General features: G+C 45.4%; 6 protein-coding genes and 1 non-coding gene across 9 annotated transcripts; 2 read left to right on the forward strand and 5 right to left on the reverse strand.

The window, feature by feature from the left end:
• Positions 1 to 3299: 3299 nt before the first annotated feature.
• On the reverse strand, positions 3300 to 4459 carry LOC113565820 (peptide tarsal-less AA). Its single transcript, XM_026989054.1, has one exon. It carries the CDS (start codon positions 3457 to 3459, stop codon positions 3361 to 3363), a length of 99 nt encoding a protein of 32 aa, XP_026844855.1. The 5' UTR covers positions 3460 to 4459; the 3' UTR covers positions 3300 to 3360.
• Positions 4460 to 18447: 13988 nt separating this feature from the next.
• On the reverse strand, positions 18448 to 18520 carry Trnaf-gaa. Its single transcript has one exon. It is a non-coding gene; the product is annotated as a tRNA-Phe (tRNA).
• A 12329-nt stretch (positions 18521 to 30849) lies between these two features.
• LOC6587876 (putative aminopeptidase W07G4.4) lies at positions 30850 to 33825 on the reverse strand. Of its 3 annotated transcripts, none has more exons than XM_026988552.1 (5): positions 33769 to 33825; positions 33299 to 33481; positions 32364 to 32640; positions 32211 to 32309; positions 30850 to 32142 (listed from the first exon to the last, which is right to left on the reverse strand). In XM_026988552.1, exons 2-5 carry the CDS (start codon positions 33310 to 33312, stop codon positions 31006 to 31008), a joined length of 1527 nt encoding a protein of 508 aa, XP_026844353.1. In that variant the 5' UTR covers positions 33313 to 33481; positions 33769 to 33825; the 3' UTR covers positions 30850 to 31005. The 3 variants fall into 3 exon arrangements, with proteins under 3 accessions (XP_026844353.1, XP_026844731.1, XP_002013323.1); XM_026988930.1 differs by lacking the exon at positions 33769 to 33825 and adding an exon at positions 33625 to 33665; XM_002013287.2 differs by lacking the exon at positions 33769 to 33825 and having other exon boundaries at positions 33299 to 33545.
• Positions 33826 to 33997: 172 nt separating this feature from the next.
• LOC6587926 (protein BCCIP homolog) lies at positions 33998 to 35113 on the reverse strand. The gene is made up of 3 exons (XM_002013288.2): positions 34906 to 35113; positions 34717 to 34843; positions 33998 to 34661 (listed from the first exon to the last, which is right to left on the reverse strand). The coding sequence occupies exons 1-3, from the start codon at positions 35023 to 35025 to the stop codon at positions 34018 to 34020; spliced, it is 891 nt and encodes a 296-aa protein (XP_002013324.1). The 5' UTR covers positions 35026 to 35113; the 3' UTR covers positions 33998 to 34017.
• Positions 35114 to 35189: 76 nt separating this feature from the next.
• Positions 35190 to 35726, reverse strand: LOC6587967 (mediator of RNA polymerase II transcription subunit 22). The gene has a single exon (XM_002013289.2). It carries the CDS (start codon positions 35674 to 35676, stop codon positions 35245 to 35247), a length of 432 nt encoding a protein of 143 aa, XP_002013325.1. The 5' UTR covers positions 35677 to 35726; the 3' UTR covers positions 35190 to 35244.
• A 323-nt stretch (positions 35727 to 36049) lies between these two features.
• Positions 36050 to 36401, forward strand: LOC6587980 (COX assembly mitochondrial protein 2 homolog). The gene is made up of 2 exons (XM_002013290.2): positions 36050 to 36163; positions 36222 to 36401. Exons 1-2 carry the CDS (start codon positions 36083 to 36085, stop codon positions 36381 to 36383), a joined length of 243 nt encoding a protein of 80 aa, XP_002013326.1. The 5' UTR covers positions 36050 to 36082; the 3' UTR covers positions 36384 to 36401.
• Positions 36379 to 37119, forward strand: LOC6587966 (FAM206 family protein CG9288). Its single transcript, XM_002013291.2, has one exon. It carries the CDS (start codon positions 36388 to 36390, stop codon positions 37045 to 37047), a length of 660 nt encoding a protein of 219 aa, XP_002013327.1. The 5' UTR covers positions 36379 to 36387; the 3' UTR covers positions 37048 to 37119.
• The last annotated feature ends 32539 nt before the right edge of the window (positions 37120 to 69658 follow it).

Raw genomic sequence — 69658 nt, forward strand, 5'->3', positions numbered from 1 at the left:
GCCGTTGGTTGTTTATCTTTCGGTTTTACCCGTTGTTACTGTTGTTGTTGAATTTGTTGTTTGTCCAAGAAAAACCACCAGCGGAAAAGAGAAGCTTTTACTGGTCGGTAATGGATTTTACTAGAATGCAATTATTAAGATTAATTGAAAAGGGATCTGGGACTTAGATCAAATCTCTCTTATATCAGATATCTCAGTAGTAGTGAGTACATATGTAAGTAGTATTTCTATAACAGATTTGTGTATACTTTAAGAACACTTTCGCCCTTAACGCTGATGAGGAGAGTCCTTTAAGAACGGTAGTAAAATATGCCAATAAAAAATCCTTTCAAGGACCTTGAAAAAATGTATTCATTTCAAATATGACATTCTTTAGAAAATGTATTGCAATTTTTCCGAGCTCATATTTCAATTTGAAAGACTTATCTTTGATAGACTTTATGGAAAATGGAATTTGAGCTTTATTTTATATTTGATGCTGCCCAGGACTTTAAAAGATTGGTAATCGGCTAGATCAATTTCATTATAGTTTGAATTACATATAAGTATGAACGATCTCCAGAGACATTTGGTATTCGTTGTCGCTTTCTATTTGTCGTTGATCTTCTAGCAGTTTCCCATACGGTATCATCCAGCCACGGGCTGCAGTCCAGTCCGCTGAGTCGATTTCTTTTACAAAATGTGTAAATTAAACCCCGGGCAGCAGCAGCGGCCAATGAGTTTATTCACCTTTCGCCTAATTATCAAAATACATAAACGAAGTGTACCAAAAAGAAGATACTCTCACATATGTGCATATGTACATATGTGTATGTATTTATGTACACAATATATACATTTATGTATATCGCTACAAAAGCTCTGATCAGGCCGATGACGAAGACTCGATCGACTCGACACAACTTCAATGAAATCAATTTTACGATAATAATTTTTTGAAAGCCCACAACAACCACTCGGAGAGAGAGGCCTGTGAATGTGGTGAAGCCCTGTCGCTTCATAAACATTGAATCAGTCCCAGGCACACACCACACCAGCCCATGTACCGTTGGAAATTTCTTGCTTTTTCTTTTCTCAGCCTTAGGATGTGTGTGTGAGTATTAAATTGTTTTGTATGTATTTTGTTGCTTTTTTGTCGTTGGTATTGTCTTGAAGAAATGTAGGTCAAGTTATAACGTGAGAGAGTGTGTGGGGCCAGTGCCGAGCCGTGTCGTGGCTGGTGGGACGAACGAAACGATCAGGGAGTCGAGTCTTCTGTCATCCCGTCCCGCCTCTGGCTGACTGAGATCCAGAGTCGGAGTCGAAGTCGGAGTCACAATCACAGACAGATCGTCAGACGCAGTCCAGGCTGTGGCAGTATTTTCTAGTAGCTTCCTCCCAAGCCAACTTTCACTTAGAAAGTTCTGCTTGCGGTTATGCCGAATCGCTTTTTGGTTGCTTGTGAGCCTCCGCCGATTCGAGTCTGTCTGTCTCTGGCTGTAAGCAATATGAATGAATATCCAGCAACAAGTTAACTGGGTCAACGCTCGTGTGGGCCTGGGAATATACATATGTATCTACGAATATCTATCTGATCTGAGATAATCAAGCGATCGTAAGCGATCTTAAGCGATCGCTGGCGAATGAGATGATCATTTAATTGCATTTTCAATGCTGCCTGGGAAAGCTTGCCGTTAGGCGATGCGACGTCATCGTGAGCAGAGCAACCTTGGCGATCAGCTGACAGCCGCCGAGCGGAGCGGCTCCGTGTGCGAGTGCGAGTGTGAGTGGATTTCCCTGAACTTCATACTGAAAAGCTAAGCTAATGTGTGTGTCTGTCTATTAATAGCGCATGCTGCTCGCATATCCGTGTGTCGTCTGGCTGGCTCTCGCTCTTTCAGTTTTCCTCTCTCCCTCTGTTTGTGTGTGTGTGTGCATTGCGTTTAAGTGTACTTCCTGCTGGAAAAACTTGCTGAGCTGCACAGAGAGCGAAGTGGAGCTTTTGCTCTCTCTGTCTGCCTTGCTCTCAGCTGTTCTGTGCGCTCTCAGAATGCCATTGCAGTTCTCAGTAGTTGTTGTTCTTGTTTTCTGGTGTTGTTGCTGTGCTATTATTGACCTAATCACTTGTGGAGCACAAACGAACATTGAACTTTTACTTCCGCATTAGCACTGCATATAGCATATTGCATTTTCCGTAGTTAGCAGATGATTCTCTCATCAGTCTCGTGGCTTTGCCAAACCCAATCCCAATCTTTATTGATCATTTTAGTCAGCCCGGCCGGCCGGCAGCGACCGCCCAGTGACATTAATTAATGTCCACAGATTCATCAAATATGCGCTGGCCGTTTGGAAAATCATATTTTATGCGCCCCCCGGCAGCAATTTGTCCAAGGCAGCGCCCCCAGAGCGAGACAGAAACAGAGCTAGAGATAGAGATAGAGATAGAGAGAGCAGTTTAGACCTTTAAAGAGAGACAGAGTGTGGGCCTGGAAACTTTTTTAATTTAATGCGACAATTTTGTACGCCTCTGGCAGCCGAGCGTACCTGGACCTGCAGCAGCTATGGGCTTGGGATGGACTTTCAATAAAAAATGCATTCGAAATTTTCAGTTTTAAATATGATTTTCTTTTAATATTATATTTGTATGGGTGTTTGTGAGTGTCTGAATGGGGAGATGGGTATTGGGATGCTTGTTGAATGTGTAGATATATAAATAGCTTAATATTCTTACGATCTAAACAAATTTTGTGCTTCATATTGTTCTCCTCTCCTCTTCTTTACTCTCACACGTAACGTACAAAATATTCAAAACAAAAATTGAGCAAGAAAATGCATGAGAAACGTAGCAAAAATGAACAAAAAATATTGTTGGCAATAAATAATAATATAATTTAAACAAATGAAACTTGCTCTTCAAATATGACACTAAATTTAATACTTTTTGCATAGTTTTTCCATCTAGAAGCAACACATACATGTATAACCGATGAATATATATTTAGGTTCGATTCGTATATATACTATATATAACATATATGGGTGATATGGTAGGATATACGGTTCCCCCGTTTGTGTGTGTGTGTGGGTGTTGTGAACATCAATGAACAATATTTATATTAAATAATATGATAATAAATAGTTAATATAATAGTTATGGTAATTATACAAAAAAACTACATAAATACAAAAGTTCAAAGTTCTGTGGATCCGGACATCCTTCCGCGAAGGCCGTACTTTCTCCGGCGCCGACAGCTGGAAGTCTCCTCGCGGCCACGCACGCGTAACCAGCGCGCGCCCCCAATCATGCCCAGAATATTTGAATAAGGCAAAGGCGGTATGGGGTTGTTGTTGTGGTTGGATTTGATGTTAGGATGTTGATCCTCAGTACTGCCCGGTGGGATCTAGGCAGTCCTGACGCCGTTTCTGGCGTGTGTCTTTTGTGTCGCGTGGGCGACGGTAGGTTCCTGTGGGATCCAGCATTTTGTCTGATTTTCTATAGCTTTTCTTCGCACCGAAACGGTCTTCTGTGTTCACTTTTTAGCCAGGTATTTGTTGGCTGGATAGAGAGGGTTGGGTTCTTAAACCTTGTGGCTTAGTAGGTGCCAGTGGGGTCCAAAGCGAGCGACATTTTGAGATTGATATAACGATTTAGATAATGTGATAGATAATATTTTTGTAGCTCTATCTTTTGATAGCTCTTTGATCGGGCTCTTCTTCCTTCCTCTTCAGTATTGACCAGTGGGATCCAGATAGGCAGCCATGGTTATATCTTGGAATTTATATAGGGTGATTGATATAGGATTGCAGATTTGCAGTTGTTTGATAAGTTTTGGCTTTTGGACTGTGGACTGTTGTTCCTCCTTCTGCGCTCAGTACTGGCCAGTGGGATCCAAGTAGGCTGCCATTTGTATGCCGTGTATGTACCAAAAATACTTGAATGACAAACCGAAGTCTTGTTGTTTCTGCTGGTCTGTGGTCTCTGCTGCTTCTGCCTGTGCTCCTCCTTTGTTTAATTTAAATCAACCTTATGCTGTCTGCTTATATACCATATATACCATTTATATTGAACTTTATACTGGTTCTCTGGCGTTGACTGCGCTGTTGTTGTAAGTTCTTTTATTATCACCAGCAGTGGCTGCTGTTGTTGTAGTTGTCGCTGGGTTTCTTGGCTGATTATACAGCGTCGCGTGTGTGTGTTTTAGCTCTTTTTTTGTTGGTCTATAGTTTTTGTGTGGAAGAGTCACTGACACTTAAAATCCATTAAATACTTTTGTTGGATTGTCTTTATTGTTTATTAATAAACGGCTGACTGCCTTTTTGTATGGTTTGTTTGGTTGCTTTTGCGGGCAAAAAGGTCGAAGCGACGCGTGTTTCACTTTTAAAGTTGGTTCGAAAAATCTTACAATTTTTCAATTTGTGATAAAAGAATTCTTTTATTTTTACTGAACGATACGGGAAAATCTGCGGACTTTTCGGCTGTTTGTGGCCGGAGCTGAATGATCTTGCACTCTCGAACGTTGTCGATATTTTGATTTGATTTTCGTCGAGCCGTAAGCTTAAATGCTCGACGGATGGCGACGACGACGACGACGACGTCAGCAGCAGCGCACGGAGAGAGCGAGCAGCAGCAGAGGCAGGCAAGAGTGGAGAGCGAGTGCAAAAGAGAGCGATAGCTGGCAGGTGCGTTGCTCTTAGTTTGTGCTCTTAGCAGATCGCTTGCCGGAGAGAGCGAGCCAGCCAGAGAGCATTTCGTCTTTTTCATTCATGTGGCCAGGTGAGATAGCTGGAGACAGGGAGCACTAGAGCCGCGTAGCATCGCTCTTCGTACCTTCGCACGAAGGCAGCACAGCTCACACACACAGCACATACACGCTCGCACCCACTTGGATTTCATTCAAGAAACAGCTGTTCGCTCGAACTGCGACACGATCGAGTGCCCTCGTTATTCTCTTGCCGATGTGTGTGTGCGTGTGTTTTCCGATCTTCCTTTTGGCGTTTTGCATCTGTGTGTGCAGCGATCCTACTTCTCGCGTTTGCATCTACCTTTCGCCTGTGCATGAGTATATGTGACCCTCGGCAGGTAGTCCTCCTCGCCTATTGGTGCTCCCGCCTGCCGGCTTACGATCCTGAGGTGCAGAGGCAGCCGGAGGCTCCACCCACATTTGGGTTTTCGATAATTGATGTCCCTCTCCTGGCCGTGACTGTGCCAAATTCGTTTAGCTCGGGCTCTGTGCTCGGGCCAAACAAGTAGCCAGGCAAATAGACATGCTAGCCCCGGATTTATACTGTCGCCGCTGCTCAAACAGAACCAAGTGAATCCTTGCCAAAATGCTAATATCCTTATGTGGCATAAGTCCCAAATTAATGGTCTTTGAGCTGGCGGCGCGACGGTCACTGCCCACTTTACGTGACATTTGTGGTAGCCTAAGCCCGGGCCAACTCAAACGGCTTAAGCCGTTCGCAACTGCCAACTCATAAAAAGGATAAACGCTCGGCATGAGTCAGCAAGCGGCGGCAACGGCGACGGATGCTTCCGCGAAATGTGACACCAGAGGCAGTTCCAGCCCATCCAGAATACACGATATAATCGGCAACAAAAAACTTCTCGAAAATGTGGCAGAATTTGCCAGTTTTTAGCCTAAAATTGGCATGGGACAGAGACCCGTGTGTGACAAGTCAGCTGTTGAGGGCGACAGACGGCGGGACCGGACCGATTACAAGATGTGTCATCTGCAGCACAATAGGAAATATAAATCCTTTCGTTTTATTACAGCGACGTAAAAAACTCAGAGAAGGACTTCCGGCACAAATACAAATGATTCGATTGAAAGGAGGCACGAGCTGCGCTGCCAACCCTTTGGCACGGGTCTGCCCTTTTGCTGGGATCACCTTGAGGCCACTCGATCCTGTAAGATTATCGGCACCAGCCTTTGGCACGGGCCTTTGGTGAGCAGAAGGGGGGATGACACTCCAAAGAATGATCTTCTATTAGAACCCGAGGGATCTGAGACTATTAAGACTCACTAACTATTCCTTCTAGATTCCTGCTGGTTCTTAGGATTGGCTGAACAGCTGTTTTTTCTTGGGGAGCCAAATGCTAGTCCTTCTGTAAGTCAATATGCAGTGCAGTTCCGTTAATCTATTTGGCTTACCTGGCGTGGGATTGGGATCCCTGTCCCCCAGAGAGTGGTACCTTTCAGGGATGTACCCCGGATGTAAGCCATCCGCGCGGTATTTTGGCGCTTCCGCTTTGCATTTTCACTTTTCAAACAGTTTTTGCTTTTTATCGAATTCGTTATGCATCATTTGGGTTTTCATTTTCCTTTCCGCTTTGCACCTTTTGTCCCGGCCACGTGCCACAGCCAACATTTGTTGGCACAACTGTCAGTTCGGGGAGTCGGGAGTCTGCCCCCCTCCATCTATCAGTCACTTTCCCTACCGCCCGCCTTTACTTAGTAATTCGATCAATTCAATTCTTCCAGGAGGGGAGCCTGGACGGCTGCTGCTTATGCAATGTTTGCCGAGGGCCCAAACCTCCGAAAAAAAGACAGACAGAAAAAAGAAACGGTCTTGGAAAATTTTTAAAAATTTGGGTCAATGTTCCGACGGTTGCCTGTTTCTTGTGTACTTCGGTTTTGTGCACATTTAACAGTATTTTCCGCTGACTTTGGTCGCTCTTGGACTTGGCCATGCAATGCTGCAATTTTTCTTGCCAATTTTCTGTTTGTTTTTCATAAAGTGCAATGCCAGAAACTTGTTACTGTTGGTGCCTAGAGTTGTGGATGTAGTTGTTATGGCTGCCTGCCTGCCTCGCGTTGACAGTCTCGGCAGTCGTGCTATTGGGCTGGGACTTGCTCGTGGCGACTGCTGCACTGCCACTTGGCCCCCCAATCCACCTTACTGGCTGCTCTACTCCTGACTGCTTGGCACTTGTAATTAGCTCCATGCGGGACAAAGTTGGCAGAGTTAACTGTTAGTCGTCGATCCAGTTGACCCACATAGTTCAGGTGGACCTGGCGGACTGCAACTTATGTTGGCAAGCAAAGATGTATCTAGAGATGTGTCAACAAAACTGGGAGAAATGTAAGATACTTACTTGATGTTCATTACTTTAATTTCATTTTGTCCAGATAAACATTTTAAGTTTATTCTTCATTTTTCGTTTCTTTGTATATTGAATGAGGATAAAAAAAATGTATAAATATATATATATGTATATGAATATAAATATATCAGTACCATTCAATGATACAATTCCAATTACAATGAACCCATATTTATTATTTAATTTATAAATCCATATTTTTAATTTTGGTAGTTCCGTAGTATTAATCCTGTCCAGGGGAAAATATATGTATGCAGCATTTGTACATTTTAGTCAGATATTGTACGTTCTGTGATGTATCTCAAAATTGTTGTATTTTTGTTTTTTGTGCATAAAATACCTTTGAATTTCATCCACTTGTAAACAGTCAATACTCCCCGAGAACATTCTAGAATATAATGCCAATGACAATCAGGGAGCCATTTCCCAGTTCCCGCAACAGACGTTGCGATCCACGTGCTCGCCTCGCGCACCAGTATAAATTACTTCGTGAACTTTTACTCCAGATTTGGTCAAAGAATTTAATCAAATACGTATAAACGTGACTGTGATGGAACTTTTCTTTGATTTCCAAACACCCGCAGCATCCGAATTGCCATCTGAGGCAGGCCCAGGCCCAGTGCCCGTTCCAGTAGCAACACCAGCACCAGCACCAGTCCACGTTCTCAGTTCGGCCTGTCCACGTATTTCGCTTGTAATGACTGGAGAATATGCTAAATATCTCTATCTGAGAACTGAATATGGTAAACTGTCGCTAGATTGGTTCATAACAGACGCCCTGGCGTTGACGTAGACGACGAATGCAAATCGCATTCGGTCTTTCTGTCTTTCAGCCAACGGCAATTGCCGAAACTCAATGAAAGTGGTGGCCAGGATATTAGGTAAGTGTGCCGCCATCCGCTACGAGGGGCATTACCCGTTAATGGCACCAATATGATACCAAAGTGGCGAGTACTTATCAAAGTGCATAAGAATCTGCATATGGATGTGGATGCGGAATATGGATTTGATTTCTGATCATTACATAGTGCGGTCACACGGTCATTGGCCTGCTTGCGCATCAGAAACGTCTCCAGTTCTCGCTCTCGTCGCGTATCTTGCAGATTCTCCTCATGTATCTATAGCTGCTGCTGCTGCTGCTGCTGCTGCTTCTGGTGCTGCCCGGCACGTAAGCGGTCTTGGCATCTTTCACCATGTGTTGGCGCAGCTTACGCAAAATTATTTATGAAAACAGAGCCGGTAACAAGAAATACAACAACTCCGATTCTCTGCTATCAATCAGAGGCGCTGTCCCAACTTTGGCTATGGAAATCGCCGGCCAGCCACGACGACAACGTCGCCTTCTGTGGAAATTCAGCATCGATTTGCATATATGACAAACGGTCGCGGCGGGCAGATTATAATTATCGCGGCTGCCACTTGCAGCGGCCGTCCTCAGATACAAATGTATCCCAAAGTGCGTATCTCGCCTGCATGAACCTTGTCCGCGCTCTTATAACAGCTCTGTTTCTGTTTCTGATATTGATTTCATAATTTATCAGTGCCCGCCAGTCAATGGCCATTAGATCAATGCACAAAATCTCGGATGCATAACAAAGGTGCCGCATTCTGAATGTATTACGGAAAAGCAACCCCACATAAGAGCACGAGTACGACTACAAGTGCGAGTACGAGGGAGTTTAGGGACTGATTTGGTTGGGAGTGGGAGAGCCAAGCCAGATGACAAATCAATCTGTTTGTAATCAAAAGCGAGTGCCACATGGCGCTGTCGCGATTTTCACCCAATAAGGAAGCAAACCAGAAACAGCAGCCAAGCAAAACATTGGCCGCCGCCGCCGCCGCCGCCAGCGCCACCGCCACCAAGCAGCAACAGGCCCTATAAATCTGCTCTACCACCAGAAACCAGAGACTGAAAACTGAACACTGAACACTGAACACTGAAGACCGGGAGAGTCCAAAGCCAGACCAGACCAGTTGCTCCGGCTGGCTGCGACTGCGACTGCGACCAGTTGGCCTGGCCTATGAGGCAGGCAGACAGCCATCGGGCAAGGGGGAGCGCAGAGCGAGAGGAGAGGCAATGTTGCTTGGAAGTAAAAATAACCTCAGCTAAGTTCACTGGGGCGAGGTTGAATGAACTCCCAGAGAAATGTGATGATTTCTCTGCCCCCAACCATTTGATGTTTGGTGTTTGGTTCGACTGCAACTCGTTTTTGTCCGGACTCCGGATATATCAATAAGCGGCCTTTTTCCTATGGCTTGGGCTGTGCTCTCAATCCGCGATTGCAGTCTCAATTTCTCTCAATTAACGTTTGTATTTTGCGAGCAATTTGCGAGAGAGACATCAGCGACAGACGACAGATACAATTAACTTATCGCGAAAAAGTTTCCGGAAACGGACTGCCGACTGCCCACACAATCGGTACGGGGAATCGGATGGGTACTGGAATGGGAAGGGATGGGGATTACTGATGGGGGGATATAGCGAGTACCAGGAAAGCAAGTGCAATAATACTTGTATCACAGACTCGGTTCTGTCGGTTCGCGTTTAATATGTTTGTTGACATCCAATTAGAGCGATTTCCTTCCTCATTAACAAACGCAGCAAAGTATCCATGTTTCGCCTTGGGTTTCGACTATGAGATGCCTCTTAACTGGGGGTCGGTTGTAATTATTATGCTCCTAAAAGTATGCAATAATTGCTCATCATCTATATAGTATATCCATTAATATATGTAGATAGTGCAAGTACCCATATACCTGAAATACCCTTTTGATAACATATGGAGACGGAGAGCTGTGAGCTGGAACGCAGACGTTGATGTGTTTTGAAATTTAACTCAAGCGTCAACAAATTATAGCACACATGAACGAGATGCACTTACACACACACACATACACTCTGAGTCAGTCTCTCACACACACTGATACATTCGCACACACGAGAGTGCAGTGGAATCACGACAAACAATTAGAGCTGCTGTGGACATTGTTAGCGATGCATTTTCATAGACATAGACATGGACACATCATCATCATCATCATCCACATCACTATCACCTCACTCTCACACACAGCCAGTGTTGCACGCACACAGATCCGCAATTAGACCTGGCAACTCTGCACGCTTAAAGTACAATAAACCCAGATAGCAACACACCACACCACAATGATAGTCGCAACAGTCGTCGGTCGTCTTCGTCTCCGTCTTGTGGGGTTTTTGAACTTGCTCCTCTCTACACTATCTCACTCTCTCTTTCTCTCGCTCTCTTGCGCCATCTCCCTCTATCTCTCTCTTCCTATCTCTAGGCACTGTCTCACCTCTTGCCATTGCCTCGATTGCTCTGCAAGTCTATGGTCTTGGTTCCGCTGCCTGGCGGGCTGGTGCTGCTTCTGTTGCGGACTGACTGAGTTTTATGACGTTGGCGCCGGTTTATGGCAAACATTTAGCGGAACGTTTAGCAGCCAAATGGCTTTATTATTGATGCCAGTTGCCGGCTGCCAGCCGGCCCAACGAAAGTGAAAGCTGCGCATTAGACTCAAGCGATTTGGGGCAACTATGTGAGTCCGGTTGGGGGGTTCTAGAACGATGCCGCAAGTGTGTGTTTGTGCCACTGATTTCAGAGGTATTCAGATTAACACGGGGCATTTTTGTTGTATTTTTGTATGCCTTTATATATTTATATGTATATATCGGGTATTTGATTCACACCACCGCTCTTTAGTTGTTGCACATAAATGAATGAATTGAAACTTACATGCAATAAGGAAAAAATTATTCCAATCAACCTGCTGCAATGTATGTTGCTCCCTTATATCCTTGAACTTTGTACTTATGTATATAGGAGATAACTATCATCCTGATTTGGCCCTTGACCCCAGCAGACTAGCAGCATAGCAGCATAGCAGCAGCAGAGCCACTGAGTATCTCTAAGCGCGGGCTGTTCCACCTACAACAGACTGCCGCCAAACAAGTAGCATACATAAGAGGACATTTGGGCTAAGAGCTCTCTCTGGCTCAACCCCACGCTCCACTCTGTTGGGTAGTAATCCAAAGCCCAGGCAGGCTCATATACAAGGCACATAATGCCATTTACAAATCCAGACGGAAGCAAAGCGGTGCGACAGAGATGGGGAGCTGGGCTCCATTACATGGCATGAATAACAAATCTAAACATATGTACTACACATAAATATGTGTACCCCTGCGCTGCTGAATGGAGAGCCAACAAAAAGGAAAAAAAATAACGAAAATGGAAAAAATACGAAATTGGGGTAGGTGGAATGGAGCACTAGGGGGGGTGGTAGTGGGTATGGAGGGGTGCACTTTGGCCCAGACACATGCCGGGCCAGACGAGCATACACACAGAAACAGATACAGATACTGGGGGCAAGAACAATGTGGCATGGCAGGGGCGAACGTGTCGACATGGGGTTGCTACCCCTCACATTGTCGCTGCTGGCGATGATGATGATGATAGCTCTCCCCCATCCCGCTCCGGCCGCCACTTAATAGCTCTGCCACTTGCGGCACATCCTGCGAACCTATTCGCATTTCATATACTTACATCATTGCGCTTGTATTGGTGGCCCACTCCGCGACCGGTCGGCGGCATGTCAATGGGGAGTGTATACTGGTGCAGGGATGGTTGGAGGGCCGCCGGGAGGTCGGGGGGACTGGAGCGGCGGCAGCAGAAAGAATTGCATTTAAATACATTAAATTGTGTAAATAATATGCTACACATGTTGCCAGTTCATTAAATACATGCCACAGATATACATGCCTAGACACATGTAGATACAGATACAGATACAGAGGTACTTGCACACTCTGGCACTCTGTGGCACACTCTGTGACCTGTATCTGTGTGCGATTGGCTTACATGCCACATGCCACATGCCACTGGACTGGAGTGGCTTTATGTGTGTTTATTTGACCAGCAATTTATTTATGGCATTTTATCAATTTTATTTTCACCCCGCTCTCCCCCCGCGTCTCTCTTTTGTCAGAGGATTGGATTGGGTTTCGTTTCGTTTCGGTTGCCCCTGTTCTGTTGGCCCGTGAGAGGCACGCGTTGTATCTTGCTGTACGCCTGTTGCCATATCCTTTAAATGCAACTTGTGCGGCATTTTCCCGCTGGGCGTGTTGGCCCCGGCAACCACTTGAAGCCACTCTTTGATCCTCTTGAGCTAATTAAATGTCGAGAGCGGTGACTTGAGCATGCACGCCGTGGCGACATCAAAGCGTCTCTTAAGTGAGTCTATAATCTTCAAAGCTCCAGAAATTCATTTTGAACAGGCTGCCAGCAGACCGCAGTAGGACGTTCGAAAACTCCCCCTGCCCCACCCTCCCCTCGGGTGGGGGCCGTCTGAATTCCGACGTTCCCCATACCATATTGTACTATGTCTCGTGTGTTTATTTTTTCAGTTTGGTTTTTTGTTTAACTTTATTTACCGTGCGCCCGTGCCAGGTCATGGAACCTGCCATTGCTGTGAGTGTTACGTGTATGTACTGCCACCTCATCCGAATGCCATGCCCCATCCGAGTGCCATGCCCCATGCCGTATGGTTTTGGGGGTGGTTTGCTGGTGGAGTGTGTCATGCGCACAGCTGGGTGACTTTCTTCTAACTGTGCTAATGCATACCAACGCCTACTGCTGCCTCCTCGGCGCCTGTTCACTTCTAATATTGAAATTCTCGCTTAGAATTTTCTAACGTTCACGCAACGCTAGACCACGGCCGACACACCCACCCAAAGGTACGATATTAGAATTTTTACCTTTCTCTGGCTGGTTTTTGTTTTTTTTTTTTTGTCCTACTCTACGCGCTTAGGCCGTGTATTTGTCACACCTGAGTCCGAGTGGAAACGGAGCGCCACAAAGCAGGCTACTTGCTTTGCTGGGTGCCTGCTGTGGCCAGGTAAATTATGCAATCTTTAACAACGACAACGGCGGCAGCGGCGACAGGTGCGAGAGCCAATCGACCGACGGTGGTTCTTGCCGCAGGAATTGGCGCTCATAATAATGGATTTTTTCGTATAATCCAACAAGGCGAACAGCAATCGGTTGGGTGGGGCCGGAGTGCCGTGTAATTCCATTAGGCCGTTAGATAAAATACACTCGTACGCTCATCCCGCTCTTACGGGCTTCCGAGTGGGTGGGATTACTGTTATAACTAAAACGATGAAACTATAGTGTTTCAAAACTAACAGTATTACCATACCAGACTATCAGGGGAGCAGCAGCCACGAGCAGCACCACCAACTATCTCTGTGAACTTTCACTACCGCAAAATAGTTGAGCTCTCACTCTCTCACTCTATCGCTATTTCTCTTTCTCTCTTATTTTACCCACTCTTTACTCTCCAAGAGCGTGTGTGTGTGGAAGGCGAAAGTGTCCTGCGCTCTTGGCACTCTAAAACTACACATGTGAGGCGGCTAAGAAGCGGCAAGAAGATGCCACCCAAACCCCCGACAACACATGCCAATCCAAACACTTCGGACAGTGGCTGCTGCTTAGCTAAGCAACCCTCCTTCACATATGTGGAACCTCACACATCCATATAGATCATGCAACCCCCAATCAAACCCCAAACCCCACACAATTCTCGGGTATTTTTTGTGCTTAGTATAGCATACAACTATGCGTGGAAACTACCCCGGAAAAAGAGAGTTAAGGGTCGCAGTTGCAGTGACTGTCACAGTCACAGTCGCATAGTCAGTGAAAGTAACCCTCAGCCGTATAAAGCGTTGGGAGCAGAGAACCAGCCAATAGGCAAACCAACTTGTTTCACCAAAAAATTCCAGCCACAGCAAAATTCCGCGCCAGTTGCAAGAATTTTTGGAGCCAGTAGAAAAATACCGTCATTAGGCCAGCAGACGCTTTGAAAGGCAGCGCCGTCGCATTCCAATCTGATGACGCTGCCCCAAAAATTGCGAAATACTTCAGAAACAGCCGAAAAATGTGAACATTTTTTTAACGGGGAGCCCTTGGCGCCCATGACGCCAATGGCCCATGGCAACATTGGCCGCGGCGACAGTTAAGGACGCCTTATTGACAGGGGAACAGCAGCAGGAACAGCAGGAGCAGCAGAAGGCCCGCAAGCATTTGGCAGAACTTTAAACGGAAGTGTGCTTAGGAATTCCACTTCCGGTGTGCGGCCCTGGTCGCCTGGTAAATGAAAATGCATCAGTTCCGCATGTGTGGCAGCCAGCCTCAGCAACACAGCCAGATATCTATCTATTTATCTATCTATCTTTCTGTGTATCCCGAAATGCCTGGGTCGCATCCCAATCGCCCTGCCGGTTCGACGATTGACGGGCGTGGCCGGGGCAGCTATTGATCCATTGCATGTGCCGCACGCGGCTGCCAGCAAGCGGCAAGCAGGCGATTCCCGGAGCACCCGCAGGAAACAGTTCCAGTGTCTGTGGATGATTGCGCATACGCCACGTGCGGCAGGATTTAAATGTGAAGCGATGCCTGCAATTTTCAAAATGGCGCCGATTCTTAAAGTGCCAAAATGCGGCTTTTGTGGCACAGGTACGCAGAAGCTGCCAGGCAGTGGCTACTAAACGTTCGCCCATTAAATATTCCCCCACCGCGTGTAGACTGCACACTACATATACTCGTAGTGGTGTAATAAAGCAAATGAATCGACCTCACAATACCCTTGGGGGGCGACAAAGCGAAGGGTGTGGCCACCCCCTAAAGGCCACACACTCCCTCTTTCAACCCCATCGGGGTGGATGTGGGTTGGGCTTCACCATACATGAAAAGTCCTCATTGAGTACTGGGACCCCCTCACGTGCTCCTCTCAATATTGAGTGGCTTTAAAAAAATACTTTCGAGCCGAATCGAGCAGGGAAGCATATCCAAAGACATGTGTTTCTAGATAAAAAAACGTACGAGTACGAGCATATGAGAAAAAAAAGAAACACTTATTGTTGGAATACAAAAAGAAAATCAAAAAACCAAAAAATTCTGCTGCTGGTGTCGGTGACTTTTATGGCCATTTAGCACGTCATTAAAACGTCAAGTCATCAATCTTCTGGCTCATTCGAACAGGCTCGCAGGCAGCCAACCAAGAAGCCAAGAACTTCCTACCGAGCCCGGAGCGAATTTTCGGCAGAGAACCGATGCTATCCTCCAGCGGCAGCCACGCCCTCAAGAGGCAAAATGCCAAGCGACCATTAGAAAATTTCCATTTTCGTCACACGATGTCAGGGCAACAGGAGGCGCCGGCACGGCAATAGAAAATACTCACTGAAAGAGCCCCAACTAAACAGCTGATCCGGCTAGAATGCACGAAGGACTGCCGCATTCCAATCCCCATCTGGGAGTTCTCGGCGCCTGTTAGCCAGATATTTCTCATAGAAATGTTAGAAAAAGAAATTCCTGCTCGTGGTGCTCTGAGCAAAGGCTTAGAAATGGCATTAGAAGCGACGTCTCTCTTCCTTTGTGTGGCTTCGGGCCACTGTCACTCGAGGGTCATAAATTTGACATTTTAATGCGAAAACAGTCAACTTGTCGGCGTCGATTTGGACCAGGCTAACAGCAACAGCCAACAGGCTAATGGAATCCCAATCGCCCCCTCCCATTAGGGGATGGACATGCGCAGTAGGTGCTCCGGGAGCGGGATGCCTACACGTGGGAGGTAGGTTCGTCTGAGCGGAACATTAGGAATGCCAGTAACGGGAGCAAATCTGTCCGTGTCTCTCTCTGGCGGTACGCCCCCGACTTACTGTCCAACTTTGGTTGCCTATTACCCTTACGATAATGATAAGAAATTTGCATGTCCTGGCCACGTGTCTAGCGGCTGTCTGGCCTCAGACCCGGAGAGAAAGTGAGAGAGCGCCGCGTGAGAAAGAGTCTGCAAAATTAATCAATGCGCACGTTGCGTGCCAAACTTGGCGCCTAAACCGACTTCCGCGTGGGCGTCGCATTCCGTTGGAGAAAAAGAAATGCTGTAGATTCTGTTAGCAGGCGAACAGCAACGGTCAGTGGGTGATAAATACCAGAGGAATCCCCACTCAGGACTCTCGTTCTGCGCAACTGCAGAGAGAGAGAGAGACACAGAGCGAGGGAAAGTGCCAGCAAGGAGAGAGTCAAGTGGAGACGGCAATGGCTACGCGTTGGCATGTACAGTGTGCTGAGGAATACAATACTAAATTTAAAATGTTCTGTTTCAAAATGTGAAAATTAGTATTCCCTTATAAGAGAAGGATTCCCAAGTAAAGAAAGAAAATAGCGAACAAAATATTATCCTAGTTTTGGACGGATTTCCCTTATGTATGATTGATTCAACATATCGTAAAGAATCTTCTATTGTAAGATAGTATATCTTACATACTACATACTTCCGCTCCGAAAATGTGTCTTCCTTGCCCACTGTGCTTGGTGCACCATCCACCCCCCTGGGGGTCCTTTTCTTTCCTGGTATTGGTGAGTACTTTTGTAAGGCTCGTACAATGTGTTGTGTGCCCTCAAAGTTCCCGCTGCAACATTTTGTAATCGGGTTTTGGGGGGGTGTGGGGTAGGTTCTGGGCCGGTGGGGACCCTGTAAACGGGCGTACATTGTTGCCGTGCTGGCTTTTGCTGCCTGCCTGGTACCTTTTACAGGATTTCGTACTACAAATCTACCAAAAATTTACATGTCACCCCCACGGCGACGTTTAGTCCGTGTCGTGTGCTTAGCGGGCAACCCTTACAGCCAGCATGTGTGTACGGATACGGAGCATGTGTGAGTATGCATTGTGGGACTCCCCTAACGATTCTACTGACGGGTCTAAGACGGTTTCATTGCTCCTGGCTCGCTGGGGCCCTGATACAAGTTTGCATATTTCTAAATTCTAAGCGCATCTGCTTGAGCGACTCGCCAGCGGCCTCAGGTCTCTGGCCCCAGCCCCGGAATCGGAATGGGCTCACAACGAAAGCGAGAGTAGAAGGCTCACCCTTATTGAGAGCTCCTTACCCTTACCCTCCGAACAGGAACCACTGTGACTGCTGTTTTTTGTATGGGTAACAATGGAGGAAAAATAAGAAAATCATTTCCTTGATAGCATCAGCATCCACACACAAACCTGAGCTGAGCCGTGCCTTCGTCATAGACAATTGGCACCCCGACCGCAGATCCAAAAGGATCTTTTCACTTTTTTTTTGTGTACCTTCTCTCTTATATTTTTTTTCGCGGCTGCCACACTTCCTGGCCAGGCCACAAGATGCTGCAATGTGAGGGTGCCTCTTTCACTTTCAATAGCCCATAACAAATAATAAAAAAAAAATACAATGAAATTATAGAAAAAACCCGAGCCTCTCGGTTTTTTCTTTCGATTTTTTATGCAAAAGACACTGAGAGATGTGGCAGGAGGGCGCCATGTGGTGCGTGCCAGTTGCCACGGCATTGAGGGCCATGGGCATGGAATTTGGTTTTTTATGCCAAACGGATATGCGATATTCCTGGGCGTAGTCGGGCCAGAGCCAGAGGCATAGGCAGAGGCAGAGGCAGAGCAATCTCCACATTTCCATTCGAGTCAATGGCTTTTGTGGTCGCTTAGCACGCGTCCGCCGCAGCTGTTGGACACGCGGAGAGATTCCTTAGTCCTTTGCATATTTTGCAGCTGTCAGGATGGATCTATCACGCCCCCAGCTACGGCTACTGATGCTGATGCTGCTCCCTACTCATATTCCCCCACTCCTGGTCTAAATCGTCTCAATCAGTTGTCCACTTGAACGTGCTGATGTCCTGGCGTGTGTATCTGGTACCTGGTGGCTCACCTTTCTTGATTGTTAATTGTTGTCAGCGCATTCGTCACACTTTTGCTTTATCCGGGCTGGACCGTATCCGTCAACTGGACAATGGGCCAATGGCCAAGGTCCAATGTGTCAACGGCTGCGTTAATAATGCGATTTGCATTTTCCCTTTCCATGGCTTTTCCATTTCCCTTTTCCCTGTTTCTGTGTCCTTGTCCTTGTCCTGTTTAGCCTGCTGTTTGATTGAGTTGTGCCTATTATGCAGCTTAATCTGCACCTTTCATCCTGACCATCTTTCCATCCATTGGCCATTGTCCACTGTCTGCTGATGGCCAGGCCCGGTCAGCATTGGCTGCGCCGGCTTAGTTTAATTTTGTGAACATCTTTTGATTGACAGCCACATGCCAATGTACATATCCTAAACTGAATAGCCAGATAAATACAATTAAATGGATTCCTAAGTGCAGCTTATCGAAATAAGTATCTAGTTTAGCAAATAATCACCAAAATTAGATTAAAAGTTAAACTCAAGTGTATTTAAAATAATTGAGGTAAGTCCTTTTAAAAGATTTCTTACTGTAAAACTAAAAAAAAAGAGAAGTAAAAAGGATTTTTGCTTGCCGAAACCCGGGATTGAACCGGGGACCTTTAGATCTTCAGTCTAACGCTCTCCCAACTGAGCTATTTCGGCGCTGTGATGGCAATGGCGCTAAGTGGCGTGTAGTCACGCGTGCTCCGTTGAGGTGTCCACCGCCCCATAGCCTGTCTGTCTCTAGTTGTTGCTGCTTTGGGGCTTATCTAATCGGCAGAGTATTAAAAATAGAACCTTTGCCCAGGCCGCCGCAGAGAACTCTCGGCCGAAGTCAAAGCCAGCGTCGGCGCCGAAGCCATCAAAGTCAAATGCATTTCAAATGCGAAAAGCTAAACACACAAATGCAGATACACTGTCAAAAATGTGAATAAATCGAATTTGAAAATTCGAATAATCGTATTTATCTATTTGCGATGAATACTGCATATCATTGCTAGATCTCTTTATGAGATCCTCTAAATCCGTATCCATATTCGATTTGGTATAAAACATTTTCCTGCAGTGTGGCGACTCTCCGATTTAGTTGGAAGTCTCCCGTGGCTGTGTGTTGCTGGGGCCCATCTCGTCGTCTCCTCAGTTAGCGGCCAAATCATGTTTGTTCCGCCACGATGGCACATGGCATCTAATGAACTATTGTGGGCGGGGGAGGCGCACCAGCACCAGCACCAACAGCAGAAGCAGCAGCAGCACGAAGGAGGAGCCAGGGTCGCGGAGATCAGTGTTGGCCGGGGTGTCGCACACAGTTTTGCTCGCTGGGCAACAAATCAGCCAGCGACCAAAACCAGAAATGAAGCTCCAGCTTCAGCCACAGCAACAGCCCCAGACCCAGCCTCAGCTTCGTGTTCGTTGTAAAAATGTTTGCTTGCACGCTTTCCAATGGTTGCCGCGGATGTCTTGTTGTTGTTGTTGTTGTTGTTGTTGTAATTGTGGTGCTGCCGCTGCTGTAGCTGGTCGTGCTTTGCGGTCGTTGCCCCGCTGTGACGTCACCGGTTCAATGGCAAAATGTGACCCAGATTGTCTGAGCTGCACAACTAAGCTATGGGCCCCCAGTCTTAGTCCCAGTGTGAGTGTGTGCTGTCTGTGTTGGCCATGTCTCTCTTTGGCTCTTTAGAACGAAGAGCGGTTAAAGAGAGTGCGAGAACGTTGGTCGCTCTCTCTTAGCTGCTACTACTACAACTTCTAAGCTAAGCTTGCGATGGATTCGGCTGTGCATTGTACTAGTATGTGAATGTCTTACCCTTGTGCCCTTTGAAATTTTTTGGAACCGGCCCCAACTTTCTCCAATTCATCGCCCCGCCTTTCCTGGCTTTTTTTTATCGAAATGGGGACACACGATTGCCCGGCGGCTGCTCCTGGGCCAACTTCTCACTCTTTTGTTGCCGTGTCCGTGGCTCTGTAATTACTGCTGGCCGGGCCATGTCCACTGAGTCGAGCCCAAGCCTCAAGACGAACTCAAATTCAAAACGAATGCCGGCCCGGGAGAGGGCCAGAGTCTCAGGCCCAGAGTCTCATGCCCAGTGCCAGTGCCAGGCAGTGTTGCGTGTAATTTGTTATTTTATTTTATTGTTATTATTACCGCATGCGACGTGCACTTTATTTTCATTACCAGTTGGGATTCTTTTCATGCATATGTAACTTTGTAGTGGTTGCAGTTGTACAGGGTACAGGGTATGGGAGAGCGGGACTAATGCCAGGCATCGGAATTGGAAAATGCTCTCATACGAGTAGTTGCTGTGTTGCACGTGTGAATGTTGCTTCAACTGGGAGTTGGGAGGGGCATATGCCTAGGAATCTACTACTACTACAAGTCTAATTGGAAATGCACAAATGGAAATTAATGCCTATAAATAAAATGATGATATGCCCAATTTGTTCTGAGTGGACGCTCCCTCTCCCTTTAACAAGTTGTACTATAATGAATTATCTCCTATATCATCGGTTAACTAATGTTATGTAAGAACAGGGATTATGGTAATTAATAACTTTCTTCCTCCGTGGGAAGAAAGATGATAGAATCCTATATTAATATATTCAGCTTCAAGACATTATTGTGGTGCGGTTTTTTTCGGTGTAGTAATTTCCATTATTGTTAATCTTTGTGCTTCAAACCCACCTGATATTCCAAGATTCCCAGAACTTTAGTCTGTACTATTTCCGCGCTCTCAAATGGACCTCGACCCATTGGTGGGGCACTTTCCCAGCCACTCCCTCCCCACCCCTCCGCGTGCCTTCTTTAAGTGTCAATTGCTGCTTATAATGCCTCCAGCTTGGGCGCGCGACAAATCAGACGCAATCTGAGCAATTTTGTGCAATTCATTAAAACGATTTTGATTTGATATTGGCTCTGAGCAACTAATTGCGCTTTTAACGACTCCCGCTCCTTGTCTCGCCCACTCTGGGCTGTCTGTCTGTCTCGCACACAGAGAGAAGCACAGAGAGGGACAGTAAGTAAGCCGCTTGAATCGCTCTTTAAATACATTTTTAATATTCATGAAAGATATGTACATCAGCGAGATGGAGAGAGGAAAAGCTAGCTGCAAAAAGAGAGAGAGAGAGAGAGCAAAGATCCAAGAGCGACGCCGGCTAGGGCCATTAAGATAGTGAGCCATCGGGAATAGGAATGGAAATGGGGGATGGGGGACAGCTTCAGGCCTCACACAAAATTAACAATATTTATATAAACAAGTTATAAACAATGTTGGCCTAAACAGTGACAAACAGAAAGCGAGAGAGACAGAGAGAGAGAGAGAAATCCCCAAACCAGTTGGCGCTCAGCGCTCTGTTAAGCACTCTCTCCACACAGACACCGTTCTCCCCCCGGCCCGCTCCAGCTACATTACATGTACGAGGGACGGATGCATGAGAAGCCCGGCACTTCCGCATTACTGAGGCCGACGTCGGCAGCGGCCTGCATTGTGTGCATTGCTCGCTCTCCCTCGCCTTCTGCCTTGCCGATCTCTCTCGCTCTCTCGTCCGTGCTCACTTGCGGTTTCGGCTTAGAGCTCTTTCTCTCAATTAGTCTTTTGAATTGGCGCTCTTTTGAGGCTCTGCTGACAATCAGCTGTTTTTGTTTTGCTTGAACTTTTGCCGGTTTTTAAGTCGCTCTCTTGATTCCCCTCCCTCCACTCTATCTCTCTCTCTTTCTCTCTCTCTGTACCCCTCTTATTGCTTGAACCGGGCTCGTTTGCTTTGAGTTTAAGGCTGGCAGCTCTTACACACATTAGCATGTCAGTCCGACCCTGCCCAATGTCAATCATTCCTTGGCCCTGCCGAGAGAAGCAGGCCAAAGCCGGAACGGCAACGGGTATTACAACGAGCTTGGCCAACACAGCTCTGTGGCTGTATATTTGTATGTGTGTGGATATATGTGTAAGTGTAATCTTTTGTGGCATGGTCACACTGACAATGGAGACGGACAACAACAAAAATACCATCCAAAAGCCGCCAATAATAAGTACACCGAAAAAAAGCTCACCTTTATACCCTAGACTCTAGATATTCCTATGGATGTTCCATGCACAGTTAAACCCAATCATCATAATATTATTCGCATGATTTTTATAGAAAAAAAAATCATCTATTCATCATAAATTATTAAAATATAAACAACATGACATTAAAAACAGTTGAGTAAACATATCGTATCGTATTTAATCGTATATTGAGTAATGATTTTTGTAGCAACTAATTTCAAAATGTCTTAAGCTTCTAAAATATTGATAATATAAAATGAAGTATTTTTTGTTCCATCGCATACTAATATCTAACATTTTGTTCCAGTGTATAAATTGTGTACGCACACACATACTCGTAGAAACGAAACGCACTCTCACATGCTAGGCTGGAGCTTGGTCTTAACTTGGTTACAGCATTTTGGGATAGCCTGCCTTCCCCGGGAGTTCTGGCTCTTACTTACACACTTTGTATGCTGCATATGTGTGGAGCATGGAGCATGGAGCACACACTGACAGAGATATTTGGTTTTTTGGGAGGTGAATGGCCGCAACTGTCGTTGCCACTTTGGTAACACCGTGGCGCATTAAACGTAGCAGTGGCGGCGGCGGCGGCGGACCAAAAGCCACAACGTCGTCATCATCATTTGGAGTCATGATCATCATGCTGGACTGTGGGACTTTTGGCACACAAAAGGCTGGGGGCGGGGGCTGGGGCAGGAGAATGGGGTGGGCTTGGAAGAGGCGATATAACAGGAGGAGCTGGAGTCAGAGTCGGAGTTGGAGGAGAAGGAGCAGGAGGCGCTGGGTCCGAGTTGGAGGGCAGGTCAGGCCGAGCACAGTTTAATTTGCTTTGCATTTTGTTTGGCCAAACTCCAACAGCGCCGCTGATGACGCGGACTGTCTGCCTGACTGACGGACGTCTCTTCTGCTGCTTCTGCTTCTGCTGCCGCTTCTGCTTTTGGCCTGGAACGTAACTCACGCATTTTTATGGCCACACAAAAGTCTTTCTTGACGGTTTAGGGTTCTCTTTCTGCCTTCCTCTTGGACGTCTTTTGTTGGGAATTTGTTTGATTTTGTTTGTGGGCTTTCTTCCCACACTCTGATTCCCATTCCCACTGATCCTCGCAGAAAGAAAGACACGACACGACACGAACGAAGCGTTTGCCTGTAGAATACCCATATGGGGGCAATGATGTATCTTTCCATCTGTATCTAAGCAGCTTTTTGCGGGGTAGAGCAACCGCAAACAAAATTAGAACAAACTTTTTGGGCAGGGAGGCGTGATAAATGTGATTTGTGGGGCAATTAAGTGGAGGCTTAACTAGATTGAAAACTGCTCCTAGAACAAGCAGATGATACACACGGTCAGGGTACTCTAGGTGCAACATGAATGAGCAGCAACGCATACATATAGAACACATATGTATGTCTATGTATACCTCACTCTAGCTGCTGGTCAGCGTGTAAAACTAATTTGGTTTTAATTTCTCCTTTCAACACATGTTCGCGTGTAATTTTGAGCCAGCCCGCCTCGAGGTATTTGACCCTTTGGCTCACAGCTGATTTATGGGAATTTATACGTATTCGTATACCTAGCCGTGTCTATGGCAGCGCCGTGGTCTGCTGCTGCTGTTGGCTGCTGTTGCTGCTGCTGCTGCTGCTGCTGCTTCTGATTTTGCCTCACCTTCTGCCACTGATTCAGCTTCTGATTCTGATTCTGCCTCGAGTTGAATGTACGTTTTGCGTGAAAGTTTGTATGTTGTGTGTGATATGGTATTGTGATTGTGTTTGTGTTTGTTTGTTGCTTTGTCGGACTGGGGACTGGAATAGGTTGGTGGTTAGATGGCTAGATGGTCAGAAGAAGCGCAGCCATAGGAAGAAGAAAGCAAATTCATGACATGCTGACCATATTAATTTATCTTCTTTCCGCAAAAGCTCGTGCATGATTTGGCCATTACCACCAATGGAGATCCCCCTTTCTTCTACGAGCTCCAACTCTCCATCAACTATCTCCGGCTGTGTGTCTCGTCTATAAGGTAGGTCTCTCTCAATTCTCATTTCAGTCCCTCTGGCTTGCTGTCCGTCCATTTCTGTGGTTTGCCGTACAATGAACTCCGGTGCGTGAAATGTTTGAAGTTCTCTTTTTTTTCGGTAACGAGATCATTGACACTTTAACGCGGAATGCATTAAGTTTGTTACCATGGCGAACGATCGCCGGCCATGATTTCTTTCTTTTATTGGCATGATCGTGCACTCCTAATGATAAAGAAGTTCCGTAGAAAGAGAGATAGGGTCGGTGCCGGTGCCGGTCAATGGAAGAAAGCTGCCAGATGGATAGGGATATGTAGATGATGATGGATAGCTTGAAATTGGTACAGAAATATGGGCTTAGAAGAGCTCAATAAGGTTTAGAAAGTCACCAATTAGAAAGGAAAATAAGTTGAATAATAAACGGAATATTGGAAAATAAAAATCTCAAATAACATTTTAATTTGTAGAAGTAGAAGAAAGAACATACAAGTAATTCATAAAAAATATCTGCAGTTATGGAAAACATGTTATAAACGGCATACATTTTTTATATATTTCAAAATTTTCTCCAGTCAATGTTTTTGAAAGTGGAAATATAGTGCTGCAACAAAATAAAAGAAACAGTTAAAATTTTACATTTTATATTTTGTTGTTGCACCGCGATATTTAGTAACTTTGGCGCATCAACGACCCATTGAATCCACCAGCTTAACCCAAATTGTGGAAGCAATTGATTACCCTAATATTTCCATTCCCTAAAAGTATTCTATGCTCCATCAGGGGAACTTTTTTGTCCAGGAACCATTTCTTGTATGTGATGTATGATTGATTGTAGGAGTGTATATATTGTATGTATCTCATATCATCTTCAATTGGAATATGGTAAACAATTATACAAAACCTACTATTCAAACAACCTCCCCAACAGAAATCCAAACGAGAATAGGAACAAAAGCATATGGGGAACATTTAAATGCTACACAAATTGGGATTTAAATAATTTTCACATTTCGAAGACGTTCAGGAAATTAGCATGAATATTCTGAGATAATGCAAATGATTATGGGGGTAAACAAAAGTTCAACGACATGTTATCAACAGAGAGCGAGAGAAAGGCAATGGCGAGACTGAGACTGAGGCTGAGATAAGCCATATCAGAGGACAGAGGAGCGGAGAGGAGAGAATTGCCTGGCATTGAAATCGGTGCAGAAAAATTCTTGACAAGAACACGCCATAATTACTCCATTATAATGGAGCGGCAACAACTGAACAACTGATTGAGAGGCCTCCACCGAGTGCTGCTGCTGCAAGTCAAGATAATGATTATAGTTTCAATTACCCAGCAACCCATCAACAGGGAGAGGGGGACACTGAGAGATATATGCCCGTACAGAGAGAAAGAGAGAGATTGAGACTGAGAGAGGGATCTAACGAACGCCCCACAACAAAAGAGTAAACAAACATATGTATATTTTTGTTCAGTTGATTTTTCCTTTCCTTCTCTGTTTTTTCTTTTTTTGACTTTTTAGTGGTGTAAAATATGCGGAAATGCATTTCTATGGACTTACTTACACACAAGTCAAACACCACAAGTCATGCCAGCCAGCCGGCAAAACTTGCATGTGAACAGAGATCTCTTCTCTCTCCCTCTTTCTCTCTCTCTCTCTCTCTCTCTCTCTCTCTCCCTCTCTCTGTGTGTGTTTCTGTGTGTTTGTATTGGCCCGAAGATGACGATATTAATGTGGCTGCGAATGGTAATGATGATCATGATAATCATGTGAAAACCAAACCAAAGCGACTCAAAGCAAGCCCAAGCCAAAGGCAAAGCCAAACCAAAGCCTCCGCCTGAGCCACAGCAATGGACCTGTTTGGGGCATAATAAGAACACAGAGCAATGCAGCTGCCTGCAACAGCGGGTTGCAGCAGCATCAGCCTCATCTTGGCAATGCAACCAAAATGGCAACAACAACAACCACAGCCAGCAGGATGCATCCAAAGAGGGAGGGCAGGCACAGGCCGCTCTGATGTGGACGATCAACCTATAGCCCAAGTAAATTACGACAACGACGACGACGACGACGACTGCAAGTCAACCAGTCAAGTCAGTCAAGACAAGAGTCATCTCCCAGAGAGTCTGTAGAGTTTGTAGCCGGCCCGTGAGTATATGTGAGTTAAGAAAAGTTAAGAAAGAAAGCAAGTTGCTGGCCAAGAAGCAGCCTCCATTTCGCCTCGTTGTTGGGCTTTTTCTTTTTCCTTTGTTGTTGTATTTACAAACGGCCCAAGGTTCGTTGACCGTACAAATAGTGACCCACTAACATCCGCGAGTACGTTCACCCTTGTGACGTATTGCTCGTACCACCAAGATCGAAGAAGACGAAGCAGCAGCAGCCGAAGCTCCGATTCCGACTCCGACTACGACTACGACAACGACAACGACGGCAACGAGGCCGAAACGAACCCGGCTCAAACCTTCTGGGCCACGACTTTGACTAAGACTCTTCGTGTGCTTGGTGCGGTCGGTGTGGTTCGAAGCGAACCGAAAGTTGGTTGCGGCTTAAGAGCAAGTGAAGCGAAGCTTAAGAGTAGCCCCACTCGCACCTCACTCTTACTCTCTGGGCTAAATGCGGATATCCAATGTTGCAAGTTACACAGCCTTTGGCCGTTTGTGTTTGTGTGTGTTAATCCCATCGGAGCGGACATCTTCATCAGGCTAGATTAACAGCAAATTGGATGGTCCGAACTGCTAATCTTAACTGATTTTTCCTTGACCATAAAACAACGAGTAACGTATCTGTTGCAGCAATCAATTATGATTTCTTGTATCTTGTATCTTGTCCTTGCAGCCTGCTCGTATCTGCTCGACCACACCTCTAGCTGGCCCCGGGTTCTGACCTTTGCCAGCCTTGACAATTGCCGCCGCCGCCTTGGACTCAAGTTCAGGCCTCCTCCTGCTGCTGCTGCCAAAGAGCAAACCTGAAATTGCCACATGCGGTGAAAGTAAAAATTCATAATTTTTTCTCTCTCTCCTCCTTAGAGGTGCTGTGTTGTTGCAAACATTTTGCCCAAAGAGGCCATAAAAATTGCTAACCAACTGCGCTCCGCAGCGGCAACAGCATCGGCCTCAGCCTCAGTCTCAGCGTTGGTGGCAACAACGCGCGAGGTGGCATGCAGTTTTCCAAGCCCCTTTTTACCACTTCATTAGCCGGCGAGCGGCTTTGAATTGGGTTTCGGTTTTTGGGTTTTGTTTCGGGTTTTCGGATATTTTGGGCTCGATTCGGGTTCGGGGGTTCGCCGCCGCTATCTTGGCATTTCTTTTACTTTCGTTCGTAGTTTTCCAAATAATTTTGCCACCAAGGTGTGGGCCAACAAAAAGCAACAACACCTTTTCAACAGCCAAGAGCCAAGGCTGGGGTTGCAACTGCGGCTGAGCCTCAGACTGAGGCCGCGTTGATCATGAACATGACACAATATTATGGATTATGAGGCACCTCTGTTATTGTTGTTATTGTTGCTGCTGCGGGTTGCCGTTTGCCGTTTGCTTGTGCGGCAAAAGGAAAATTTTCGGTGTGGCAAAAACATTTCAATTTCTATTTCACATTCGACTATCTCCGGGCCGTGGCTGGAGTTCATAATTTAGCGTTTATTTATGAGTTGTCAAGCTGTTGGCTACGTGACGTGTCGGCCTTGTTGGGTTGTTCAAGTTCAAGGCGTTTTGGCCGGCCGGCGCCTGGAGACGTTTAGATCAATTTGATATTTATGAGTTTATGCAGAAATCTGTCTGTTCCCAGGCAGGATTGGCCCACACACGGACCTGGTCTTGGATCCTGGGTCCTCCCTGCGGGTCCTGGCGATGTCATGAATGAAATGCATAAGGAGTAGGCGGAGGTGGAGGAGGCGAAGGAAGATATTCAATATGATCCTGGCAGCCTTGAACTTCAGTCTCGTCCATGGAGTCAGCAGACAGCTGCTGTGCTGCTACTGCTGGCTGTATGGCATCTTCCATCTGATTGGGCACATGGGAAGCGAAACATGGCTAAGCTTTGGGCCAGGCCAGGATCAAATAACTATTGGCAGCAGCTGCTTGCTTCCGATTCACACGCTCCCTCCCAGGCCCAGGCCCAGGCCCAGGCCGTGCCCAGCCGAGTGAGGCTGCCAAATTGGCTAACAATTTTCAAGTGGCTGCTGCTGCTGCTGTTGCTGCTGCTATTGCTGCTGCAATCATTGGATTAATTTTAATATGTCCATGGCTATAATGGCTCGGACTCGGCTTCTTTCGACCTAGCCTGCATCTATGATTATGGGCTCACGGCATCGATTCCGAGTCGGACCTGGAGTCGGAGTTGGAGTCGCCACAAACACATGTACATAAATGTAGCAACATTGGTTGCTCGGCTGCCTCGATGGCTGGTACTGCCTGGTTGCCACTGGAATTGCGACCTCTTTGGCGCTACCAGTGCTGCCACCGGTGCTGCTACTGCCACTACTACTGCCACTGCTGTTGTAGCTGGTTACGAAACCCCAAGAAAAACTTCCGCATTCATTTAAGATCATTTCTGTCGTTTGCTGCTCCAAGTGGTTGTTGCTGCTGCTGCCGCTGCTGCTGCTGCTGCCGGTGCAAGAGTTGCAACAAGCATCAACAGCAGCCCCCCCTCATTTGGTGTTGCTTGTCTGTTGTTTGCTATTATTAATGCCGCCGCCACCACCACCACCGCCGCCGTTGCCGTTGCCTTTACCTGCCCCAACTCTTCTGCCACTGCTGTTTTCTTCATTTGTAGCTGCTGCGCTGTTTTCGCGAATTTATGGATCAGGCAACAACTGTGCACACGGCGCGACATGGAGCCGGTAGGCTGGCAGCTAGTTGCTGCGGCAGTTGCGGCAGCCACTGCGTCGTCTGCCCCCCAAAGACAAGCGCCCAATTGACAAGGTGTTTTGGTGATTGTCTATACCGGATTGCGGGCCAGTCGTTGATGATGTTGCTGTTGATGTCATACTTGGGGGCAGCTGACAAGTCAGCTGATGCGATGGTCTCTGAAGCAGATGATGATTGCTAGAGTATATGGTAGGCGGGGCGGGTTTTGGGAAATGAGTTGCAATCGAAGATCCGATACGTGATCCTGAAAAACCCAAAACCAAATGGAAAAGCATTCAAGCCCAAATAACTATACTTCACGTCCAAAAATTCTATATTTAAATATTTAAATCCATCCTCTTTTGACCCAATTGACATATGTATGTATAAGTTGATTAAGTTTGATCTGCAAGTCTATTAAAATAATGCAAAAGATTACTTTTTAGTATTTTTAAATTCATGTTTTACTTTGACATTATCTCCTATAGGAAAAATTATTCTTGGTAACATTTTTTCTTCAAAGTCTCTCTATGATATTAAACTATCCGAAAAAAAATCCAAATAAATGTACTCAATCTCGGGTAATACTAGATTTTTGAACTTTAATTATCACGGAGTTTGATGTCTCCGTCAGATGCATACGCGGATTTAAAACCAAAAAAAAAGGAAAGATTTACTGCATTAGATAGCTTGGAATATTAATTCTCAGTACTTCAGATATTATCACGAAAAAAAATATTATACGGATAGTCCAACCCAGTTCGCAGAGTTTTGCATTTTTGTACCATAACCCCAAAAATGACTTCTGTTTTTTGTAACGTAACGTCAGGACATAATTTGGCTTATATCTTTAAAGCCGTTCATTCGACTGTTGTAATTTTATTGGTGAATCCTATATTCTACCCAATTGTTATCGAATAACAAAAATGGTATCTGCATTGTAAACCAGATCCAACAGTAAGCCTTATAAATGGAAGCTGCTGGAGAGAACTCAACAAGTCCTGCCATAATCAGGTCATGCCTTGGCTTGCGTCCCCGTTAGTTGGCCTTTTTTCGTTCGTTTATTTTGGTCTGTGTCGCCTTACCAATAAATTCACACTAACGGGGCGAAACGGGTAAGAATACCCGTGCAAAAAAAGAAGAAAAGCCTTACGTTCATCAATAATAAATACAGTTAGCCAGATCCAGAGCCGAGTCCCGGCTTGGCCATATTACCAAATGCAACCAGTTCGCTCGCCGCTGGCCACTGTCCGCTGTCCGCTGTCCGCTGGCCGTGGCACTGTCAAATGTGGAGGCCTGCGTCAATAAATTACCTAGAAGTGCACCTAACCAAGAGCCGAGAACAGAATGCGAGAGGAAGAAGGTGGCCAAGAAAGAGGCAACGGTACATTATGCAATCACAGCATGAATGAGACACTCTTGACCGAGTTTCCAAAGCCAGGCAATAACGGTACCACGACAAATGCGACAGCTGACAAGTGGCCCCAACAAGGGGAAGGCAGAGCCACCAGAGACAGAGCTACAGCCCAGAGTCCCAGCCCCACTCCCCAGTCCCAGTCCCAGTCCCAAGCTCAAGCTCAAGCAAAGAACGGCACACAGAGCAGAGTAGAGACTAACGGGTTCTAGGCTTTGGCCAAGAGAAGAAAGAAGGAAAAGATATAGGAGAAGAATACAGAGGAGTGCTCTGTACAAGAACAGGGAAGAGCCACCAAGAGCTCGAAAAGCAGGGCGCTAGCCAATTATGCAAACAATTCTGCAACAAAGAAGTAAAGGAATAATCGCAAAATAGAGTTTAAAATGTGGTATCTTTAAATACGAGATCGAGACTACAGATTAGTGGGTGGAAATTATGAGAATTATAGCCATTGAACATGCATTTCTTCCATCATCTTCTTGCTTTAAAGAAAAACGAACAACATAACCATTCAGGAGGCATTGTTCTAATGTTGCATTGTGGAGCAAGACTAGAATAACTATGCCGTGTTCCGCATATAAACACAACTGATTATCTCTTGAACCCAAATCCAATGAAATTTCATCAAAATGTACCCAAGTTCCTAGTAATTTCGCCAATCAACCTACACGAGTATGTCTTCAGTTCTTTATACTCGAAATTTGCATTTATTTAAAAGTTATTAGTGATGCTGTAAGTGGACAGAGGGTTAATATTGTTGGTTAGATCGATACATGTACATGTCTAAGTACGGGACTTGGGCTTGTGTAATATAAAATGCAGCCGGGATCGGGATCTAGCCTAACAAGTGAGTCTTCACCAAGGAGACAAGAGGAGCGGCAGTGGGCATGGCTGGATATTCCCCGGCACTGCCGGCAATATCAATGTGGGTATACTTGAGCGGCACCTTCGCATTGATGCCGTGCTTATCGAGCCCGGACGCCATGATCATAAATGCGGCGGGCACCTGGTGTCCGCGTGGGGTACGCACCGACGGGGCATTGTTCGCCTGTACCAGATCCTCTCCAATGACCTTGCCAGCATTAAAGGCAAAGTCGCTGGGACGCAGCACAGAGACCTCGAAGGGTTCGCCATAGGTCTGGCCAGCTGCCTGAAGTTTACGAGCATGATCGGCCTGGTGGGCCACACTGTTGTCTATGGCGATCGACTGACCCTCGCCGGCCGAGATAAAAGCATGGCCCGTCAGTGTGGCGATCGTGAAGAGATGCGGATCGGGCAGACTCTGCTCGACGGCCATCTCCTTCATGCGGCAGAGAGCATCTGTCATGCACATTCGTCCCTCGGCATCTGTGTTGCCAATGCGAACGAGGAGACCTGCTCGGGAAGTGATGATCTCATCGGCCACGTAGCACTCCTCTCCCACGGAGTTGCGGACCATGCACAAGGCGGCAACGACATGTATATCCTCCGGCTTTATCTCGTTGACCACCTTCATGAATCCAGCGACAGCAGCAGCTCCGCACTTGTCGCGCGACATTCCAGCCATTACACCACCGGCTTTGATATCGGCACCGCCAGTGTCATAGGTTACTCCCTTGCCAACCAGCATGAGCGTCTTGCGGGCAGGCTTGGGAGGCTTGTATTCCAGGAAGATGATGCGACCTCTGTGACGCTCCACCACATCGGCAGCCCGATTGACGGCTGCGAACAGAGGATAGTCCTTCTGCAGGGTATTCGAATCGCTGATCACATTCATGCTGAGCTTGTCAAACAGATTCTTGACGTATTTCTCCACCTGGCTGGGGGCCATCCTCTCTGGGTCGCCACCGCCGATGTCGCGGGCCACGTAGCGACCAGCTTCCAAAATCAAAGCCTCGCGCAGAATCTCGTCCGCTTTGGGATCATCGATCTGCACATTGAGGGTGGTTACACGGGTGTCCTTACCGGGCTGGGCTTCACGTAAATGAATGGGCTGAGAGATAGCAGAGAGAGAAAAATCTTGTAGGGCTTGGAATTGCATTGGAATTGGATAATTCTTACAACATACAGCTGCTCCAAGGCGCCGAGCACGGTGCACAGTTCTGCCTGGGGAAAGCGCTTCACCTTGGGCACAAACAGCAACGGAGTGTTGAAGCCAGCCTGTGAGAAGATAGCGTTTTGAGTGTTTCCTATTAGATTTGAGCCCAAACTTACCTTGAGGACCTTCTGCATGGATTTTTTGGCAGCCTCCTGATAAGATCGGACATCATCGTAGTCATTCAGATCACCCACGGGTGCGTAGACCACAGGCTGTTCCACATTAGCGGCTCGGAAGCAGGAGATGCTGCTATCGAAGGACTTGTCGAACGAGCGATGCTCGTCGAAAGTAGCCTTAAGTTCTGTAGGCAGAACATCCTGGTCAATCACACAAACGCAATCGGTGCCACTTCCTTTCATCAGCTTATTCAGCCTCAGGGTGCATGGTACAAATCTGTGAGGACAAAGTGCGAAACGGAATTATCAGTATTATTATTAATTGAGAAATATTTTAATCAACATTCTTCATTGAAATGCAATTTTATCACGCGCCAGTTGTTTATTGTTGAGCAATTGATATCCCCTTGACGGGGAATACTGGGGAATCCCCTTGACGGGACTGTACACGCCCATGTCTATTACGTCTCTCTCTTTCTACTTGGCGCTGAGATTATCTTAACTTTTGAAATGCAATAAAGTTTGTATTAAAGATAAGCATTTCGAATGACCCCACTCAAGAAAAAAATGAGGCTTCGATGTCGAAGCTTTAAATACTCTTACATGAATAGCATGTGAATCTCTTTGATCTTTCAGATAATTGATTTACTATCTTTAAAACATATGTATGATATAGAGATCCGATACTTCTGCCTCTGATAAATTATCTATTGATCAAGTGTGTGCCAAAATGTTCAGCCAGATAGATTTTTTAACTAGACTATGTAGATCCGCTTAGATAACCTTCTCTTTTGTACACTTGAAGCCCTTGATAAACATATCCTAGTACCCTCTGCGAGGGTATACAACTAATTGCCTAATTTTGAAAAGATGGCGTATCACAAACTAGAGCTTTTGGAAAAACATTCTATCGCTAACTAACTTATTTTACTTACTTTTCGATGCCCATATTCGACTTGAGCGGGAACACACAACTGATTCAATCGGGAAGTGGGGCGTCACTGAGCGCCGGCAACAAACAACAGTTGGGTATCACTTCATACAGTGCAGCGGAGTACTGGTTTGGGAACTGGGATCAGGCTGCTGGTGCTGGTGCGGGTGCGAGAACTTATCTGAAACTGAGTGATAAGGCGTGTGTCAAACAATTCCACGAGATAACTTTTTATAGAGCCCAGCCCCGACAAAAACGATCCCTTGACGATGGAACAAACAATTTGCAATGATGTGCTTTGGTGGCCGTCCCGAAGCTTTTTATACTTACATTTGTGAAGGAACGGGTGGGTGTGTGTGCAGTGTGCAGGCACAAAGCAAATTGCACGAGCTATGAATAATGGTTTCAATGACCACAATGTAATGCTAGAACTTGCAAATAAAGGCTACAACAATAAAAGCAAAGTCTACTCACGTCGGAAGTCGCTTGCCAGTTTCTACTTGCCAGTCACGTTCACGGTTAGTGCAGATTTTTTGCGAAAAAATCAAGTCAAACCGGCATGGGAAAGCTTTCAAATGCCAGGTCAGCTGTTAGCCGGCGTTGCCAACCACATTGAATTTCAAGAGTGGAGTCTGCTTTTGGTAACAAAGTACAGTAAAAGCTCCTTCGCGACTACAATGCAGACTCATAGAAAGACAACCTCTAAAAAGATAAATCGTACATTTATTCATTATTTATGTAGCTCTGTATGTCCTTAATCAACTGCGGGAACTGCTTGGCATCCAGTGCCAAGAGCTTTCTGTATGGCGTCATCACCGCATCGCCCTCCAGCCAGTCCCCTGACATGCCGGAATCGCATTCGGAGGCCACAGACCACTCAAAGGAGAACTTGGCCCGCTCTGAGAGCAGTTCGTCCTCGGCATTGGTGTAGATATCCTCGGCAGGCTGGCCTTTCTTGGCCTCCTTGCGAAAGAACTTGACAAGGAGCAGCAATGTTCCGAAATTGAATTTCATTTTTTTGGTCTTAGCGTGGTCAATTTCCATCTTTAAGTTCTCAAACAACGGCACGCATATCTGTGCGGGTATGTTGATGAAACGTTCGTTAATTAGGAATCCCAAATGGGGCTGTTCTTCGTTGTCCAGCAGATAGCTCAGCTGTTCCAGCGCTGTCTCCGAGGCATGCGACTTGGCGCGATCGAGCAGATACGTGCGCAGCTGGCTGACGCTTGGCTGGTCCTTCTTGGCCGACAGATTCAATACGGAGGTGATGCCAAAGACAGTGCCTTCTTCCACCATATTGTCATCAGTTTCGCTCTCAAGTTCGTCGTCGTCGACCTGGCAGATTACGCTGCCCACATGGTTTTGAGCTGAAAGAGATGGATTAGACAGGACTAAGGAATGGACTCTATAGCGCTGCTTCACCTATAATCAAATCCGCCATCTGATTGCAGTTGATATGGGCCCGCAAGAAGAGACGCTGCAGCAGCTGGGAAATTCCCTGGGTATCGGGATCCACGGGTGTACGACCCTCGAAGTCAATTTGCACCTCCTATAACGTATATTGTATGTTCAATTCTATTTTCGTTTGCTTTATTTGTAGGCAGGACGCACCTCATTGCCAGTGTAGGCGTCTGGATGTATTCCGTCCTCATTCTCGTCACTGGAGCTCGAGTCGTCATCCTTTTGATCTACCTCCATCTTATTCAGATTCTTACGCTTGCTGGCAGACATTTTACCAAAACTTTTCAGTTAATATAGTTTATTTTATGTTTCTTGGTTGAAAACAGCTGGATGTGTGGATACACACGTGTGTAACGGCGTTGCCAGGCATTTCTTGTTCGACATGCGCACACCAGAGGGTTGCTAGCAGTGCTGCCAGCTCAGCCAGTTTTGGCTAGTTTTACAATTTTATTTATTTTAAAAAATCGTACACTAAGGTTTCAATGACGTCTACTTGAATATGCTCGTATAGTACTCCTCTTCCAGGTCGTACAGGTCCATTGCCATTTCGTCCCTTAGCTTCATGAGTTTTTTGTCGCACTCAATCTGCGTGGATCGGAACAGTTGAGAATTGTTCGTAATGGCTTCGTTCACGGAGTGGAAGTCGTTCAGAATCAGATACTGCTTGAGATCGGCGACTAGCTTCATCAGGGATTCTCCTGCCCGCACCATATTGGAGGCGCGTATCTGCATTTCAAGAGCGTCCTGCTCAGATTGCGTCGTTCGTGAAATCTGACTGTGACTGTCTCTTCGTGCCAGCTTAAGAGTCTCCTCGAAATTCTCCAGCATGCTGCGGACGTCCTCCTTGAGACGCACATTGTAAGATTTGAGCAGGGCCTCCTTCGACTGCGGCAGAATGGTAATACGAGAACCGCTGGCCATGATATCAGCAATAAAAAAAACTTTGGTTTGTTTACAAAATGCGGCCAGCCGGCTTCTTTGTTTGTTTTTTTTTCGATTAATTTTCCGATAGTGCTGCCAGCTTAGCTTTTTTCTGGCTATAAGCCATCCATCTTGTCTTAGATTCATATGTATATTTTTCGCTATTTTGGTTTCTTTTTAAAGTAATACATTGCAAAATAAATTTAAAAAAAAACAATAGCTATTTTGTTCTGATTTTATAGCAAATTTCCGATCATGGGCAGAAGACGATTAACCCATTGTCGACCACGATCAAATTGTTTAAATTTTAGGGGGTTTAAGTGGGCTAAGTTCGTTCACACTAAAACAACAACAAAAACGTGCCGACAAGTTAGGCAATAGAAAAAATAGAAGCTGTCAGCTGAAAATGCATACGGACTTAGCTTCCCATTTGCACACGCCGGCCTGCAATAAACTTATCGAAGAGCTGCAAGCTTGCCACGACAACGTGAGTACGCAAGGGGCCACAGTTCGTCCTTATAACACTTTTTCCTGTCTGCCCACAGAACGCTTTCGGCAGATTCATTGGGATCTGCAACTCCATCGACGACAAGGTGGTGAAGTGCTTGAAGGGCGAACGCATCGCTCGCTCTGCCGCCAACCGAGCCAAGGCGCGCGAGAATCAAGCAAAATACAAGGAGAAACTTCTGCACGGGGAGACCGAATAGCAGAATGGCTGCCACCGCGGATCCCTTGGAGCCCTTCTACTTCGAGCACGAGGAGCAGCAGCGCATTTGCGGGAAGCCGGTGAGCCCCATCACAGATGGCTTCGATGCGAACTATCCCAGTGTTGTGGATCGGTTCTTCACGCGCTTCTACTACATCCGAGCCAATGCCGCCTACCAGGTGCTGTACCACTCCAATCGCATCTGCCTAATCTGCCTGGCGCCCACGCATCCCGCCCTTGCCCAAGGCATTGCCAGTCTAAGCTTCGACGTGGGCAACGTGGATCGCAGCCAGAATGTGGTGAAGGGCAAGGCCAAGAAGGGCGGCATGATTCTGCAGGCGGACTCTACACTGGCGCTGCTCACCACAGAGACGGGACAGATCTACAAGATACCTAGCTGCATACGCGGCAAGCTGGTGGAGGTGAACGCTGCTCTGGTTGCAGAGCCGAAACTGCTGGAGCAGCTGCCCGAGGGAGCTGGCTACTTTGCCATTCTTCTGCCCAAAATTGAGAACTGCGACTTGATCAGGGAGAGCCTGTTGACACAGGAGCAGTACGAGGAGCACTTGAAGGCCACCCAGGAGCAGAATACGGAGCAATTAAAGACCAGCACGGAGCAGAAGGAGGAACATTTGAAGACAAACGAAGAGATGTTGATCACGTGAAATACTGAATAAGTCTTTAACTATTGACTACTGAACATTTATAGTAAAACCCAGAATATGTTTTGTAAGGAATCGGCTGACAATTTCATTGGATGCTACTTAAACTGACTAGTTTTGGCCTTTATTGGTGCATTAGATGACAAACATTCTCTCAGTTCTATAATATCCATTTCCCAGGGTATGAAAAATGTTGCTCAAGCGCAGTGCTGCTCGATTTTACGGCACATGAGTCTGGCCCATACAAATTGAATGTTGCCAGCAGCATAACACGTAAGAAAACGTAGGTGAGTATGGAATGTAAGGAACATTGTTGAGGGGAAAAATCCCAGAGAAAATCCCAAAAAAGTCCCACCAAACTTGAGCGCCAAATAGAAATTGTTTGAATGTGAATCATCGATGTTTTTTCTCAAACATCGATGTTTTTAGATTTCATTAGATTTACAATGGAAGAATCTTCTAGGCCATTTACACTATTATTGAAATGTTTGATCTAATGATGAAATTAGTTTAAAGTATTAACTGGAAGGATTTAATTTAGCTCCTTTTCCTCAGCCTCAGCAATAGGAAAACAACCATAACTAAAAACCAAAAACTCAATAACTAAACGTAGTGTAAAAAAGGTTTTACAAATTCGTAAATTTAATGTTTCAGTGTTTACAAAAATTACAAAGATTTTTTTACTTAGTAAATATAAAATAAATATATGGAAATCAATGTTTCATCAAAGTTTTGCCCCACAAATCCAATTGAGATGGCAGTGCTTCGATAAATCGCTACTGCTGATCGTTAGTGGTGGTTATAAAATTGAAATCTGATATCGATGCTGTTATTGATATATCGGTTTTGCTAAGCGAAGACATGAACCAAATTGTGTACGCTAGAGGGTGCCCTTATTCTTAATGCTTTTCACCCCTAGATGACGCCACCTGGTCTTAGAGATGGCCAGAGTTAAGTTATCAGACGATCTAGCGATGAACGATAGTGCGATCCACTCAGTGATCAATTACGCGGGGAGAAATCATCGCAGGCGGGCATTTTAAATTGTGTTTTTAATCTGCTTTAAATTTCTTTCTGTTCCCTACAAATTGCCCTTCTAAGCTGCTGCGTGAGTGCCAATCAATGCCAAAGGCTTCAACTTCAGCTGCCAGCTAGTTTCGATACATTTGATGGGGTCTTCTACCCAGGGAGCACGGGGAAACACACTCGGCTCGGGCCCTTCTCGTGACTGACGCTGAATGCCACTTAATTCGGTTTTGAAGCGAGTTGCATGTCAAAATGATTGCTCTTCTGCAAACAGCGCATCTGTGTTTGAATTATGATGGAGCGCGCAAATATTCCAGATGCAAATATTTGCACAAAACTACACACACACACACACATCGAGAGAAAGAGAGAGATAGACGCACGCTAACTTGAAGTGCAACAGTGGCTGGCCTGGCAGGAGCTGAAGCAGATACAGAACCCGACTCCCCATAAGTAAGCCACCCACACATGCCATGCACCATTGCCTGCCATGCCCATGCCCCACGCCCCATGCCACCCATGACTACCACTAATGGCAGGCGTGCTACGTCGGCAGTGCCAAGCACTTTTGAGAATGTGTAACCGGCACTGACTGACTTTCGCCAGGAGCAGAGCAGAGCGGAGCAATGCAGTGTCGAGGAGTAGAGCCGAAGAGCAGAGGACCTCTCCTCGTCGAGCTGAGGACGATCCGGGCTCGTTTGGCCGGAGCCAACATTTGGTGCTGCCGCTGCTGTGGCAGACATCCGTTGCCGGAAATACGCTTACAAACGTAACCAGCACGTACAAAATACAGGGTGTCCTTTCGGGTCTGTGCCACGGGGAGGCAGCCAGCCAGCCAGGCAGCCCAGCAGCCATTCTCCTACTGCTTGCCTCCTGTCTGTTTACTTTGCAGCGCAAGACGACGCCAGCGACGCAGAGAACTCAAACAAAATATAACTGTTGGAAGAAGCTGCTGCAATGGCAGCGGCAGCAGCAGCGTGCACAGAAAAAGTTTACAATTTATCTAGTAAAATGTAATTAGGATCCTGGGTGCAGGCGCCCCAAACCCTCAGCATTCGCATTCCGGAGGAAGCACAGAGTTGGGGCTGAAGTGCGTGCAACTTTCTTTGCTTTAAAATTCAGCTGGCTGAACATTTAAGGAACGATTGCGATAAACAGAGTTATAATGAATGTAATCCTTTGTTACTATGAGGAATCCAACAAACTAAAACAACTCCACAAAGAGAAGTTTTTTATTGGATGCATCTTAATTTTGAATAAAACTATCTTTGATTAAAGTTTGGGAATCATATAATCAGAGTAATGTTATGAGAATAGGTTTCATGTGGCAAGTACTACTACTACTATAGTTTCCTAGTGCATTCGATTTCAGATTATAGTTATCAGGATTATACAGTATATACAGAAATATGTGCCATATTGAAGATACTCCCCACGTCCTATAAGTATAATCCAATTATAGTTTTCCGCCTGCTTTGCGCAAATCAATTTCCTATCAAAACTCCACCAACCAAGTATTTGTCTTGGCCGCATCTTAATTTCGCTGGCACATTCATAGTATCATACATATATACATACATATACATCGAGATATATTTGCTGAGAAATTGATTTTCGTTAATTTCTGCTACTTCGAAAATGGCGCTTTGCGAGGGTTGCTCCAACAGTTGGCCCTGGCACTCGAGCAACTTCAAGGGGAACGGAACTGAACTCTTCGCACGGCCTGCGCATAAGACATGCGCAAGAGCGACTGAGATACAGATACACACAGACGCAGATACAGATGAACAGCAGTCACGCACACAGACACCTACATATGTAGATGCGGGCACAGATACAAGAGAGACACACACACACACACACACACACACACACACACCCAGATACACGTTCGAGGCGGAGCAAAGTAAACAAACATGGCCGAAAATGTTTGTTGCTCATAATCCGATACAAGTGCAAAATGCCTATACACACACACACAGATATATGTATATGTATATGTATATATGTATGTAGATAGCGAAATACGAGTATCTCTCGCAGTCTCTCACTGGCTGACGATTTAGGGCCGTCTTTCATCTCGAGATGTGGCAACTTTTTGGCCAGGTGTTAATCACAGAAGCCATGTAATCATCTTGAATTATTCAGCTGCTCATTTTTTAAGCAATCGCTGAACTTGCTAAATGCCTGCTCAGGCATTGCCAAATGATTCCCTTGAATTCGCCAGTCAGTGATTGTAATTGAAATTCAATTAGGAAAAGAAATAAATTAATTGTTGGGGGCTACAATTATATGAAGAGATTGTAATGTAACAAAAATGAAATAAGAATGCACTCATATATCCCTTACCTTCTATGAGGTTTTATAATTTCTTTACAATTGGCTATCCAACCCAAGACGGGTGAACACTGATTCCAGTCTTTTGGTTTTGGAGTTTGGGTGCTCTGGCCCATATAGTATGTATGTATATGTTTCTGGCAAAAAGTGCACTGCAGTCGATAATCTTAATTTCCTAGCCGTTGTCAAATCTTAAAATCCCATTTTAAAGTTCAACAAAGAGCTCATTGAAAGGAAGTACAATACTTTACTTCTTTACTCGTATCTGTAAAAATAAAATGAATTTCTGGAGAAGTGAAACCGAGGTGAAGCCTCACTTAACAAGCAACGAGTATTTATCAGCAGTTCCTTTTCCACTTGTTTGCCTCATTTGAAATTGATTTCAAGTCCAGGAATCAAGTGGAAAGACATCGTCACCCCACTGATTACCACTTCAGCTGGCTGGGAAATGTTCGAAGCTATTTTTTAATTGCAGAACATTTGCAGCTAATTAGTTGGAGGTCTCCAAGGGCAGTTGAAGCTCGAGTCTCCTGACTCCGATGATGATGAAGATGATAGAAAGGCCCGTAATGACCCTGTCACACACGGACACTTGAGAGAGCAAAAACTTTTTTTGGAGATCGCTGCACTTCAAAGCTACGACCGGCCCCGTCCTGGGCCCGACCCGGCACTTGACGGAGACCAGAGAAAAGTGTCTCCCCGACTTGGCCACTTGAGAGCACCTACCACAGCGTTCCACATCGCACATTGGTTTAGGGTTATGCGGGGTTTTCTTTTCGGTTTCGTTCGGTTTTCGTTTCTTTTCGCCATCGAACAGGTAAGGTAATCATCGTGATGGCGGCTTTCAAACATAAGCAAAATATTGACAGAGCGGCTAAACTCCAAGGCGCAAAAAGACCCCGCCACATCCATATGCATATGCGATGGGATGCGACGTTGCCGACTCATTGGTGCCAGGTACTATCCCCAGGTAATATTTCCATTCGATCCGATCCGAACTGAACCGATCCGAGCCGCTGGCTATGTTCGGTCGGTCGGTCGGTCGGTCGGTCGCTCGTTCGGTTTCACTGTTTGCACACATTAGAGCCCAACATCCGTTGTAGCCGTTGTCGACTGTCGCATTCAAATGTTGTTTTTAGCCATTGAAGTGGTAAATTTCACCTGTGTGTGAGGTGGACGCTGGCTGGAATGGATGGAAGCGGCGGCCCATAGACACGGCCACTTACAACAAATGCATTTTGGCCCTGGGGTTGGGGGTCGGCGCGCCCTTTGATAGTGGACCACACACATACACACACGCACACACAGAGTCTCCTTCATATATGCAGCGACACTTGAGTTGATTGATTTCGAGATGTAAGCATCCGCGAGATGCAAAAAAAACGAAGAAGAGAGGAGAAAAATCCACAACGGACAAGAGAAATATTCCACTCTGGTGGTCCTCCTCCTCCTCCTTCTCCTTCTCTCCATCCTCTTTGGGATCGTCTCTGGGCTGTTAATTTGCTGGAGGAAGTTTCCATTTAGCACTTGGGCAAACAGTCTCGTCTCCGGGTCTGCAGTTGTCACCAGGCACATTCCTGCGATGCCACTCGAAGCCAAAGTCCGGCAAAATTTTGCCGTAAATAAAAAATATCAAAAATGTTATTGTGGTTTCTTCTACTGGGGGGTGGTGCTGTGGTGCTGCTGTGGTGCTGCTGTGGCGGTACGGTACTGTGGTGGTGGCAGCCTTATTGTTGCTTCTGTTTGCGGTTTGCTGCTGCTTCAAGTGCCATTCAGCTAAATTGTTTGTATGTCAATCAAAGATGAAAACGCGCAACGGAAAATGCGAAAATTAAACAGAGGGCGGACGGGCGCCTGGTGGGTGGTTCATTCAGGATGGGCTGGGTTGGATTGGGTGGTTCTCTGCAGTGTGCCGGTGCCTTCAACGTGGGCCATGCCACTTAAAGTTCATTGAGGTGACGCTGGTAGTTAACAAAAGGGGGACGAACAGCAACAATAATACGCCGCCACTACAACAAATTGCTTTGCTACATGAAAATGTCAAAGTACACGCCGAGCTCTCCTCTGTTCTGTTCTGTTCTGTTCTGTTCTGTTCGGTTGACTGAGTGGATTTGGAGGGGTGGTATAAACATACGGCAGAATAATACAGAAATAACAATGGCAAAAGCCGGAGTAACGAACAGCAGAAATAATAATAGCAACAGCGAGAACACTTAATCAACGGAAGGCTGCTTCAAAACCTCTTTGGGAGTATTCCTGGCCCGCATTCAGGAGTGTGTTACAATAAGGATTTAGTAAAATATTGTTTTATTGGGTTGTTCTATTGGGGTTTTAGGGGAAAATATGCCAAAATTAGATACTTTTTGTGAAAGCAGCAATCATCAATAAATGCAGTTCCATTAGTACAAGTAAATCCAACAAGGAAATACAAGGTGCTGCGATCTATGATTGAATTTTTGCTTTTCGTCCTTGGATAACTATAACGGAATATACCCTATAGGTACTTTATAGTTTTCTTGATCTATTTATTTGCTCTGGGAGCATCGGAATGCATAAACCAATCTTCAATCCTTTTAAGCTGACTGGACAAAATATCTGGCACTAACCTTTTTTTTACTTATACCCTCAAACACATATTGAATATATTTGGGGGATATCTTGCTTAAAGGATATGTCAAATATTTACTTCAATTGTAGCTATTAATTCGTTTATTCCCTAAGATTGTCCTTCCTCCCCTTGCCCATCGCTATAGTTCCTTTCTGTCCCGTCACCATGTAGCCGTAATTTATGCCACTCCTGGCCCGACTAACCCATCAACAGCTTTTGACCCAAACTTGTGCCTCTGTCCGTCCGGTCCGCATGTCCTTGCGCCTGTCAGTCCAACCTCCTCCAATCCTTGAAGGCTGCTCCGGCCCGTGCCCGTTCCCGAGCCCGTGCCCCTTGTTGTTGGTTAAATTTACATTGAAATGCGAGACTCGAAGTAATTCGAAAGTTTGATTTTAATTTGTTTTCATTTCGCATTAGGTGGGGCCCAAGCATCGCTGGGACTGGTCTGGGTCTGGGTGGCTCTCACGCTGTCACTGTCTCTTTTTCTCCACACTCTGCATCTCTCTCTCTCTCTCTCTCTCTCTCTCACTGCACGTACATATATATGTGTGGCTCTCTGTCTCTTTCGCTGTGTGTAGTGTGTCTCTGTCTGTTTACACGCCCAGTTTGCATCACAAACTGTGACAAGGCAAGGCAGGCACCGAATCATCCATCTACCATCTACCATCTACCATCTCGAAGCTGCCACAGAGCCGAGCCACACGGGATATTGCTCCATTTGCGCGCCTGGGCTCTCGAGTCTCTCGTATTCGTTCTCCGTATCCATCTCCGTATCTCCGGCAGTTGGTGTTGGTAAACTTTTGCCTGATTTTGTGTGCTTTTAACAGTTTTAATCAAATAATTGCACATGTGCTAAATGTAAACATATTTGTTCGATTCCACTAACCAGACACGCCCCAAACAACAGACGACCCCTGTGCCGCTCTCTGCCTTTTTAGATGGTGCTGCAAATTGTGCAAAAATTGTTAAGCAAGAGAGCTACAAAAAGGGGCAGGCAGGCGGCGCAGAGGAGAGGTGTTTGAGAGGTAGGAGAGCACATTTGCAGCTCCAAATGGAAGCTGAAGCTCTACCCCGCCAGGAATATTTACGGATGCAAACGAAACAGGAGAAAGTTCAAACACACAAACAAATGAGAGAGCAAACAGCACAGAAGACACTGCAGAAAGAAAGCAAACTCCCAAGGGGCACGCAGCACTTGGATGCAAGTGCCACCACCCCCCAGTCAGTCGGTCTCCAGTCAGTGGCCAATCCCTGCCAGGATTGTAGGACGCGTGCACAAAACAAATTTTTAATTTCCCATTAAGTTTTTCTTGGCCAGAGTCTTCGCCTAAGCCTAAGGGATAATAAGTTGCGTTGCAGCGAAACAGGAGAGGAAATGCCAGCGCGTGCTTTTGTTTGCACGATTCACGTGGCTCAGCGCCGGTCCGGGGATTAAATGCAACTTGAAAATATTAAAACATTTTGCGACAAGTTGGCAAATGAAAGCCCGCCCAATCATGTCAACAGCCAAGTGCCGACGAACAGCCACGAAACGTGTGGCAAGGGAATGGTAGTAGTAGGACTTGTAAAGTGGAATGGGAATGGGTCTGAGACCCGGCACCGGCACCGGCACCATCACCAGCACCAGCACCAAACGACACCAACAACAGGAAGGAATGATTTCTTGTGCCAATATTTTTCCAGAGCACACAATTTCGATTTGTCGAGTGCAACTTTGGCGCTCATCGTACTCATCATGGCTGGCGCTCAGCATTTGGCTCCTGCTGCCCTGCCACGACCCAACTCCTACTCCTCCTCCTACGAGTAGTCATGCTGCTGGCTGGCTGCCGTTCCATGCTCCATGCTCCATGCTCCATGCCTCGTCCTTGACACCCAGTCGACAACAGTCCACAGTCAGAGTCGGAATCCACAGTCGGCAATCGGCAGTTGATGTCTCCTACACGAATACGATTGTCAACGGAACGGAGCTGCCTGGCTGCCTGGAAACTCTGGCTGCTGCTAAAAAATACGTTGGGTGGAACGTTAACATCTACATGCGCACACATAGCGTATATATATACGTATATATGTGTGTTTGTGTTTACAGGAAACAGCTACGACTCTGCCCCATGCTGCAAGGAGGAGGGAGTGGGCTTCGCTTCGAGTGTTCGGGGGGTTCGTGGGTTGCTCGGTGGTGGGGTGTGGGGTGTGGGGTGTGGGGTGGGTGCTAGATGCTACTCGCTTGCAAATCAAGTGAAATGTTTGCAAATAGAATTTGTCTGTGCTTGCTCGAGTGTTTGACTGAAATCTATATACATATATAGTTAGTGTATGTGTGCCAGGATGCTCTCTCTTTCGCTGGCTCTCCCTCTCCGTGTGTGTGTGTGTGTACATTATGATCAGTACAAATGTGAACATAACTGCACAAATATGTACATAGCAAGTCGCTCGCTCAACGCCCAGACCCCACCACCCACCCTCTCGGAAAAGCCAGGCAGGCGAGCCAAAGAGTCGTCAGCTTTTTATATTTGTGCATATTTGACTCCACTCTCTCTCTCTCTCTCTCTCACTCTCTCTCCTTCTCCTTCTCTTGCTCTGTATCTGCGCATCCAACGTCAGCCATCCGCCGTACAGCCTGTTTGTCTTTCCCTGGCGCAAGGATTAATTAGCGTGCAAGTGTGGCATGCAGCAAAAAACAAAAATTATACAAAAAACCAACAAAAATGAGAGAAAAGACAACAAGAAAATAAATAAAATTCATTCAATTGCATCATTTGCCGAATGAAACTCAATTACCATGGCACCTTTACGAGTACTTTACGCCGCCAAGGCACGGGGGGTTCTTTGGCCTTTGATTAACAATTTGCAGATAATATTGGGTAAATGTTAACTTTGACTCAGACATCTCAAACACCGGCAGGGGAGGCTGAGGCTGGCTTTTGGGGTTATCTCTAATGTGATATCAGAGACGATAAGATTACAAAAAGAAGCTGCTAGTACTACCAGAACATGCTAATTGTTTATAAATGAACAAATTACTCAACATTGTCTACTATCTATTTTTATCGGGCTTAGAGACTGAGTAGAGACAATCCTTGAGCCCACTCCTCTCATTGTTTATACCTCAGTCCAACACTTGGGTCTGCAAAATGCAATGAAAATATTAATCGCAATACTAAGACTAATTCACTAATCAAAGGAAAAGTTCTAAGATCAAGGAGCTTCGCTTACTTTGACATTTGTACTTGAACAACGGAATTGTATTGGCGATAACGCCTTGGAATTCCTTTGTTCTTGAAACAGAATTCTCACACCATAAAACAATCCCGAATATGCATCTCCGAACAGTTCAGAATGCCTAACAAAGAACTCAAATAATATGCATGATAATTAAGAACCAAGTCTGGATGTGACACTGTTTGTATATGCGGAAATTAGTGTACTCTCTATAGGCACGACTTTGTCTCGTTCGTATTTGAATTCAATTAGATGTTATTGCTCTATTACTTATCTGTTGTTCGTTCGTTCGGCTGTGGAAATTGTTGTTTGTCGAGCAAATTAGTTGATTTTCCAATGTCATTGTAAACACACTTGTTACTTAACTATTGACCAAATTAATGAAGAACTGTAATGGAAATTGTAGAGTATATATCATGCCTGATCCATGGATTGAACAATGAATGGATCTCTAATCGAACCGACGAATGCCTGAATTATCCCTCTCATGTCCCATCCACTTCATTATCACATGACACAAGCAGAGTGTGATTATCGCCTGATTAACATTCCATTTGGAGTACATTTGCCCCATATATGGGTGCGTAGCTTGACGTTGCCCCATCGTCGTTCATTAGCACAGAAAATTATAATTTTTTGTCAACGCTGCTGCTGCTGATGCTGATGCTGGTTAATTGTGCCTGACAATCTTGCAAAATATGCAAACGTTTGAATTTGACATGCACACACGAAACGGTTGGCAAATAGCCGTGCAGCAGTGCACCAGTGCAGCAGCAGCAGCAACAGCATCCTCCACTGCCACTGCCACATGGCTCCTCTGTCGGTCGAATGCAAATTGCAGAGCCAACGGGAAGGAGCGGCAAGTGCACCTGCATGCATGTGCAAACATAACGCAGCCAGCCCCTGTCTCCCTGTCGTCTCCCTGTCGTCTCCCTGTGTCCCTGTCCCTGTCCCTATCCCTCCCTTCTGGCCCGGTCACACGGAAAACTGCATATCACAGCAACTGCAGCAGGAACAGCAGCAGCAGCAGCAGCAGCAGCAACAGAGGCATCTGCATCGACACGGCCTCAAGATGCTGCCCCGGTTGGGTCTGCTCTGGCGAATGACTTTGAAGTGGCAACGCATATAGGGCAGGGTGTTCTTAAAAATTCATTTCATTGTCCTGCATTGTCTGGCGCGGGGTGCGGCCAGAGAGGCGGGCAAATACAGCTTTCTGCAGCGGCCGCTGCAGCCGCCATCATTTCCGTTTTAGAGCTGGGTCCTCGGTCCTGGTGCTCGGCAAAAAGATGCAAAGACAGCTAAGCAAACATCATCAGCACAAAGATGGCAGCAACGGCGACGGCAACGGCAACGACGGCAGGACGCAGCAGTAGCAGAAGCGGCAGCAGAAGCTCTGTTTGCACAACGTACGACGGATATTGTGCTGATGTTTAGCTCTAGCAGAAAGAGCCTTTGCCAGAGCTCTGGTAGTAGCTCCTGCAGCAGGAGCAAAGGCATGCTGCAAAGGCTGCAGCAAGCAGTCAAGCATTTGGACAAACACGAGGGAAGTAGCAGGGAAACGCCGCCCGCGGACATAATAAGCGTGACCAGGACGAGTTCCAGGAGCAGGACCTGCACCAGCACCAGCACCAGCACCAAAGACTGATGCAAGAGAGAGAGTCACAGGCCTGCAGCGCAAATCCAGACCTGGGCCTAACCCTAACACAATTTGAGGGCAGCCCTAAGACGACAAGCAGCCCAAAAGAGTCTGTGACAAGTGCAGCCGCAAATAGCCCCAGGATGACAGCCAAGGACTGTGGCAGGAACAAGAACAGGAGCAGCAGCTGGCCAAATCACGCCAGCGAAATCTGTCACAATTACAATAAAAAAGCGAAGAATGCCCAAAAACTGTCAGTCGGATTCAACAATTTATAAATATTTGGCCAGCCGAAAGATGGTAAAGAAAAGCCTGAGAGGGAAGAGCGAATGAGGGAAAGGAAATGAGGTGCCAAAGAAAATAAAAACCAAAACGAATCTGTCATTGTTGGGCCATTTTTGGCTCATAAATTTCACCTTTGGCCAAATGTTGTGTGTGTGTGTGTGTGTGTGTATGTGCGGATGTGTCCCCGCTCCTCTAATGGGCCATGCAATGTGTCTTGATGCAATAGGCAGTACAACATCACATCCCATTGGGATCTCCCGCTGGGCCATACAAATCGCATTACACGACTTTTTGACTCCGCATTCAACTCTAATTACCCGGTAGTGGATTGTAGTCCTGTCCTGTCTGGGTCCTGTTCCTTGTGCCAGCCGACAGCCAGAAAGCAGCAAAGGCAGCACAAAGAACCCTGGATAGGGGCGTTATCTGTTTGTTGTCCTGTTAGGCACAGGGCCCATGTCCCTTCATATGTAGCCAATTTGTCTGCACTTCCATGGTGGATTTGGGAGAAGAAAGCCGGGTTTCACACGGCGCAACCTCCGCCCCGAGACGAAGGTCATTTGGGGTTTATTCTTGGCCCCGCTCCCGCTACCAGCCCTCTCTCAATCCCCTCTCACAGCATGTATAATTAAAAGAAACGACGCATCGTTAGGAGCGTTATCACCAGCCAGCCAGCGTCAGAAGATAATGCTAAATTCAATTCTATTGTCTTGCCCCGAAACAACTGTGCGGCTTGTTCAAATATGGTATTGAAAGCGTGCTAAATGAAAAATAAGTATCTGTGTTTCAGCTAGGCAAATAGAACGCCTAGAAATTGAATAGAAATAATGAAACAAAAACGGAATAATTGTCTCCAAAGGTTAGGGGAATATTCTATGCTCTAAATGGGAGTAACCCTTAAATGGCAAAGTGATCTAGTTTCTATTAGCCTCCAACTTATCCATCAAAAGTCTTAACATCTGAATGCCAATATCCGTAGGCTCACGTAGTGCATTAACATTTTAATACAGAAGAGATATGTCATGTTTTAGAGAATATATCTCTTATCGATTTTGTTGCCAAAGTCCGACTAAATATGATGATCAAATAGTCCATCCAACGTATCTCAACCTTAGTTTCCCCATCTCTAGATCAGCCAATTCCATGGTGATTTCCTTATACCCCCGACAAGAGTATAAAGATCGCGATATCGTATGGTGGTCCATCGTGTTTCTAACTTTCCAAACAGCTTTTGATGTCGTAGTCGTTGTCGCCTGCTATTTGCACAGTTGTTGCATTATGGGACCCGGCAAAATTCCAAATAAATGGAAAAAATACTCGTACAAGCGGACAGAAAACGATGAAAAAGAAGACAAAACACCACACAACAGAACAGAACACAACACAACACAGAAATAACATTGTCGCGTTAGGTAAACATGATCTGGCATTCGTTCCAATTTCAAGCCTATCAATAATACACCAGACAACTTCAACGGTGTTTGCACAGGCCCCAGCATCGAGCGGTTCTGTAACGATCTTGGACAGTCGCCTCTGCGCTACGAAAACATGGTATATAGCATGGGCTACAGGCTAGGGTCCCTATCTTGACTCGCGTCAAAACACACGTCAAATGTTTGCACACCCCCTCGAAAACCCATCCGAGGAAAAGGCCAAAAGAAAACTGCTGCTTCCGCAGCAGCACCCAACAATGGGCCTTCATCGGTCCTTGGGCAATGCGACCTGTCAGCCCCGGCATAACAAACCGATGGGCATGACATTGTCATGATCGACACAAAACACATCCGGCCAAATGACAAATCTTTGTTGCCAGACTCTTTGGGCCTTGCCCAAGAAAAAAATCCCCAATTTGTCGCTCATTATTATGAAATCCATGGACAATACGAGTACTGGTGCTCTGCTTCCGTTCGCCGTGGGGGCAAGATCACTCGACGGTGCCGGGCGGAGCCTACCTCACGTCCCATCCGAAATACAGTAGCGGATGCTGTATGCAAATTTCACCTCCATTCAGTCCAAGTGCCGCCAAAGCGGCGTCGGCGCTTTAGCATGCACCTCAACCTCAAGTCGATGGCCGGCGATGGCTGGGCCGGGGGCGGTGGCTGCCAAGGGGCTTGGCCAAGTGCTTCTTGGAATGGCTAATGAGGCAGCCATAAAGTTGGTCACCTAATTGGGGCCAAGTGTAGAAGGAGGCTGATTGAATAGCAAACATTTTGAAATTGAAACGCTGCTATGTCTACGAATTATGAAAGTTCGAATGGGAAGACCAGAAATCCTTTTGATAAACGCAAACCGTTTTTATACAAAGAAAAATAATTTAAAAACATGCAAAAGATATTAATATTAAAATATATTACAAATTTATATGAATTGTAAGAGCTTGAGAGTACAATCGTTCATTTGGCGTATGCTTTTTTGTGGTGCTTTGACCAAAATGTTGATTCATTTTGTTGCCAAAAGTCATTGAGGCGGCTTAATGCCTCATATAACGGTTGATCGCGCGTATTGATTGCTTCTGGCTCCTGTTGCTGCTGCTGTTGCTGCCACAGACACAGGCACTGACACGCCACTGCCACTGCCACTGGCTCTTTGCTTCTTTCATTGTTTGAACGGACTGCGGCTGATGCGGATGGGCGGATGCTATTGGACTTGATATTTGCATTTGTAATAATTTTTAAAATTAATTACATAAATATCTGCCAAATCTGTAAAATACATTTTATAATATTTCATTTATCGAAATGCACTTTAAAGTGTGTGCACACAACCTGCCACAGCCACTGACACTCACGCGCTCGCACCGCACACACAGATACAAATATTAAACATTAAATGGCCAATGCCAACAACATTAACGGCCATTATTTGTATGGCCTGGACAGGCGGCCGGGGCGGGCAGGCGGAAGGCCGGACAACGTGGCCGCATGAGCCTCCAATTAGCAATAACTGTAAATGTGAAATTTGCACAATCATAAAAAGCCTTTAGCCGCCATTTTTCATTTGTCAGTTGTCGGCAAATAGAGCGCGACACATCCGCCACAACAGATGCCCCAGCAGCAGCACTCAAAGCCATTTGAATCTGCCTTTGACCCGCTGCAAAACGGATTTCAATTTGCATTTCATTCGCGAACGCTTTAAGATGCTTCCTTCCCTTTATTCACAAATAAAGAGAGAGAGAGAGAAATACGCGTTCACATGTAAAATTCTATAAAAATCGCGGCTTTTGCACAAATGAAAACTCACAGCGAAAATTAAGTTTGCCTTCGCGGTTTCAAAACAACAAGAATGGCCAGGAAAAATTGTTGAGATGATCCAAGAGGGAGACGGAATACTCTAGGCTAAACATATTTATACTCCTAGTCACCGACGATGATGTCTCTCCGAAGATATCCCTCTGTCCTTTGCGGTTTCACTTGAGGATCAACTCGTGGTGGTTGAATATGGGCATCTGCATTGTTCTCATACCTTTACCAACTGCATCAAATCGATGATACGCTGGTTACCTCAAAGATTTAAACATCACAATTATTCACCAAACCTATTTCTTCCCCTTTTTCCTAACATCAATGACATTAGCCATGACAAATGCCTAATGCCCAAAGCCGTGGCAGGGAATTCAGCAAGCGCTTTCTATTCTACTCGGGCGCCCACCCTATCGCGACTAACCCTCCCCGGGACTTGATGTATTGTACTTTGAGTGCAAATATTGTGCCGCTGTCGACGCCAGCTCGACGTGCTGCTTCGAAAATCAAATTCCAATTGCAACGCTGCGTATACGCAGCGCAATTTTTGGACCAGGCCAGGTTGTTGGCCCGTCCTAAACCCCAGACTGCTGACCATGGCTTCATCTCCCGTTGTAACGCCTGCAATTCGCGTTATTTGCCTTCACAATTTCGGGTGTTTATTGTTGCTCTGGCTGAAGTCGTTGTTTGTCGTTTTTATGGGGCCGGAATGGTAACGTCCTCATTTCTCAAATCCCTGCCTCTGCTGCTCCAGTACGAGTATCTCCCTCTACTCTATATTTGTGTCTATAAATGTGGATATACATATATTTTCATTACCTTTTGCAGCTCTTGGATGGTGATTAGTCAATGTTCCTGGCTCTGGTATGATTCTGTATCTCTCCAGGCCCTGGCCCTGGTTCTCGAATCCTCTAGCCCTGGCCTGGTTCTCTTTCTCCTTATTTATTTGTCCTGTTGCAGTAATCAGCCTGGCAGGCAGGCAGGCAATCATCCACGTTCTTATTTGCCTTGGCACAAATCCAGCCCCAGCCATTTGACTGCTCTAAGGGGCAATATTTGTTTAATTTGCAAAAACCCCTTCGTTTTCCAGTTAATAAAAATGACAATGAAGCTATTTTCGTTGCAATTTTTTATTGGTTCAGACCACCTCTTTCGCGCGCTGCACCTTGTATGTCATCAATTTTGGTTTGTGAATTTTTTAAAATGCTAAATTGCCTTGGCCATTGTTGTGTTTAGTGAGCGATAACCAGGCGGCAGTCGTTCCACTAAAACCGAAAGGGAGAAAGCCCGAAAAAAATGTGGGAGAATAGCACACTACACTATATGCGAGTATATTCTCGCGGATATATGCGACCAGGGCCACTCGAGTGTGAGTTTTTTGGTTAAATATTTTATAATTAAAAAGCTAACACCGACTAACACCGTTGGAGGTGTGGAGGTGTGTGTGCAAGCAATAAACAAACAAAATCCTTTTCAAATATTTACCGTTGGCATATAGCAAACGTTGACGGTGACGTTGACGGTGGCAGAGACACCGACAGCGACGCCGAGGCCAACGGCCATGTCCAGGCTTTACCTCCCCATTGTCGCCGCCACGCAGTTTTAAATTTAAAAATTCTATTTAATTTTATTTTGTTGTGCTAAAGCAAAGTGTAAAAAAAAAAACTGAATGAGAAAGAAAGTATTGCTTCGGGTTCGTAAGCTTTTGATACCATTTCAAATTAATATTAATCACCATTAAAGTACTTTTAGATTAATTAAAGCCTGTTGAACTCTGAGATTTTTCAACAGCAAATTAGGTTTCTCACAAAGATTTGTCTTACCACCTACTGTTCCTATCGCAGCTATCTGAAATAGTAATCCATGTTTGGATCTAATTCAACAAATTGCTAATTGTTTAGAAAAATGCTAAAAGTGTTCGTGATATTCATTGCATATTACTGAACTATGATTGTATTATTATTTATGATATTTATGAAATCATTATTAGGTTTTCTATATAATTCTACTGTACATATTACACTGCAGTTTATAAACAAATAAGTTATTCGGCCAGAGGGTTTTCGACCATGGGCCGATATGAGAGGTCTCTCGTATTTCGTGAAGCAAACAGAAGGATGGTGTTGCGTTGAAATATACAGATGGACAAAATAACATGGCTAAATTAAATCTATTACTGATTAAGAATCTACGGACATGCATTTACATTTACATTTACATTTACACCCTATGCGATGAAGAACCCCTCTCTCTCTCTCTCTGCTTATCTGAACTCTGTTCAAAATCATAATACCCTCCTGAAAGAGTATGCAAAAAGAGTCCGTTGAGTGCGCGAGTATTTCACTGCCTTTGGGTCATTTAATTTTGCATAATAATTTATTTAAGGCTAGAGGAATTTGTTTATTGCATTTATTGTGTTTTATGTTTTAATTTTTCAGCACGCCGCCGCTGAAACAATGCCTATGCCCGGTAGTCTATTGGCATTTCAATTCAATTGCTTTTTGCTCAATTTCTTTGTGTTTCACTCACTGTGTGTGTGTCTATATCCTTTATTTATAACTTTTATCAGGATATACACACACATACTAGGTCTGTACTCTTGTGAATCAGTGTATGTGTATTAGGAAGCTGCCAACGCGGCAAAATCCTGCGCATGTGTCACATTTTATCGCAAAATTTCCACTGCGTGATGAATATTAAAAAAGAAGTTTCCATCCCGTACCCAAAAGTGAAAAGCTTCCAAACGAGATGGAAAATATTCTGTATATGTATGGCACTGAACGCGACGGGGATTAAGGCAGGATGAAGTTTTTGTGCGCTAACACAAAGGACAATGAATGCCAGAAGTGGGGGCAAAATGCGGGAAAAGGGAAGAACTTAAACTCTTAAAAGTGTTGTGAGGTAAAAGATAACCTTAAGGAAAAATTGGTAAATTTTAAAGGAGAATCATTGGGAAGTTCTTTAATTTTTTTGTACTCCTTACACAAAACATAATCTTCCAACCATACAGAACCTAATAGTAGTATTTCTTGATTTACTTTGCATAAGATTTGTCCCTACTCGAGCTACAAGAGTCTTAATGGATTTATTCAACAATTTCCATAGCTAATTGGAAAAACCCTTCGCCCATACATTCGCACCGCTCTCCCAGCTCCATAAATTTCCCAGTTTTCCCATCGTTTATCTAGGGACCAAACAACCCGATCTCTTTTCGTGTAGCGTACAAGGTTGGGGGGACTGGTAAAATTCTAATAATTTTTGCGCACTCCAGGCACAAACCGAATCCATCATAAATCTCGGCCCGGCTCGATGACAATGCATCATCCGTGTGCAAACAGAAGGCTAAATCTCTTATAATATCCTTTATGTCCAGGATGCGCCATATGCGTGGATAGGCCAAGGCATGCACATACACACCGTACATGTGTACATGAATTGTATATAGAGGAGTATAGGTTGGGACTTTCTATTATGCGAGTGTGTGTGTGTGTCCAGGATAGAGGCATGAGATTCCTCTTAAATTTTGAAATTAAATTCTGGCAAAAATGTGAAATGAAAAGTGCTTAAAGCGGAATAGAAATAGAGAATAAAAATGGCAAGCGGCTCGGCTCGGCTCGGCTATTTTCTGTTTTGGTGTGTTTGGCTGTGGGCTGTATGTGTATCTACAAGATACAATAACTTGGGCCACTAGTGCCTCCTTGAAAAGTAGCCGAAAAGTACCGACAAAGTATCAGCAAACAAGAGGCCAAAAAGGAGAGCAGAACGCATAAAACAAATGAAACTCTTGTAGCAGAGACAAGGCAGCCGACGAGAAAAGCACAAGAAAATTTCAAGAAAAATATTAAGACAACAACACGAACAACAGCTACAACGGAGTGTGGTACGGGGCAGGACTCGAGTGTCTGCTTAGAGATGGAAGCTGTGGAGATGGAAGCCGGTGAGATGGGAGCTATATATAGGAGGAGCTGCCAGGCATTTGTAATAGTTGCCAGCCAGCTTCCTGTTTGGCAGCCCGGCATCCTGCCATCCTCTCATCTTCCTCCCACCATTGTTCCTGCTCTCTTCCTCCGGCTCTGTGAGCACAGCAGACGGCAATAAAATGATATAAAAGTAAAAATCAAAAGTAAAACAAAGTGCAAAGGGGCGGAGAAAGAGACAGCCAGCGAGTCGGAGAAAGAGACGGAGTTTTAGTACAAAAAGGGAGCCAGCTCTTGATCTGGTTGCTGCTTGCTGCTTCAACCGCTGCGGGCGATTCCACGTAGTCGAATCAATTCAAAACAACTGCGAATGCAATTTAATAAAATCCGTGCACGGGCGAATTTCTTTCCAAGGCAAAGGCGGCCATGGGATGGGATGGGATGGGCTGGGCTGGGGTGGTGCTGTGCCCATTGGGTGGTGGGTTGTACGCTTGGGTTGGCCTGAGTTCTGGTTCTGGTCCTGTGCTCCGGCGCCGGCTCCGGCTCCGGCTCTTACTCTGGCTCCGCTTCGGCAAGGAGTAAGGCCAACCCAGCGCAAAACAATAAAGCGCGCTTGTGTACACAAGGGATATGCTCTCCTGTCTTTCAGAGCACTCACGTACACACTCACACGCGTACACGTACACACGCTCAGAGGAAAGGAGAGTCCTGTATTACAGTCGCCATATTGGCAGTCGCCGGTTGCTTTTGCCCATGTTTGCCGAGCGTTGTTAATTTGGCAATACCCGCTTTCAATTATCTTATAAATATGAAAATGCAGCAGCAAACGCTCCAGGCGGCCATTCGTAGAGCGGAAGAATCAAGAATCGTAATGAAAAACGTTTCATTTTTCATTAAGAATATACAAAAGGCAACTGTGCTGTGTGCCTTACAGATCAATCAAAAAATCATGACATTCCCCTGCTACATCCCCATCCCCACCCCCACTCTCTTCTCCATTTTCTGTTACAGGACTCAATTGTAAGACGCATGAATGTGGCAAGAGTCAAGCCAGGGAAAACAGAGACTCGCGTACGTGCCACTAGTCATTTTCACTGAATATATGTAAGTATGTATCTGCTGGTAAGCCTCTGTGATGCAATTGTGGGCATTACCAGAGTACGATTCCCATTGGGAAATAACCGCACACGCACCTTCTTTCTAGCCCCGGACTAGGCGAGGTCGCCACTCCGTTGCGCATCTCTGGAAATGCGCAAATATTGTGTGTGCACATCCAACAGCCACGATCACCGATCACCGATCGCCGATCGCCGATCCCTGGCTCTGAACACTAGTTCAATTAGCAACTGCATTGCACGCGCTAAAATATGCAAAGTGCCATTCACGTTCACGTCATGCCAGTACGAGTATGATCGATCCCCCGAGCACACACCTCTACAGCCAGTGATCACAGGCAGCAACCAGCAACCAGCACCACTTGACCCCACCGCCAGATGCGACTCGACTTGACTCGACTGGGCTTGAGGGCTGGCTGCCTTCGATGTTAATGGTGATGTAGTTGCTGGCACACTTTGCACCGCAGATTGCTTATTGGGCGTGTTCCTCCACCGGGCCTATGTGTGGGCAAATATTTAACGCGAAATACCACAGAAAATGGCCAGGGTATGAGTATTGGCCAGTTGCTCTAGTCCCTGGTGGAGAGGCCGCGGCGCTCCTGCAACAATACTTTACCGTCTTTGGCGCATGCGCAACGGGATCGGTTTGCCATCTATGTCTTATTTATGTAGTTATGGGATGGCATTATGGGATGAAGAACTATGTCGATTGACACATCAATGGTTTAGTGATAAGAACAAATTTGACTCGAAATTAAGACTCCGAATATAGATTACAAAATTTCGCAGACATCAGAAGCCTACGATCTTTAATCATACATATATAAGCATAGTACCTCATTCACTTTTGGTAATTTTAAGATACTTATAGGCGATATGCTGTTCCATGATCTTATGAACGGTTTCAAAGTAGACCGACCCATCAGGAGTAATACCACCGTAAATATAACTACATTTGAAGTCAATTAAGAGCCATTGAATGGGTAATTAAGCGTATTTACCTATGCCAAAAAAGCCATTTACTTGCTTGCTTTACGAACAGAAAAAACAACAACAACATCCACCCAGAGACCTGTCCTGTCGAAAAAAAATAAAGAGAATACTCTATCCACCATTAAAAGTCAACCGAGCGCGGCATTTTTGTAGTACTCGTTTCAAACACCACTCATTATAGATCGTAAATGTGGTTGTTGCTGCTGGGACTGGGGCTGCTTGTTTGCGATAATAATGACGCTCGAGACCGAAGCCAGATACCTACAGCTATAGCCATAGCCAAAGCCCGAGTCAATTCAACGTTAATCACGACTTTTACTTGTCTTTAATTTTTTTGGCAAATAGTAGGCCCAGAGAGAAAAAGAAACGAAATGAAACGAAACGAAACTCTGAAGCGTCTGAGAAATGGGCGCGGACGGATCCAGCACGGCGTCAGTGCAGGTTGAATCGAGTTAACATATACGCAGATACGAAGACAGAGACATAAAGGTAGATGTAGATATGTATACTCGGATGAGGCTAAGTATGGTCAAGTGGTATGTGTAAATTTTCACTGTCGCTTGGTTATTTTTTTGGTGTTGCTTCTTTTTGGTTTTTTCTGTTTTTTTTTTTGTTTTGTGTTCGAATTCAATTTAAAATGCACGTAGTTATGTCTGTTGACTTAAGTTTTTGACGGATATTTTAACGATGTGAGCTCAACACAAATTCACTTTAAATGTTTTCGTGTGACGCGGGAGGAGCAGGCACATGAAGATGAAGGTGCCTGAGATGGTATGGTGTGGTATGGGTTGGGATGGTAAGGGTAGAGTGTGGTGTGGCACGGCATGGAATGGGGTAACACACTGACAAGCATTCGCGATGACGAACGACAACGACAAACATGTCGAGATATTCACGTCCGAGTGATAATGAGATGCGCGCCTTCTTTCCAGTTGCTTTCTCTCCGTCTCTGTCTCTTTGTGCCTTTCCTCTCTTTCTGTTCATCATCTTCCTTTCCTTGCATTTGTATATTTCTCCTTCTCTCTCTCTCTCTCTGTGTGTGTGTTTTCGCTGATAAATAAGATGGAGTTACATTTTTAGGTTAATAATGTGCTAAAGTGTGGGACGGCATACGAGTAGGTAAGGTTTGGAGGGGAGCCAGGGGCTTGGCTGCGAGAGCGAGTGCGGAAGGAGGCCCCGTTCTCAAGGGAAAACGTCAGATTTCGTTATATAAAGACCTGATATATGATATCATACACTTCACTTATACCGACCCGCCAAAGTCCAGATATTGGATGGATGCATCAACGACTGCCTCTGGCTCTGTCTCGGACTCTGGAATTTGATTATTTGCATAGGTCGTAATTTGAGGTCCGTTCACTCAGCAACATCCAAAACGCTCGGACACACACGTATCTACTATTTCCACTAGATCCTGTTTATTTATAAATATGTGTACATATGAACATGGATTGCCAAAATATGAGGGACGACCTGTGGTTGTTTTAGGCAGGTGTATCCAGAACGTTGGCTTTGAGTGGAAGATGGGAACTGTACGAATACCTTAAGGGTGAGTCCTTAAAATCTGTATTTCCCATATGTACAAAGAACAAATATTTTTGCCCCCCTTTCTTTCTTCAGTAAAATATATTTCAGGTATTTTTTAATTTATTTTATTTTTCTTATTGTAAAATTTAACATTTAATGCCTTCTTATTATACGGTATCAAAACTTTTAATCCTTTCCAAAAGGGTATATTTTCGGACCTAAATTGGTTGATAGAAAATTTGTGCTAATTTATCAAAAATGACCGAAACCCAGACATCGTTCAGCAGGGCACAAGACGTCTGCTGATTCGGCAGGTTGTCCTAATAATGGTCCTCCCAGAGGCTGAACTAGTACCAAAACCGGAACCTGGACCGTTACCAAACCGAGACGACCCAGTCCCAGGAACAGCCTGCTGATTCATTAAATCTGAGCTGGGAAAGTGCTTGCTGTTGTGCCTAGTTTATGGACATGGACGATTCTTCAAAGCGATGGCAAACCCACAGCAGTAGAGCAGCAAAAGCAGCAACAGCTACAGAAGCGTCAGTGGGTGGCGCTGCACTAGCCGAAAGCTGTGCAAATATTTTATGCAAATGTCCGGGCCAGGCCCGTCATTGCATGGACCCGGCCATACGGCTATGGCTATGGCTGTAGCTATGGCTATGGCTCTGGTCAGAGCCTGCTACGGTTGGGGCCACTGAAACGAAATTAATTTGTGTTTATACATAATATGCCTGGGCCCGGGTGTGCTCTGTTTTCCGCTCTCTGCACACACTCTTCGCACACATTGAAGCTCGTGGGTGGGTGTGTGGGGGGTTGCCGCAATGAAATTTCATTATGAATATGCCGGCCAGCATCATTATCCTGAGCGGCAAAACAACGCAGTGCAACGCACACAGCACACAGCACGGGATATGCACAAACACACACATACGCACCGGGACACACACATGCAAGGATATGGGGAACGGTTTTATATGAGCTGCAATAGCAGCTCCTCCTTCCGAACCGGCCCCTGTTTCCGCTCTCAGTACTGTTGCTGTTGCTGCTGCTGCTGCTGGTGCTGCTGCTTCTGCTGCGGTGGCTTTGGCTCTGACTGTTTGTTGTTGGCTCTGTTGTTGCGGTCGGATAGAGAGCGTCCGCCAGATAGGCAACAATAATGCACATGTGTCTAAAATTGAGTTTAAATATACATACAAGCGAGGGTAATACCTGGAGTTCCTATTGGTCAGAAGCGGGCAAATATATGTACTATGCTGATATTTTACTAAGAGGGAATCCTCTTTATTGGCCGACTACTCGTTAGCCTGCCCTCGCAGTCTGTACATACGAGTATACGTATACCGCCTGATGACCAAAATCTGAAGTTAAATATTTCGTGTTGCAGCGGACCAAACTTTGTTCAAGTTGTGCGGGCTGACGGTGGCGCCACCACCACGCACAATGGACGTACTCTACGAACAGCTAGCACACACTATAATTTGTTGATTCTGCCACTTAAAGTCAGGAGCAGGGCAAGGCAAGATTCCAGTTTCATTTAGAGCTCCTACATGCTCCCTGCGTGGCTGGCTGGGAGTGTGTAAATTTTTTGGAAATTATGCCGGCGCAGCAGAAAATCGTTGATTCATACGGTTGACTCCGCTATGCAAACTTAACTGGCAGTAAATCGGGTAAACTGTTGATGCATGTGGCAGTCGGCGCTCTGCCATGCTACGGACCACCCACCCCACAGGAACTGGCCAAGTCATCAGCCCTGGGCCGTATGCATATGCAGGCAACTGCGATATTGCTGCAGCAGTTCCAATTCGACTTCTGGCTACTGGCAACGGATTGCGGCTGCAGTCAGCCCCGTGCCACTGCCGCTGCCATTGGTGCTACTGCTACTGCTGCTGTTGCTTTTGAGCAATCAATCAGCGAGCAAAAGTCAAACATTGACTTACAATCCAATCCACGGATTTAAATTGACGTATTTACCTGCGCAACGACGGGGCCGGGTAGCCCCGAACGTAGACAATGGCGGCAGGTCCCCGTCCGGCTGCAGTTCTCGATCCGACTCCAGCTTCTGGCCTCTGACTTGGCCGCCATTCACCATTCCCCCCGGCACAGGCCCTGTTCTGGCATTAAATTGGGCGATTCGCCAAATTATTGAGTTGTCGCCGACAGAGTCCAGCCACTGGCCTGCAGCAGCATCACCGTAGGCACCGTAGGAGGAGGAGTACCAGGAGCTGGTCCATCATCAAGAGTATTCCTGGAAGGACTCCCCCACACGGGGGGTAATCGGGTGGCGGCACAAGTTTGAAGCTCGTGTGCGGGCACGCTGTTTGGCCATTAAAGCTTCATATTTGTCTTTTGAATAATTCAAATTACTAATATTGATTCGGGCCACGAGAAAAAATGTAAACGCATTGTTGTTGCTGCTTTTGGTGCTGCTGCTGCTGTTTCTGGTGCCGTTCAGCGACATTTCAGCATTTTTGGTATGCAACATACAACAGCAACAAACAGCTAGAGGAACAGCAGTAGGAACAGCAACAATAAAACAGTCAACATGACAAACGTCGCGTTGCGTCGCGTCGCTGACGTTGACATTTGGTTGATTGGCGCCCCAGTCGTATACGTAATCAACGGAATGTTGACCACGTCCACCACCACGACCATTCATACGCACACGCCCATACGTACCCCCTACATACCAGTACGCAGCCCCCTATATATGTATACATGAGGCCCTAGCAATAGCTATAGCGACAAACGATATACATATGCTTGATTGGATACGCGTGTATACGGAAAAACGCCAGGCGGCAGCGGCGTAGTCGTCGTCGGCCAACGGTCATCCAAATCGAAATGGAAATGCGAATGGAAATGGAAATGGCTGCTTGTCATGCGAGTGTCAGCTCCACTGGGGACTCATTCGAGTTCAAGCAGGGGCCCAGGCCCATGCCCAAGCCCGGATACGGATTCGGTATGGATCCAACTGCTTATTTCCGTTTTATTGACAACAACGGTGTGGCGGGGTGTGAGGCCTGGTGGAGTCGTAGCTTTTAACTAGTGTAAATAACGTCCTCATCAAATTGTCATAAGGACCCACCAATACATAGGCATCACTCACACACATGTGCAGATAGACAGCTACGAGCATAATACGAGTATGCATGTGCCCCCAGCAATGGCAGCCAGACACGCTAAGCAGGATCTGCTCAATAATGGAATACCCTTACGAATGGGTAGCAATCGCTATGGAATTCGGATGGATATAGGGGATATAAATTTATATACTTACGTATATTCGAAAATATGAAATGAACGGGTCATTTCCACTATTTCACGTCCACTTCAATATACAACAAACAGTGGGCACAAACACAGTCCAAAAGATACACAAATTGTATAGTCTCAATCTGTTCCAATTCCTTGGAATCCACAAGTATACAAATATATTACAATACGGACTATTATTTTAGTCCGTTAATGTTTCTAACCACCATAGAAATTCTAAAAAATAATTAAAATATTGATTATGCTAAAGAGTATTGGATACACCACCATTAATGGAGTACGAGTACATACTCCCCATTAGGTAATCATTCCATTTTTGACCTGTCATTTGGGTCGCACACACACACTGTGGTGCGGTGTGGTCGTTGTCCTGCGGGAAAGTGCCCGCCCGATTGATAGGGCGCGATAAGCAAGGCCAACTATTTTCATTGTCTGCCATGTTTGCCAACTTGTTCTTAATTAAGCCAGGTTGGAGGGCCTCCTCCACCCCCACCTCCTTCCCCACCTCCTTCTCCTCCTCCATCAGCGCCCCGACTTGGCTGGGTCAACAAGCTGTTCAAATTTCCACTGCCACCAGAAACAGCAGCAGAAACCATTTTGTATTTCTTACCTTAAGCACCAGCTATACTTATACATATGAGTATGAGTACGGTGTACGGTATACGGTATACATGTATTTGCCATGCCGCACGGCCGATAAGAAAGACCGTTGGAGCAGATTGACTCTGCCCTAGACGGAGAAGACGAAGACCGCCACCAAGCCTGAGCCAGAACTCTATATATAGACGCAAACACACGCTCGCTCGACCTTTTCGCTAGCGTTATCTCACGCGCAGCCCAGAAGAAAGAATTTGCTCTGTTCTTGTGATTGTTTGCTCTGTGTGTCGTTGCTGTCTCTGTTGTCGTCGTCGTCGTCGTCTCCGGATGCATTCTCCTTTGGGCTTATCGCTAGCCTCGACAACTGTCTTATTATACGGCTCAATGGCAGTACCAGGCCCATGCCCATGCCCATGCCCATGCCCAGGCCTTTAAGCAGACCCGGGGATCGTCGAGTCGCAGCGATCTCTCGTTATTTGCATTTATGCAGCGTCAGATTAGATAAGTCTTCCTTCTCTTATATGCCAGATACCAGAGCGCTTTGTGCGTCTTCCTGTTCTCGGGTCTCAGGTCGTACCTGAGCAGAGTCTGATAATGAGGTGAATTCCACACGGACCGCGACTTTATCGTATTCCAGAGATAAACGACAGGGTCTTAGCGTTGATTCTCTGCCTTGTTTACAGAGTGCAATTTACAACTTTTCCGAGAACATGTACAAAAAATGTGCCGCCCCAATCGTGGTTTAATAATCGCCGTAAAACCCACCTCTCACACACACCCTTCACTCGATTCCAGGGATCGGACAGAGGGAGTCCAACTCCAATTCCAAACTGCAAAGTGATTCTCATGGAGTTGTCGATAACGTGGTTGGGGCATACCCATTCCCCCAACACACTCCCCTAATGCTTATGCAAATAGTCAACAAATATCCGGTGTACGATTTTAGACACATCGAAAATCCCAGATACGTACATATATTAGCAGCGAGCAAATAATAAGCAGTTTTTTTTTGTAAACCTGCTCTCCGTCTCGACTCATCGCAATTTTTTAGCGCAAAATTAAGATCACATTGATGTCCCACTGGGAACGGGCTCTACCTTCGAAATCCACTCAAATGGACAAACAAACCAGAGCCACAAAAACAAAAAAAGGCTTGACCAGATGGGAACTCAGACGCGAAAGCATAAGCTTAACAGTTCCAAGAAATTACTGAACACGTACTACATGGGATGGTTATTAAATGGGGACAAAAGTGGGCTATGGGCACTTAACCGGAAGGCTCTGGCATTCCTTAAACAAGATCGAAGAGCCTGGTAATTCTAATGGATTTTAGATTCTTTAATCTAACGATCCAGCTAAACTGTTCTTAATATTATCTGTTGTACCTTACTATTATTCTACTCTCAAATGAAAAATCTTCTATGAATATTCGCATGAAAAATCTCAGGATGCTCGCAGTAATCATCTCAGGATGAATATCATAACGAATCCATCAATACTTCGCTTTACTCGTATCTGCTATTGTTTGTAGTCTCTAAAAGCCTTTGGGGAATTTTTAAGACTTAAGAGGACTTTACAAATCAAACAAAGAAGTCTAACAACTAAACACTTTGTTCCTATCTTATTAATGATCACCATAAATTCTTCTTAGCAGGGGACATAGGTCACAAAATGATTTACTATCCCACTATGTTCTTCTTCCTACTGCTATCTTATCATTTAAAAGATATATAGTATATTTTATTCATCCCATCTCAAACTGGATAAATCACAATATATTCTATAGGACAGATAGATAAGATAGACTTGGCTCTATCAATTCCTTCAAAACTTTCTTTAAATGTATCTAAATCCGTCTTATAGATAGTACGAATGCTATGCCATCTATTCTGGCTTTCCTTACTTATTAATTATCTGTTTCTTTTTATACCCAATACTCAAAAAATATAGGGGTGTATTAGATTTGTGGATCCCAAAGGAAGCTTTTCCGACCCCATAAAAAATATATATTCCTAATCAGCACCAGCAGCAAATATATATCAGTCGATATAGCCATGTCTGTCAGTCCGTCTTGTTTGACGCCTAGTTCTCAGAGACTATAAGAGCTAGAGCATCAACATTTTTGTATCTAGACTCCTGTGATATCAGGGCATATCACTGTGCACTGTGGCATCCACAATTTGAAACATAAGGGAAAACTAAAAACACAAATCATATTTTGCCGATTTGACTAGGACCGGATCATTATTATACCTAGAAGCAAAAAATGAAGAAGCAAATCTGTTACTCTTTCAAATACTCTTCCTCGTGCCAGGTGCGCCCTCTGGCGAAGGGGTGCTAGATAAAACGGCTGTTATTGGTGTAAAAAGAGAGAGAGAGAATACAACACAGATTACAGCCGAATACAAAAATATAAATATATCAATAGTGCATAAGGTGAAAAGAAGATAAACGAAGTGCTTGAATTACATTTATCCGATCCGAAACCATTTCCCAATCCTATGAATAAAATATATTTTATAATCTACATAAATCATAAGCTCATATATAATCGCAATGAGCATCGGGTGTAAAAGTAGAGTCGCGACACTTTCCCTGTCATCATAAATTTCCGTTTTCGAAATTTCATCATTGCTTCATTAGAAGCATAGCATACCAAATTAGATAAATACTATATCCGGTAGATGGATTGATTTAAAAACGGTTTCGGAAAACAAAAATACATAATCCTCTAACCCTACCGGCCAACCATTTCCAGAGTCATTCCACAGACCGGAGGATGAATTTTACAAATGCTTTCGTGATCCTATTTCTCTTCGGAGATGTTACGTCGTACTGCTGCCACACAAAGTGGCCTGGAATATGCCCCGATGGATCAAGTGCAACACCATTTTGCGCTTATAGAAAATGCAATATTTTCGGATGTAACTGCAGCGGCGGGTGTAGAAATTGAATGATCACTACAAATAACACAGACATTTATACTTTGGGCTACGCGTTTTCTTTAACGAAATAAAGCCTTTTTTTAATTTTCGAGTTAATTCTTTCCAAGAAATCAATTTCACGGACACGCCACACTAGAAGCATAGCATAGCTAAATACAGGGGCTCTTACAAATACCTTTAATGGAAGTCTATTTAGTTTTCAGAACAAGTTTTGTGGAAAACCTCAGTCTTCACATACTGACTGAGTATAGGGTACACAACGTTATTCATGGAGAATTATGTTGGCATAAGATCCTGTGACATTGTCCTGTTTAACTATACCAAGTAATCTCCATATTTTCTCTATCAGTGACAAAGATAAATCTTACTCAACGCATAGTCTTATTTATTATTTTTTTCAACCATCAGCTTCTGCTTCCAAAGAACCAATTCTGCTCAAAGCAGGCAATATCTCCCCCCAATCTGAGTTCCCTAGAACCTCATATGTATATCCCCAGCTAATTATAATCCCCATAGTATTTACATACACCTCTAGTACACTCGAATAGGGGCGACTCCTCCACCATTTGCCCCACTCCAAAGAGCCTTCGATTGGTAGTCGTAGGCGTCATGTTTCGATTGTTTATTATCATCACCTACAGGTGTCGCTCCATAAACATTTTCCGAACATGACGACAACCAATGCTCTCTAGATCCAAGCCGGGGAGCCTCGACCAAAGTCGGATACGGAGACGGAACGAGCAGGGACGGGCCCAGAGACGGTGCGGTGCCACAGCTAGAGAGACGTAGACGGAGCCCAGAGCACCTCTGTATGAATTGAACAATTGCTGCGTTCGTTTGCACAAAGCAAATATTTTACAAATCAAGCGCTTTTCTGATTTTGTAAATGTGGGCTACCAATTTCCCTCAGTACACACGTAGTATATGTACGTACTCCCGTAGTACTTCTCCCTCGTGTGTACACATGAATGAAAGCGCAAGTCATTGGCAATGTGGCATAGCCTCCTTCAGAGATCTACATACACACACCGATACACAAAATCATAAAAAAAGGAGGCTCGTGCCACACAGCGCATACTGGTTCCGCAAGTCCGCAAGAGGCATTCTACTAACAATATTTAACTGAAAAATATTTATTATTTACCAATTTGTTTGCTAGACTAATAACAATAATCGTAGCAGCCACAACCAGCGGATAGCCAGAGAAGTAGGGAAAGAAAAAGTCATTCATAGAGAAAAGAGAGAGGGAGCAGAGGGGGTCCCCTCCTATGCACATAATCATGCCCCAGACCCATTGCCATCTCTATCTGGCAGCCAAGGACACTGCATTGCTATGAAAATCGAATACGAAACAATCACAAATATTGGCAAGCAGCCACTGCAAGAGTGGAGCAGTCGTGGAGGAGCAAGTCGCCCCCATTTCGCACTTGGCAGACATGCGCTAGACGGCGGCTTGTGTACACTCTGCCCGCCATTTGCCTGCGACTCGAACTGGGGATGGGACTGGGATTCCGATTGCTGCGGCCTGGCTGGCTTCTTGGCCCCGGCATCCACATCGACATCGACATCCTTACGACCGTGGCAGTAGCAGCAGCAGCAGAAGCATTGTTTTTGTTTGCCTTTTTGTATTTCTATTTACTCGCAAGTTTAGTTTGAGTTTAAATTTATTCCCACCTCCGTTTCCGTAAGCCACCATTCTACTTCGACACTGAAAGAAAAATGGTATGTCCTTTGATGTGCAATTGGATGAAAAATTCAAGAATCAATGCAGAAACATAAACATTCAAAATTTTTCTTAATTTTAATATCCCTTGATATTCATTTATGAGAACTACTCCATTATTGCTATGGACATTATATCCTTTGGATATGAAAATATTTAATTTCTTTAAATATTAATATTGATTGTGCCTAAAGTTTTTCAAATTAAATTCTTTGGTAAAATTAGAGGATATCCATTAGAAAAACATGCTATTTTTCCAAAGTGTGGCATCCTGGCATGCGTGGGCGCTTTGGTGGTGGCAGCGTTTCGATTCCTTGTTGATTCCGCTTTCAAATTCGATTGGATGGCACCGCGGCCTTGGCCCCCTGCACGCTGCCGCCGCCGTGCATTAGAGCCGAAGTTGTTAAGAAGCGCTAGATAAGTGCTCGAATAAACATAAATAATAAATGACATTTACTAAATAAAAATATTTGCGTTCGCATAATATTTGAGAAGTAAACTCAAACTCAACAGCTCCAGCCGGCTCTGGGCTCTTCTGGGTCTCCTGGCATGGCCCGAAATGGCCTGGCCTGGCTCTTTGGTTTCTCTGTTAGTTGTTTGTGTCTATGTGTGTGTGTCGGCCATGTTGGCTATCCCCACACATACACACACACACACACACTACCACTACTATAAACACTGGCTGTCGTTTGGCTTTTGGTTGATTTCGGAAGCAATTTTGGCACCAAAGCGAACGAACGTCGCGCTTTTCTCTGCACTCTGCTCTCTCTCCCAACGACTCTCTCTGCTCTTCTCTTCCCTCCTCTCCATCCTCCCGCTTCATCCGTCTGGCCTGTCTATATGTATTATAAAAAGAATCCCAAAAAAAGCCATTGCAAAATTTGTGCTTTCACTTTCATTTGTTTGCTGTAATAACAAGCGCAAGGTAGCGCGCGCATTTGGAGAATGTATTGTAGTTGGGTACACAGAATGTGAGTCTGAAAGAGACAGGGCGCGAAGAGCGATAGAGAGAGAGAGACAGCGGGCGGCAGGGTTCTGGCCAAGTTGATGGGTGGCGGCTCGCTTGTGTTTATTTTCGGATTTGACTGTGCATTTGTTAATGCAAATATACACAAAATTATTACCGACAACATATCCGACAGAAGACAGAGAGACTTTCAAAGAGAAATGCAAGAAGAAAGTGATTGACATTCACACCTCGATTAAGTGCAAAGTTGTAAGTTCGATTCTTTCTGGATAAAAACAGAGAGCGCTTGAATCCTTTTTCCGTTCATACTTTCTGGCTTGTGCACTGATAAACTAGACATGACCTCATTTCAATCATCTCCATATTGGCTAAACAAACTCCGTTTAAGATTCCGATTTCAATTGAGCCTTAAGGACAATTACCTGCGTTAATTATGCAAACTCAATTAAGAAATTTCCCAATGCTTGTTTGCCCTACGGCAACTCCTTCGAATCGGCAAAAGAAAAAATCGTTCGCTTGAAAATTCATGCGGTCTTTGAGCGCTCAATTATAATTATTTCCAGCGATTTCCGTTTTCTTTACTCTTAGCCAGGCCCAGACGGACGCATCCGGGCAATTAAGCGGAAGCGGAAGCGAACTGCCAGACAACTGCCATTTCCAGAGCCAATCAAGTGGAATTGGTAGCAGCCAAAGAGTGCTAGTGGCTAATAGAAAAAGTTTTTATGCAGAAATGTCTGCAATTATCATAGCCCGAAGTGAAGTGTTTGTAAGTACTGTGGAGAGCAGAAATCCAAGTTGGCTAATCCGCTGGCACACAAAACAAATGTCGTAATTCGAAGGCGAAATAAAAAAGCAATCAACAACTGCAACAATTTGACGGCTAAGCCGCAACAACAAAACATTCACACAAGCCACAACAAAAAAGGCCATACGCAGCTTCATATTAGCCTGATTCTGATTCCCTCCTCTCCTCTTCGGCCTCAACTATCAATTGTATTAACGCCGCAGTAATCAAATCAAGATCATCGGACGGGTGTTTAACACCCCCTGCTGGCTTTCCTTTCATTGCTGCCACGGAAATCAAAGTTCAGCCGCCGTGGCAAACTATTAACTGCTAAAACGGCAATGTGCAGGAGAGCCCTGAAGACCGAACACAGTTGGATTAACATCGGATCGGGTCGGGGCATGGTATAGAATGGGCACCACCCCTGCA

Source organism: Drosophila persimilis, unplaced genomic scaffold (genome assembly GCF_003286085.1).
Source record: "Drosophila persimilis strain 14011-0111.01,24,50 unplaced genomic scaffold, DperRS2 tig00000000-arrow-pilon, whole genome shotgun sequence".
Taxonomy (NCBI): Eukaryota; Metazoa; Arthropoda; class Insecta; order Diptera; family Drosophilidae; genus Drosophila; species Drosophila persimilis.

Coding starts and splice junctions, on each gene's coding strand:
- LOC6587967 (XM_002013289.2), bottom strand. CDS start 35,676: ATGGCCAGCGGTTCTCGTATTACCATTCTGCCGCAGTCGAAGGAGGCC.
- LOC6587966 (XM_002013291.2), top strand. CDS start 36,388: ATGGCTGCCACCGCGGATCCCTTGGAGCCCTTCTACTTCGAGCACGAG.
- LOC6587980 (XM_002013290.2), top strand. CDS start 36,083: ATGCATACGGACTTAGCTTCCCATTTGCACACGCCGGCCTGCAATAAA. Junction 36,164..36,221: donor TGCAAGCTTGCCACGACAAC/GTGAGTACGCAA, acceptor GTCTGCCCACAG/AACGCTTTCGGCAGATTCAT.
- LOC6587926 (XM_002013288.2), bottom strand. CDS start 35,025: ATGTCTGCCAGCAAGCGTAAGAATCTGAATAAGATGGAGGTAGATCAA. Junction 34,844..34,905: donor ACGCCTACACTGGCAATGAG/GTGCGTCCTGCC, acceptor TATACGTTATAG/GAGGTGCAAATTGACTTCGA. Junction 34,662..34,716: donor GATGGCGGATTTGATTATAG/GTGAAGCAGCGC, acceptor CATCTCTTTCAG/CTCAAAACCATGTGGGCAGC.
- LOC113565820 (XM_026989054.1), bottom strand. CDS start 3,459: ATGCTGGATCCCACAGGAACCTACCGTCGCCCACGCGACACAAAAGAC.
- LOC6587876 (XM_026988552.1), bottom strand. Junction 32,310..32,363: donor CCATGCAGAAGGTCCTCAAG/GTAAGTTTGGGC, acceptor ATCTTCTCACAG/GCTGGCTTCAACACTCCGTT. Junction 32,143..32,210: donor CCTTGGAGCAGCTGTATGTT/GTAAGAATTATC, acceptor GCTATCTCTCAG/CCCATTCATTTACGTGAAGC.